The sequence below is a fragment of the Chanodichthys erythropterus genome, chromosome 14, assembly GCF_024489055.1.
Source record: "Chanodichthys erythropterus isolate Z2021 chromosome 14, ASM2448905v1, whole genome shotgun sequence".
In the NCBI taxonomy this organism is placed as follows: Eukaryota; Metazoa; Chordata; class Actinopteri; order Cypriniformes; family Xenocyprididae; genus Chanodichthys; species Chanodichthys erythropterus.
Window position 1 is genome coordinate 12735841 of NC_090234.1, and position 72089 is coordinate 12807929.

At 37.9% G+C, this 72089-nt stretch overlaps 1 protein-coding gene across 4 annotated transcripts; it reads left to right on the top strand.

Moving 5' to 3' along the window:
- The first annotated feature begins 27978 nt into the window (after positions 1-27978).
- Positions 27979-46605, top strand: nlgn4xb (neuroligin 4 X-linked b). Of its 4 annotated transcripts, none has more exons than XM_067409204.1 (6): positions 28039-28390; positions 28841-28850; positions 34082-34251; positions 42302-42487; positions 44095-44884; positions 45750-46605. In XM_067409204.1, the coding sequence occupies exons 1-6, from the start codon at positions 28147-28149 to the stop codon at positions 46603-46605; spliced, it is 2256 nt and encodes a 751-aa protein (XP_067265305.1). In that variant the 5' UTR covers positions 28039-28146. The 4 variants fall into 4 exon arrangements, with proteins under 4 accessions (XP_067265303.1, XP_067265305.1, XP_067265304.1 ...); XM_067409203.1 differs by lacking the exon at positions 28841-28850 and adding an exon at positions 33045-33057; XM_067409202.1 differs by lacking the exon at positions 28841-28850 and having other exon boundaries at positions 27979-28381; positions 34099-34251.
- Positions 46606-72089: the final 25484 nt, after the last annotated feature.

Below are 72089 nucleotides of genomic sequence, written 5' to 3' on the forward strand. Positions count from 1 at the left end.
AAATTATAATTCTGATAGCGAAATGTATAATAAAAATGATTGTTTGTGCAAAATTGGTAATTTTGAACTCGAAATTTATTATAAAATTATAGTTTGCACAAAAAAATGATAATTTTGAAAGCGAAATGTATAATAAAAATGATAGTTTACGCAAAAATTATCATTTTGAAAGCGAAATGTATGATAAAAATGAGTTTGCGCAAAAATGATAATTTTGAAAGCGAAATGTATGATAAAAATGATCGTTTGCGCAAAAATGATACTTTTGAAAGCGAAATGTATGATAAAAATGATCGTTTGCGCAAAAATGATAATTTTGAAAGCGAAATGTATAATAAAAATGATAGTTTACGCAAAAATGATAATTTTGAAAGCGAAATGTATGATAAAAATGAGTTTGCGCAAAAATGATAATTTTGAAAGCGAAATGTATGATAAAAATGAGTTTGCGCAAAAATGATAATTTTGAAAGCGAAATGTATGATAAAAATGATCGTTTGCGCAAAAATGATAATTTTGAAAGCGAAATGTATGATAAAAATGATCGTTTGCGCAAAAATGATACTTTTGAAAGCGAAATGTATGATAAAAATGATCGTTTGCGCAAAAATGATAATTTTGAAAGCGAAATGTATAATAAAAATGATAGTTTACGCAAAAATGATAATTTTGAAAGCGAAATGTATGATAAAAATGAGTTTGCGCAAAAATGATAATTTTGAAAGCGAAATGTATGATAAAAATGAGTTTGCGCAAAAATGATAATTTTGAAAGCGAAATGTATGATAAAAATGATAGTTTGCGCAAAAATGATAATTTTGAAAGCGAAATGTATGATAAAAATGATAGTTTGTGCAAAAATGACAATTTTGAAAGAGAAATGTATGATAAAAATCATAGTATGCGCAAAAATTATAATTTTGAAAGCGAAATGTATGATAAAAATGATCGTTTGCGCAAAAATGATAATTTTGAAAGCGAAATTTATGATAAAAATGATAGTTTGCACAAAAATGATAATTTTGAAAGCAAAATGTATGATAAAAATGATCATTTGCGCAAAAATGATAATTTTGAAAGCGAAATGTATGATAAAAATGATAGTTTGCGCAAAAATGATAATTTTGAAAGCGAAATTTATGATAAAAATGATAGTTTGCGCAAAAATGATAATTTTGAAAGCGAAATGTATAAAAATGATCGTTTGCGCAAAAATGATAATTTTGAAAGCGAAATGTATGATAAAAATGATCGTTTGCGCAAAAATGATAATTTTGAAAGCGAAATGTATAATAAAAATGATAGTTTGTGCAAAAATGACAATTTTGAAAGCGAAATGTATAATAAAAATGATAGTTTGCACAAAAATGACAATTTTGAAAGCGAAATGTATGATAAAAATCATAGTTTGCGCAAAAATGATAATTTTGAAAGCGAAATGTATAATAAAAATGATAGTTTGTGCAAAAATGACAATTTTGAAAGCGAAATGTATGATAAAAATGATAGTTTGCGCAAAAATGATACTTTTGAAAGCGAAATGTATGATAAAAATGATAGTTTGCGCAAAAATGATAATTTTGAAAGCGAAATGTATGATAAAAATGATAGTTTGCGCAAAAATGATAATTTTGAAAGCGAAATGTATGATAAAAATGATAGTTTGCGCAAAAATGATAATTTTGAAAGCGAAATGTATGATAAAAATGATAGTTTGCGCAAAAATGATAATTTTGAAAGCGAAATGTATGATAAAAATGATAGTTTGCGCAAAAATGATAATTTTGAAAGCGAAATGTATGATAAAAATGATAGTTTGCGCAAAAATGACAATTTTGAAAGCGAAATGTATGATAAAAATGATAGTTTGCGCAAAAATGACAATTTTGAAAGCGAAATGTATGATAAAAATCATAGTTTGCGCAAAAATGATAATTTTGAAAGCGAAATGTATGATAAAAATTATAGTTTGCGCAAAAATGATAATTTTGAAAGCGAAATGTATGATAAAAATGATAGTTTGTGCAAAAATGATAATTTTGAAAGAGAAATGTATAGTAAAAATGATAGTTTGTGCAAAAATGACAATTTTGAAAGCGAAATGTATGATAAAAATGATAGTTTACGCAAAAATGATCATTTTGAAAGCGAAATGTATAATAAAAATGATAGTTTGCGCAAAAATGATAATTTTGAAAGCGAAATGTATGATAAAAATCATAGTTTGCGCGAAATGTATGATAAAAATCATAGTTTGCGCAAAAATGATAATTTTGAAAGCGAAATGTATGATAAAAATGATAGTTTGCGCAAAAATGATAATTTTGAAAGCGAAATGTATAATAAAAATGATAATTTGCACAAAAATCATAATTTTGAAAGGGAAATGTATGATAAAAATGATAGTTTGCGCAAAAATGATAATTTTGAAAGCGAAATGTATGATAAAAATGATAGTTTGTGCAAAAATGACAATTTTGAAAGCGAAATGTATGATAAAAATGATAGTTTACACAAAAATGATAATTTTGAAAGCGAAATGTATGATAAAAATCATAGTTTGCGCAAAAATTATAATTTTGAAAGCGAAATGTATTATAAAAATGATAGTTTGCACAAAAAATTATAATTTTGAAAGTGATATGAATGATAAAAATTATTGTGCCAAAAATATAATTCTGAAAGTGATATGAATGATAAAAATGATAGTTATTGGAAAATTACAATTTGAAAAACATTGTACAAGGAAAACACATGCAATGTGCAAGAAGATTTTGCATTATTTTCACAGTAAAACAACATTAATATTAATATGATTACAAAATTCTGCATGTATGTCATTGGTTGTATTAGAATACAGTTGTGAAGTAATCCACCCATCTCTGCAGGTAGAGCAGACTTCAGTTCAGAACATGTCCTGCTTCTATTTCTGTTCTGGCAGTGACGCTGTGATTCACAGGCCTGATTCATCCCGCTCCTGGCACCTTCAAGTTCTCCGTTATGACGACACATTCCTGGCCTGGCCGTTTTCCCCTCTGCAGCAGCCCAGTTGTGCCCCTTCTCCAATAAGGAAAGGTCACCCTCCTCTGTTCTTGGCTACTCTATCATTGTGAGACATCAATGCCAAACCTTCCTCTGCCATGTGTGTCTGCTGTTCTCTGTTTGCATTCACTATGAACACTTCTGATAAAAGACAAGAACCTTCTATCTATCTGCCATTCATTCATTCATACACTATTCCAATCCATCCATCTGCAATTCCTATCTATCTATCTATCTATCTATCTATCTATCTATCTATCTATCTATCTATCTATCTATCTATCTATCTATCTATCTATCGGTCTACCTTTCTTATCCATCCATCCATCCATCCATCCATCCATCCATCCATCTATCCACCATTCTAATCCATCCATCAATCCATCCATCCATCCATCCATCCATCCATTCCATTCCATCCATCCGTCTACCATTCTTATCCATCCATCCATCCATCCATCCATCCATCCATCCATCCATCCATCCATCCATCCGTCTGTCATTCTCATCCATCCATCCATCCATCCATCCATCCGTCTACCATTCTTATCCATCCATCCATCCATCCATCCATCCATCCATCTGTCTGTCATTCTCATCCATCCATCCATCCATCCATCCATCCATCCATCCATCTGCCATTCCAATCCATCCATCCATCCATCGGTCTACCATTCTTATCTATCCATCTATACATCCATCCATCCATCCATCCATCCATCCGTCTGTCATTCTCATCTATCCATCCATCTACCATTCTTATCCATCCATCCATCCATCCATCCATCCATACACCATTCCAATCCATCCATCCACCATTCTTATCCATCCATCCATCCAACCGTCTGTCATTCTCATCCATCCATCCACTGGTCAGTTTCTGGTTTATGACTATTTGTTCTTATCAAACTGTTGTTTTAGATTCAGACTGGTGGAAATAATCCATGCAAAATACACTTTTAAGTGTTTATTTTATTACACTTTATCTATATTTCAGTTCCAATACCTATCTTTAAAGATGGTGAGTTTGATTCAGAAATCTCCACTTCAGCAGCTTTACATAAACCAACATTTACATTTGCTGGTCCCCATTGACATCCATAGTATGAAAACAATATGGAAGTCAATGGGGACCAGAAACTGTCTGTTTACCAACATCCTTCAAAATATCTTTTTTTGTGTTCAACAGAACAAAGAAACTCGTCCAGGTTTGGTCTGGAACATGACAGAATTTTTGGATGAAATGAACTATACTTTTAAATTCATATTACATCACGGTGAAGGATTTTCCCCCTTTTGTCTATAACATGCATCAAATCATTCTCAGTAAGTATGGAAACCTGCATAAAGTGCTATTTTAACTACTGGATTCAAATAAATGAGAAAGCCTCCCTGGCTGTGAGTGAACGTGAGAGAATGAATGAACTGTCCCCAAGTCATTTTCATTCGTCCCCGAGGCGTTTTCTATTTAGGTCTTTTAATGAGCAGTCGTGTGGATTCAAACACATTAAAGCATCTGTAATCTTCTTGCATGTATTGGACGAGAACTGGCTTCATCAAAGAGAAAATAAAGGCCTTTTCTTTAATGTGAACTGATCCCGAAAGAGAAAATTCAGTTTCAAGCCAGCACACGTCATCTCCCTTCTGGCTGGAAATGTTTAAAGTCTCTCCGGGAGCTCCAAACGGAGCGCTGACAGGATCAAGTACGTTTACAATTAGATTCCCTACAAATGTAACATTATTCCTTTAATCTTCTAAATTCCACTCTAGTTGAACATTTTCGTGGAAGCGCTAGTTAAAGGCCAATTACTGTGTTTATAGTGCCAGTATAATATAAACTAGTGATTTCCTTTCTTTTTTAACTGGGAATATGTATGATTTGTTTAAAATTAACGAGGAATTCAAATCGATGCTTTACCCAAATGCACGTTCATGGTCTTATTGTGGCTATTCTGAAGAAAACAATTGTCTTCATAATCAAAAACATGTCATTTTGTTTTGTTTTATAGCTACACTGTAAAAAATGACCGTGATTTTAACAGTAAAAGACTGTAAAAATGCTGCGGTGAAAAACTGTTGATTGGTTTACAGAAAGTTTCCGTACTATATACGGTGAATAACTGTAATAGATCTAACGGTACATTTAATGTCATTTTACGGTAAAATACCGTTAAATTCACAGTTTTTGGACGTGAAAAATAACAATTCATTGTAAAATTTACAGTGAAAAACCGTATATTGACATTCCCACAATTCCCTGCGTGACACTTCACATTTGATATATTTTCGCTGAAATAACTCTGTTTCTTCTTAGTTTTTCTCATTTTTTTCTAATCAGTTATGTACATTAGGGTTTTATGTTACATCTAATGTTGTTAAATTAATGTTTATTGCATTTTTAAAATTTCATGCATGTTACCATGATGGTGTTTAGTGTGTGTGTGAATGACACTGTGTGCACCTTCTATATATTAGTATTGTCCTCCTCAGCTTGTGGAAAAGCTGCTTGTGATGAACTTTGATTCATCATGTGATTCTCATCACCACTGTGTTTGGTGACTGTCAGTGTATTATAAAGGTACAAAACAGATATTAGTACTTCATTATGTTGGTAAATTAACATTATATCAGTTAATGAAATACGTTATTTTACCGTAAATTTAACAGATTTAAAATGTAAAATTCACATGTAACTCCGTAAGTTTGTTTACGGTTAGATGTCATTTTTACAGTATTGTTCTGGTAACCACAGCTGCCGGTATTTTTCCGTAGAAACAACGGGATTTTTTTTACAGTGTACCTGTGACACAGAGACCATTCAATTTCATCATCCAATTAATTCCTCATTGATAAAATCAAGTCCTTTCTACATTAGTCAATGCTCTGAATAGGAAAGACTACATGAGCAGTATTTTCCAATTACCTAAATGAGATTTGGTTGTTCAATGGTTTGAAATAATCAAGATAAAAATCAAATGGAAACCATTCCAGTTTGACACAATACAAAAGACATGAAGCAGTTCACGAAATTACAGCAGTGCCTACAGAAAAGAGGGGTTTTCAGTCATTATACTGATGTGAAGAGAACAATTAATGGAGTAAATCAAGTTTAGTAGGAATATTGTCTCAGGATATGGTCAATAGTGGAATTTTCACTCCCTAATATACATATTTTTTCACATGTTTTGCTTTTGAATTTATATTTAGACATTATGAAATCACTATTATAAAATATAAAATCATCATGAAATCAATTTTTGCCAAAGTTTAGCACTAGAAGTCTCATGAAAAACAAAAACTTTTCTTCAAACTGCAACTGAATTACACAGAAAGTAAGTTATAATCATTCAAGCTGTCAGTCAGTTCAGTATGATACTAAGAGTAATGATAGATTTAATAAGAGTTGAATATTTCATTTTTTCCCTATAAAAATTAATTTTTGCACATTATTGTTGTTAATAAAAGTTAGCGCTTTACTGTCAAATGTGCATTTCAAAGAAATAAACATGTACTATTAACTATTATTAACTGCACTTATTAATGCAAAACAAATAGTAAATTTATATTTAAATTACCTTTATGATTCAAAATAAACTGCCTTTCAGAAATTTAGGGTTGGTAAGATTTTTTTATATTTTTGAAAGAAGTCTCTTTTGCTCACCAAGGCTGTATTTATTTGATCAAAAATGCAGTAAAAATTTTGAAATATTATTCCAATGTAAATCAGCTGTTTTCTATGTGAATATATAGTAAAGTGTAATTTATTCCTGTGATCAAACCTGAATTTTCATTTGTCTTCAGTGTCACATGATCCTTTAGAAATCATTTTGATATGAAGATTTGATGCAGTCAAAAGTTAGGAATAATACACTGTATTTTTATATATATATTATTCAACACATATTTTATCATACTCTATTTTAAGCCTCAAGTGATGGTTTAGTGTCTCTGTAAACAAGTGTTCTTGCAGAATACTTGTGTTCTTGTGCATTATTTACAGCTACTTTTGTATATGATGTTCCCAAAATGCCCCAGAAAACCAGTTCCTGAGGGAAATATTGTTTCTTAATGAAACAGTTTGTTCACAGTTGTCACTGAGTCTGTATGTGAAAATCACATGAATATGGCTCATAATAACCCAAGGCTTGTTGTGTCTTTACTGGCTTTTTTTTTATTCTAAAACAACGGAGTCCCACAATATACAGCCTTTAAACCAAGCTTTAACTCTCGTAATGTAAAACATGTCTTTTCCCAGGAGCCCCCTGTGTTTTCTAATGCTGTTACACAATGCTGATCTGTTTGAGTCTATCTGCTAGTGTTGATAAAGTGACGTGCTAGAAACGACCTCACGTCTCTGTGCGCAAATTAGTCCTGCTATAATGTGCCGTTGAAGTGAAGTGCATATGAAATATCATCTTTATCTGAATAGCATGATATAATGTGAAAAAACACCCAGCGCCTGTTCCTGTAGAGGTGCTTCAGTATACGTGAGCGAGATCAGCGTGGGGAAAGGCACCTTGGACGCGCCGTGCGTTCAGACTACTGATCAGAGAGGCAAACATGGCGTCCAAAGGAAGAAAGAGTCTGATGTCTGATCACTATGTTTAAGAATTTTTAGCTGCTTTGCAATATGTTTTGTTGCACTTTAGAAATAACAGCTTGACTCTCTGCAGACAGGACCATCTTTGAAGATTTGGTGTGTTTGTTTCAGTTAAAGCATAATTCTATGGAAGCGTCTGCCACATAATAAACAATAAAAAATAGTAATTGCAATTTTTTTTTTAAATCTCACAATTCTGACTTCTGCAAAAAACAAAACAAAAAACAGAAACAACACATCCTCAGCATCCGTTTTCAGGCCTTCTTGCTCAGTGCTGGAAAGCTTGTCTAATAGTAATGCTCTTGCCTGATCACAACCCTTCTTCTCCTGTGATATTCCTCTGAGCTTTTCTCTTTTGTAATGTCTCTCCGCCATCTCTCTTTCTACAGTCTTTCTTCAAATCTCCATCTTGCTCACTCTCTCTCCTCCCCTATCATGAATGAACACGCCCCCTAATGCTGACTGACTCTCTCTCCTCCCCTATCATGAATTAACACGCCCCCTAATGTTGATTGGCTCACTCTCTCTCCTCACCCATCATGAGTGGACACGCCCCCTAATGTTGATTGGCTCACTCTCTCTCCTCACCCATCATGAGTGGACACGCCCCCTAATGTTGGCTCACTCTCTCTCCTCCCCTATCATGAATGGACACGCCCCCTAATGTTGGCTCACTCTCTCTCCTCCCCTATCATGAATGGACACGCCCCCTAATGTTGTTTAGCTCACTCTCTCTCCTCCCCGATCATGAGTGGACACGCCCCCTAATGTTGATTAGCTCACTCTCTCTCCTCACCCATCATGAGTGGACACGCCCCCTAATGTTGTTTAGCTCACTCTCTCTCCTCACCCATCATGAGTGGACACGCCCCCTAATGTTGATTAGCTCACTCTCTCTCCTCACCCATCATGAGTGGACACGCCCCCTAATGTTGATTAGCTCACTCTCTCTCCTCACCCATCATGAGTGGACACGCCCCCTAATGTTGGCTCACTCTCTCTCCTCACCCATCATGAGTGGACACGCCCCCTAATGTTGTTTAGCTCACTCTCTCTCCTCACCCATCATGAGTGGACACGCCCCCTAATGTTGTTTAGCTCACTCTCTCTCCTCACCCATCATGAGTGGACACGCCCCCTAATGTTGATTAGCTCACTCTCTCTCCTCACCCATCATGAGTGGACACGCCCCCTAATGTTGGCTCACTCTCTCTCCTCCCCTATCATGAATGGACACGCCCCCTAATGTTGTTTAGCTCACTCTCTCTCCTCCCCGATCATGAGTGGACACGCCCCCTAATGTTGATTAGCTCACTCTCTCTCTTCACCCATCATGAGTGGACACGCCCCCTAATGTTGTTTAGCTCACTCTCTCTCCTCACTCATCATGAGTGGACACGCCCCCTAATGTTGATTGGCTCACTCTCTCTCCTCACCCATCATGAGTGGACACGCCCCCTAATGTTGGCTCACTCTCTCTCCTCTCCTATCATGAATGGACACGCCCCCTAATGTTGTTTAGCTCACTCTCTCTCCTCACCCATCATGAGTGGACACGCCCCCTAATGTTGTTTAGCTCACTCTCTCTCCTCACCCATCATGAGTGGACACACCCCCTAATGTTGGCTCACTCTCTCTCCTCCCCTATCATGAATGGACACGCCCCCTAATGCTGACTGACTCTCTCTCCTCCCCCATCATGAATGGACACGCCCCCTAATGTTGTTTAGCTCACTCTCTCTCCTCCCCTATCATGAATAGACACGCCCCCTATTGCTGACTGACTCTCTCTCCTCACCCATCATGAGTGGACACGCCCCCTAATGTTGTTTAGCTCACTCTCTCTCCTCACCCATCATGAGTGGACACGCCCCCTAATGTTGGCTCACTCTCTCTCCTCCCCTATCATGAATGGACACGCCCCCTAATGTTGATTGGCTCACTCTCTCTGCTCCCCGATCATGAGTGGACACGCCCCCTAATGTTGTTTAGCTCACTCTCTCTCCTCCCCCATCATGAGTGGACACGCCCCCCAATTTTGTTTGGCTCACTCTCTCCTCCCCCATCATGAGTGGACACGCCCCCTAATGTTGTTTAGCTCACTCTCTCTCCTCACCCATCATGAGTGGACACGCCCCCTAATGTTGATTGGCTCACTCTCTCTGCTCCCCGATCATGAGTGGACACGCCCCCTAAAGTTGTTTAGCTCACTCTCTCTCCTCCCCCATCATGAGTGGACACGCCCCCTAATGTTGATTGGCTCACTCTCTCCTCCCCCATCATGAGTGGACACGCCCCCTAATGTTGTTTAGCTCACTCTCTCTCCTCCCCCATCATGAGTGAACACTCCCCCTAATGTTGTTTAGCTCTCTCTCCTCCCCGATCATGAATGGACACGCCCCCAATGTTGTTTAGCTCACTCTCTCTCCTCCCCGATCATGAGTGGACACGCCCCCTAATGTTGGCTCACTCTCTCTCCTCCCCTATCATGAATGGACACGCCCCCTAATGTTGTTTAGCTCACTCTCTCTCCTCCCCGATCATGAATGGACACGCCCCCTAATGTTGTTTAGCTCACTCTCTCTCCTCCCCGATCATGAGTGGACACGCCCCCTAATGTTGTTTAGCTCACTCTCTCTCCTCACCCATCATGAGTGGACACGCCCCCTAATGTTGGCTCACTCTCTCTCCTCCCCTATCATGAATGGACACGCCCCCTAATGCTGACTGACTCTCTTTCCTCCCCCATCATGAGTGGACACGCCCCCTAATGTTGTTTAGCTCACTCTCTCTCCTCACCCATCATGAGTGGACACGCCCCCTAATGTTGGCTCACTCTCTCTCCTCCCCTATCATAAATGGACACGCCCCCTAATGCTGACTGACTCTCTGTCCTCCCCGATCATGAGTGGACATGCCCCCTAATGTTGACTGGCTCACTCTCTCTGCTCCCCGATCATGAGTGGACACGCCCCCTAATGTTGTTTAGCTCACTCTCTCTCCTCCCCTATCATGAATGGACACGCCCCCTAATGCTGACTGACTCTCTCTCCTCCCCTATCATGAGTGGACACGCCCCCTGATGTTGGCTCACTCTCTCCTCCCCTATCATGAATGGACACGCCCCCTAATGCTGACTGACTCTCTCTCCTCCCCCATCATGAGTGGACACGCTCCCTAATGTTGATTGGCTCACACTCTCTCCTCCCCCATCATGAGTGAACACGCCCCCTAATGTTCATTGGCTCACTCTCTCTCCTCCCCCATCATGAGTGGACATGCTCCCTAATGTTGATTGGCTCAAACTCTCTCCTCCCCCATCATGAGTGAACACGCCCCCTAATGTTCATTGGCTCACTCTCTCTCCTCCCCCATCATGAGTGGACATGCTCCCTAATGTTGATTGGCTCAAACTCTCTCCTCCCCCATCATGAGTGGACACGCCCCCTAAAGTTGTTTAGCTCACTCTCTCTCCTCCCCCATCATGAGTGGACACGCCCCCTAATGTTGATTGGCTCACTCTCTCCTCCCCCATCATGAGTGGACACGCCCCCTAATGTTGTTTAGCTCACTCTCTCTCCTCCCCCATCATGAGTGAACACTCCCCCTAATGTTGTTTAGCTCTCTCTCCTCCCCGATCATGAATGGACACGCCCACAATGTTGTTTAGCTCACTCTCTCTCCTCCCCGATCATGAGTGGACACGCCCCCTAATGTTGGCTCACTCTCTCTCCTCCCCTATCATGAATGGACACGCCCCCTAATGTTGTTTAGCTCACTCTCTCTCCTCCCCGATCATGAATGGACACGCCCCCTAATGTTGTTTAGCTCACTCTCTCTCCTCCCCGATCATGAGTGGACACGCCCCCTAATGTTGTTTAGCTCACTCTCTCTCCTCACCCATCATGAGTGGACACGCCCCCTAATGTTGGCTCACTCTCTCTCCTCCCCTATCATGAATGGACACGCCCCCTAATGCTGACTGACTCTCTTTCCTCCCCCATCATGAGTGGACACGCCCCCTAATGTTGTTTAGCTCACTCTCTCTCCTCACCCATCATGAGTGGACACGCCCCCTAATGTTGGCTCACTCTCTCTCCTCCCCTATCATAAATGGACACGCCCCCTAATGCTGACTGACTCTCTGTCCTCCCCGATCATGAGTGGACATGCCCCCTAATGTTGTTTAGCTCACTCTCTCTGCTCCCCGATCATGAGTGGACACGCCCCCTAATGTTGTTTAGCTCACTCTCTCTCCTCCCCTATCATGAATGGACACGCCCCCTAATGCTGACTGACTCTCTCTCCTCCCCTATCATGAGTGGACACGCCCCCTGATGTTGGCTCACTCTCTCCTCCCCTATCATGAATGGACACGCCCCCTAATGCTGACTGACTCTCTCTCCTCCCCCATCATGAGTGGACACGCTCCCTAATGTTGATTGGCTCACACTCTCTCCTCCCCCATCATGAGTGAACACGCCCCCTAATGTTCATTGGCTCACTCTCTCTCCTCCCCCATCATGAGTGGACATGCTCCCTAATGTTGATTGGCTCAAACTCTCTCCTCCCCCATCATGAGTGAACACGCCCCCTAATGTTCATTGGCTCACTCTCTCTCCTCCCCCATCATGAGTGAACACGCCCCTAATGTTCATTGGCTCACTCTCTCTCCTCCCCCATCATGAGTGTACACGCCCCCTAATGTTGATTGGCTCACTCTCTCTCCTCCCCCATCATGAGTGGACACACCCCTAATGTTGATTGGCTCACACTCTCTCCTCCCCCATCATGAGTGTACACGCCCCTAATGTTCATTGGTTGACTCTCTCTCCTCCCCTATCATGAGTGAACACGCCCCCTAATGTTGATTGGCTCACACTCTCTCCTCCCCCATCATGAGTGGACACACCCCTAATGTTGATTGGCTCACTCTCTCTCCTCCCCCATCATGAGTGGACACACCCCTAATGTTGATTGGCTCACTCTCTCTCCTCCCCCATCATGAGTGGACACACCCCTAATGTTGATTGGCTCACACTCTCTCCTCCCCCATCATGAGTGTACACGCCCGCTAATGCTGATTAACTCTCTCTCCTCCCCCATCATGAGTGGACACACCCCTAATGTTGATTGGCTCACTCTCTCTCCTCCCCCATCATGAGTGGACACACCCCTAATGTTCATTGGCTCACTCTCTCTCCTCCCCCATCATGAGTGGACACACCCCTAATGTTGATTGGCTCACACTCTCTCCTCCCCCATCATGAGTGGACACACCCCTAATGTTGATTGGCTCACACTCTCTCCTCCCCCATCATGAGTGGACACACCCCTAATGTTGATTGGCTCACACTCTCTCCTCCCCCATCATGAGTGTACACGCCCGCTAATGCTGATTAACTCTCTCTCCTCCCCATCATGAGTGGACACGCCCCCAATGTTGATTGATTCACTCTCTCTCCTCCCCTATCATGAGTGGACACGCCCCTTACTGCTGATTGGCTACAAGCGTGTTGTGCTGCTTGGTCCGATCCACTTTCAAGAGCATTTCTCAGAAATTGCTTACTGCATCTTTAAACAAATTATAAATGATTTAATAATTATTAAATCGACTAGCGTAAACCTTACTAAATCATGGTGCATGATTTATTTAAATACTCTCCTCCCATAATTTTTGCATCTGAAAGGGAAACTCCTCCAAAGGTCAGCAGCAAAAATAAGCTGCGCAAGCTGTTGTAAATGTGGCTCGATATTTCACAAATCTGAAAAAAAGTCATAATTGATAACTGACATAATATAAACTTGGAATTGCGAGAAACAATCAGAAGTGAGATATTTTGCAGCATATACGACAATTATTTTTCCAGAATTGTGATATATATAAAAGATATATATATATATATATATATATATGTATAAATCAGATTTGCAAGATAAAAAGCAGCAATTACTGTACCTCTTTTATGTTTTGTTCTATGGCAGAAACAAGCTTCTATACACTTCTGAGGGAACACAAAGGCATGTCAAAAATACAACCAACATCTTTGAATTCAGTAGATAACGCTTACCTGTCAGAGCTGATAAATAATCTAGATGTCAAGATAAAAGAGCAAACATCAAACCAGTGAAGAGAGTACTGCACCTCACAGAAGGACGTTCTGTTTCAGCTCTTGGTTTAAGTATGTCTAGATATTTGTACTGGAAAACAAGACAAAAATACTAGATAAGCAAATCATTATTTTGTATTTTACTCCTGAAAAAGGAAGTAACAAACATGCATTAAATCTTTTTTTGTTTGTGTTTTTGCAGTGATGTTACTCAGGATTGTGTCTCGACTCATTCACAGAATCACAGCAGCGGTTTATGGGATTCACGCTCACATTTAAATGCATTAAAAACACAGGTATCCATCCACATTTACACAAACACACATTCATATTCCACTAACAGGGATTAGTAAAATAATTTATTTCTCTCCAAACTCACACAGAACATAGTCAAAGCTGTGTGATGTATCAGGATGGTCGTATGATCTATGCAATCATCTGTCTGGCTGTCCAGACTGTTAAACAGACGATATGAGCCTGCAGCTGGTTCAATAACTAATTTAACCTCCTACCTAATGTCAGGGATGATATATCAATCAGCCGGGCCTGCGTTTCTGTCCTCATGTCCCATTTGGGGGTCAGCTGAAGTGCATCTCATCTCCTCTCATCACAGCATGAGTAAGTTTACCCTTCACATTTTTTTATATTGTGCTACAGCATAATATACAGTCGTGATGTAGAGTAAATTGGGACAGTTTTTGCCATTGATATGACTGGGGAAAAATGTCCCAATTATCCTGAATTGATAAAATAATGTACACTCTTAAAAATAAAGGTACTTTACTGGCATTGATGGATCCTTGAGTAACCTTTATCATCAATGGTCCTTTAGATTGTTTAAATGTTCTTTACACTAAGAAAACATTTTTCTGAATGACACTGCAGGGTTTAATGGGAGTGCTCTACTATACTTGATGTTGTTCCAGCGATCATCTCAGCAAATCTCATTAAATCTCCGTTTGCTTTCAGAAATTCTTTGTGGCACAGATTCAACACGCTGCTGGAAGCGTTCCTCAGAGATTTTGCTCCATATTGACATGGTATCATAACACAGTTGCTGCAGATTTGTCGGCTGCACATACATGATGCGAATCTCCCATTTCACCATATCCCAAAGCTTCTCTATTGGATTGAGATCTGGTGACTGTTGAGGCCATTTGAGTCTAGTGAACTCACTGTCATGATCAAGAAACCAGTTTGAGATGATTTGAGCTCTGTGACATCAGAAGATGAGAACACTGTGGACATAAATGGATGGACATGGTCAGTAACAATACTCAGGCTGTGGCATTTAAACGATGCTCAATTGGGACTAAGAGGCCCAAAGTGTGCCAAGAATATCCCCCTCACACCATTACACCAGCAGCAGCCTGAACCGCTGATACAAGGCAGGATGATCCATGCTTTCATGTTGTTTACACCAAATCCTGACCCTACCATCTGAATGTCGCAGCAGAAATCAACACTCACCAGACCAGGCAACGTTTTTCCAATCTTCTCTTGTCCAGTTTTGGTGAGTCCATGTGAATTGTAGCCTCAGTTTTCTGTTCTCAGCTGACAGGAGTGGCACCAATGTGTCTTCTGCTGCTGTAGATCATCTGCTTCAAGGTTGGACGTGTTGTGTGTTCAGAAATGTGTAACGAGGGTTTTCATTTTTGGGTGATTTATGCCTCAAATACTTACAACAGTTAAATGAATTTCCTTGAATTTAATTTCAGGGTAATTCTAATTCCTTGAATTCAAATTCAACCTGAATTCCAATTCAGTTTGGCTGGTTGTGAAGTATCCAGAAACAGGGGCCGTTCGCAGAACTTTGGCTAATGCTCTGGCAACATTCTCTTAAAGCAGAACAAATGTTCAAACATAGCAAACTGGTTTTGGGCCACATCTGGCTGAGTTTCGGCAGAGATTTTGGTCCACATACCGCATGGAATTACGACCCAAGGTAGGCCCAAGTGCTGTTTGCCTAAAGTCAACCAGATCAATGCCACAAGCACACCAAAACTCACCCAGAACTTTACAATGTACCCAGAAATTAGCCATAATATGCCAGAATCCCCAAAACTGTCCTAGAAATAATATTCATATATTCAATAATATGCATAACTCGAGTTACCTGTTCTTTAATAATGTTCTCAATATGTTATTTATACATAATGTTATTTACACAATAAAAATAACCCAATTTAGCTATATAGGGTATTTGGGTAAATATAGGACAGAACACATGTTGGGTTAATTTTACCCAGCAAATTGGGTTGTTTATTTAACCCAGCATAATGGGTTGATTAATTTTTACTATAATAGCTTTTATTTATTTATTTTACTTCATACATTAATTAATGTTTACGGATTAACTTAAATCTTAAATTTAAACTTTTTTTAAATACTCTACGCAACCATTGGTTTGCATGATAATTCCTTTATTTTCGATCATATTTTATAGTATAGCATATTTTATATCATAATACATATTGCCTACTTTTAAGGTCATTTAGCAAATACAGGCCCAGTTTCACAGACAGGGCTTAGACTAAGCCAGGATTAAGCCTTAGTTCAATTAGAGTATATAAGTATCTTTTATAAATGTACCCTAGAAAAAAACATTGCTGGTGTGCATCTTGAGACAAAACAATGGCACTGACATAACAGTGCAAGATTCTTTCAGTTAAAACAGCTCAAACATGCATTTTAGTCTGGGAAGCCTTGTCTGTGAAACCGGGGGATAAGAATTAAAAATTAAACATTTAGAAGTAATTCAAGTGTAATGGACCAGTCTCTGTTGTCTGTTTCCACCGTAATGACACTGGATCTCATGCCGGAGATGGATCGCGTTCGGTGGGGAACTGGTAACTTCACTCGCAGCTGAAAAATGCTGTGACTGACTCCATAACCTGTCCATAAATAATCAGTGTACAATTCTGAGTACATATTTTAAAATCCTAAGTATTTATATTCTGAATCTTTTTGAATAAAATCATAAAATGTTATGCAAGGCATCAGGCATTTCCACCACGCGAAAAGACCGTTTAGATGATTCACATTGCATCCCGTATGTTGCTTTGCATAAAATTAAATGATATAAAGAACAATAACTAATAAAAATAATTAAATTTTTTGATAAAATAAAACGTACAAAAACCTGTATTTTACCAAAGACATGCAACAATTTGATGGAGCTGCACTGCTCTCTCCTGAAGAGGGCGCAAAAAGCCTGTGATAAATAACTCAACCCCTGGGTCGTTACGTCTGACCCAGGATCTGGGTAACACAAAAACTACCCAAATGCTGGGTTGTTACATCTGACAAAGGATCTGGGTAACACAAAAACTACCCAAATGCTGGGTTGTTACATCTGACCCAGGATCTGGGTAACTCAAAAACTACTCAAACACTGGATTATTACATCTGACACAGGATCTGGGTAACACAAAAACTACCCAAACTCTGGGTTGTTACATCTGACCCAGGATCTGGGTAACACAAAAACTACCCAAATGCTGGGTTGTTACATCTGACAAAGGATCTGGGTAACACAAAAACTACCCAAATGCTGGGTTGTTACATCTGACCCAGGATCTGGGTAACACAAAAACTACCCAAACGCTGGGTTGTTACATCTGAACCAGGATCTGGATAACACAAAAACTACCCAAACACTGGGTTGTTACATCTGAACCAGGATCTGGATAACACAAAAACTACCCAAACACTGGGTTGTTGCGTCTGACCCAGGATCTGGGTAACACAAAAACTACCCAAATGCTGGGTTGTTGCGTCTGACCCAGGATCTGGGTAACACAAAAACTACCCAAACACTGGGTTGTTACATCTGAACCAGGATCTGGATAACACAAAAACTCCCCAAATGCTGGGTTGTTGCGTCTGACCCAGGATCTGGGTAACACAAAAACTACCCAAACACTGGGTTGTTACATCTGAACCAGGATCTGGGTAACACAAAAACTACCCAAATGTTGGGTTGTTACATCTGAACCAGGATCTGGATAACACAAAAACTACCCAAACGCTGGGTTGTTACATCTGACCCAGGATCTGGGTAACACAAAAACTACCCAAACACTGGGTTGTTACATCTGAACCAGGATCTGGGTAACACAAAAACTACCCAAATGCTGGGTTGTTACATCTGACACAGGATCTGGGTAACACAAAAACTACCCAAACTCTGGGTTGTTATATCTGACACAGGATCTAGGTAACACAAAAACTACCCAAATGCTGGGTTGTTATATCTGACCCAGGATCTGGATAACACAAAAACTACCCAAATGCTGGGTTGTTACATCTGACCCAGGATCTGGATAACACAAAAACTACCCAAATGTTGGGTTGTTACATCTGAACCAGGATCTGAATAACACAAAAACTACCCAAACGCTGGGTTGTTACATCTGACCCAGGATCTGGGTAACACAAAAACTACCCAAACACTGGATTATTACATCTGACACAGGATCTAGGTAACACAAAAACTACCCAAATGCTGGGTTGTTACATCTGACTCAGGATCTGGGTAACACAAAAACTACCCAAACACTGGGTTGTTACATCTGAACCAGGATCTGGGTAACACAAAAACTACCCAAATGCTGGGTTGTTACATCTGACTCAGGATCTGGGTAACACAAAAACTACCCAAACACTGGGTTGTTACATCTGAACCAGGATCTGGGTAAAACAAAAACTACCCAAACTCTGGGTTGTTACATCTGAACCAGGATCTGGGTAACACAAAAACTACCCAAACACTGGGTTGTTACGTCTGACTCAGGATCTGGGCAACACAAAAACTCCCCAAATGCTGGGTTGTTACATCTGACACAGGATCTGGGTAACACAAAAACTACCCAAACTCTGGGTTGTTATATCTGACACAGGATCTAGGTAACACAAAAACTACCCAAATGCTGGGTTGTTATATCTGACCCAGGATCTGGATAACACAAAAACTACCCAAATGCTGGGTTGTTACATCTGACCCAGGATCTGGATAACACAAAAACTACCCAAATGTTGGGTTGTTACATCTGAACCAGGATCTGAATAACACAAAAACTACCCAAACGCTGGGTTGTTACATCTGACCCAGGATCTGGGTAACACAAAAACTACCCAAACACTGGATTATTACATCTGACACAGGATCTAGGTAACACAAAAACTACCCAAATGCTGGGTTGTTACATCTGACTCAGGATCTGGGTAACACAAAAACTACCCAAACACTGGGTTGTTACATCTGAACCAGGATCTGGGTAACACAAAAACTACCCAAATGCTGGGTTGTTACATCTGACTCAGGATCTGGGTAACACAAAAACTACCCAAACACTGGGTTGTTACATCTGAACCAGGATCTGGGTAACACAAAAACTACCCAAACTCTGGGTTGTTACATCTGAACCAGGATCTGGGTAACACAAAAACTACCCAAACACTGGGTTGTTACGTCTGACTCAGGATCTGGGCAACACAAAAACTACCCAAATGCTGGGTTGTTACATCTGACTCAGGATCTGGGTAACACAAAAACTACCCAAACACTGGGTTGTTACATCTGAACCAGGATCTGGGTAAAACAAAAACTACCCAAACTCTGGGTTGTTACATCTGAACCAGGATCTGGGTAACACAAAAACTACCCAAACACTGGGTTGTTACGTCTGACTCAGGATCTGGGCAACACAAAAACTCCCCAAATGCTGGGTTGTTACATCTGACCCAGGATCTGGGTAACACAAAAACTACCCAAATGCTGGGTTGTTACATCTGACCCAGGATCTGGGTAACACAAAAACTACTCAAATGTTGGGTTGTTACATCTGAACCAGGATCTGGGTAAAGGATCTGGGTAACACAAAAACTCCCCAAACGCTGGGTTGTTAAATCTGACTCAGGATCTGGGTAACACACAAACTAACCAAACACTGGGTTGTTACGTCTGACCCAGGATCTGGGTAACACAAATACTACCTAAACACTAGAAAAATAACCACAAAAATGACTTAAAAGTCTCAACCAACAATTGGGTAGAAAAAAATAACCCACAATTTTTAAGTGTACCAGAAGCCCCAGAATACACCCATATCTGGACCCCAAAACTGTGCCAGAAATAATATTCATATATTCAGTTATTCATGACTGGAGTTACCTGCTATTGAGAATAATGTTCTCAATAGGTTATAAATACATAACGTTATCAACTCAAAACATTATTCATTTTAGTTGAATTTTTTCTAACGTTTTCTAAAAGCTTCAGAACATTCAGAAAACATTCAAAATGTTGCCATAATGTTTGCAAAATGATAAAATGGAAATAACGTGTTCATAACTTAATGGGAACGTTTACCAAACGTTCTTAGAGCATATTTTTGTCAGCTGGACAGAAACCATTCTTCATCCCATCGCAAATGGTGCACAACCTGGCATTAGGTGTGTCTCACTACAACACTTTTCTGAAGGCTCAGTGTCCTGTCATTTCTGAAGTTCTCCATTTTTCTCTCATGTAAATCTCTCGGTGAGGTTTAATGCAGTCAGTCAGACCGCAGCCGCTGAGATTCTCATTCGACACAAACCCAATAGAGCTGAATCGAGCAAGACGCACATCAAGACGCTGGAATCGATCAGAGCATCGAGATTATTGTGTGCGGGATTATCTGCGCGGTTTTCACTAATGCAAGGACGTTTTTTCACTGCCTTTTTAGGAATCGATGAATATGCGCGCCGTTTTATGGAGATTTTCCGCGCTGGCGTCAGTGTCCGCATCTTTTGCTCGTTCGGACGGTCTTTTTTCTTGATCTCTCGGATTTAAGATTTCGTTCACCTCAGGTTTTGCTGTTGTGAAGGTAAGCAGCTGTGCCTGGTTATGCATTTTAAATGTCCCCGCAGGTTGCACAGGCTATATCTGTATGAAGATGGTATTTTTTTTTCCCTCTCAGATTTTTCTCGACTTTCTGTATATCAGCATATAGATGTTTAACGATCGTTTTGAGTCACGACAACAGCGTGATTTATGAAAAACAGTCGAAAATACGGCTACGTTTTTGCCAATTTTTCATTTTTTACCACATAAAGAAGTGACAGGGTTTATTCAGGCTGTTAGTCGCAGGACAGTAACCGGGTGAAGCAGGTAAGATCTGTGAGGGATTTAATAACCTACTTTACACGTTCACATCTATTGCACAGCTTTAATGTGTCACGCTTTTGGTTTTTTCTTTCTTCCAGAAATCTTAAATATTTAGATTTGCAGCTCGTTTCATTCATTCAGATTTAGATGATGATGCTTGAGAACCCCACTAATAGCTGGTGACTTGTATGGAACGGCCTGTGCTTTAATGCAAAGACCCACTTATATCAACCTTCTGATGCATGAATGATTAATATTGTTATAGCAATAGAAACCTTCCCATTTTTCCTTCAAAAGGATTTTTGAGAGAGTTGCACATCTATCCTGCTATAGCAGACAAGGTACTTGGTGCATCACCACTTTTTTTCAGCCATGTTTTCAAAAATAAAACACATTGTCATTAAAAAGATGGCAGTCATATAGAATTATGGGAAACTGTCGAAGGTGGTTTAGATGATTACAATTCTTTTTTGAAGGTTTTATCATTCGGGTGGACAGCTTTAAAATATATATCTGATCAAAAAATGCTGGGTTAAAAACAACCCAAGTTGGATTGAAAATGGACAAACCCAGTGGTTGGGTTAAATGTTTGCCCAACATGCTGGCCAGTTTTATTTAACCCAGCTATAGTTTAAAAATGACTGTATGTCTGGCTTAGAATGAACCCAAAATAGGTTGGAAATTAAAAATCAGACACATAATTACTAGAGGCAACAATAATAATCAAAACGTGAACATTTATTCATTAACCATATTAATAAATGTTAATTTACCATATTTGGGTTCACTTTAAGCAACAATACAGTAATTTTTAAACAATAGTTGAGACCCAACCGCTGGGTTAAAACAACCCAATTACTGGGTTTGTCCATTTTCAACCCAACTTGGGTTATTTTTAACCCAGCATTTTTTAGTGTATACAACATTGTCATGGTACAGGATGCATGCATTGCCATTAATGTGAGTATTATTCATTCTATTAGTGATCAGATTTAATTATTTTTGTCTTCTTTGTGTTCACAACATTAAGAGAACCTCCAGGTGCACAAAGTTACTGAAATGCTATATGAAAGAGGACTAAATCACCTTCAAAGTAGGTGAAATGCATTAGTTTGATTGCAAATCAACAGCATTTGTCAGCAGTAAATGAGGTCTGATTTGCATTGATGCACTATAGTCAGTGTCTGAATTGCATGTGCATCATTATTAAATGTGTCACAGCCTCAAAAATCATGGACAAATAGCTTCGGCAGACAGGAATAGAGTTTAAAAGCCACCCGCGGGGAGACGCTTCTAAAAGCATCACAAAAGAACAGCCACAAGCATTACCGCAGGTTTAAAAGGAAAGTTCACCCCAAAAATGAAAGATCTGTCATTATTCTCACTTCATAATGTCACTCTAAACCTGCATTGGAAAAACGTGCATTTTCCACAGTGACCATGTCTGTCAAGCTCCAAATGCACTGTAAAAATGACTTTTCAAAGTTGTAAATAAAACAAAAATTGTAGAGTTTTTTTAGGCTCTACTAGAGCAGGTTTTCCTGCTTGAATGTTGATTTTTTCCCCCTCATTTTCTCCATTGTTGCAGCTCCTCTCTTCCCAGTCAGTCAGTAACGCTCTGTTTAGTTCCTGTAGAAAACACTGGGTACCCAATTTGGGTTGTTTTCAACCCAAGGGCTGGGTAAATATAGGACAAAACACAGGTTGGGTTAATTTTACCCAGCAACTACCCAAACACTGGGTTGTTACATCCGATCCAGGATCCAGGATCCTACCCAAACACTGGAAAAATAACCCCAAAAAATGACCCAAGGACTTGGGTAGATAAAAAAACCCAAGACTTTTCGGAGTGTATGAAGCCCCTCCTTCTGAAAAGCACAATGTGCTCTGATTGGTCGGCTGGAGCAGTGTGTTCTGATTGGTGTTTGGGAAATGTCCCGCCCCTTACCATAACCACCAGTTTCAACACACTACTAACTAACTCAACCAAGCCCCGCCCCTTTATTCTGCGCATAAATTATTATTTAAATGAGGAATACTGTGAAGAAAACTCAAGATGGAGGCGTTTTCAGAGAAGAACTGGAACTGTGCAGAGCTTTTCATGCTCAAACAGCAACATTACACACTAAAGAAAGATGAAGATGGAGAAAAGCAGAATAGATGATGTTTGGTTAAAGTGTGTTTTAATATATGACTCTTGAGCAAATGCATATTAATCAGTGTTGCATCATATGCAAACAACCGCTTATTAGGAACACATAATAACATTCTGGGAAGTTTTTGCATGCAGTATTTAGTTATGTATTTATAAAGGTTTGGCTGGTTGTGTTGAGCAGATGTCACCTGCTGGTAGATGCTGTAATTACACTACTGTGCTACATGACATTTATGGCTCTGGTGATTGACTCAGTGAGCGTCCATGAGAAAAGATGGCAGCATGGCTAGAAATTAAGTTTAAATGCACAGGAAAAATCCTTATCCATTAATCACAAACTAAAAAAGTGAATCTCTGCATCATAACTGAAACACATTTGCATTTATGCATTTGGTTGATGCTTTTATCAAGGTTTATGTTATCAGTTAATGCATTCCCTAGGAATCGAACCTTGACCTTGGTGTTGCGAGCGCCTGTTTGAGCTGCAGGAATGCATGAAACGCACAAACAGCCTGATCAAACATTCGGTTGAAGCCGGACAGGTTTGTTTTAGCACAAATGATGGTTTCGCTCTGTCGGCTGTGACACGCAGCAGATTCTCTGTAAATAAGCAGCATTGTTCGTTTAGAAAGGAATTAGGGATGATGTGAAAACTGCGACACGTTCAAACTTGCCAAGAACAACGTGGTTGTGATTGTCAAGGTTTTGTGTGAAAACTAATTAAAAGTTTTGTGTTTGTTGAGCCTGAATCCTGCTGATGAGTAAGTGAAGAATATTATTTTCCTGAAAATTAAATTAGCTTGATGCGCTCTGACAAACCAACTGAGACACGATATACATCTTTTTTTAATTCTACCTCGACTCGATTCATTTAAGCTCAATAGTTTATGTAATGCTTTTCCTCTTAAAAGCAGCAATAACGCTCAACGCAATTACAAGTTGCTCTTCTGAGGTTTTGCTTCAGCTTGTTTACACTGGAAAATTCTCATTTTTTTGTCTTTTTTTGTCCTATACAAACATTCTTAAAGCAAGACATGTACAAGAGAAGCAAATGTGATATTAAGACTTGTTAAAAAGGGAATTCAAGTGTATTTTTTCATTTTTATTTAGTTTTATTTCACATGTTTTCTTTTGTTTATGCTTAACTTTATATTCATGATGTATTGTTTTCTGAAAATTGCATTTTGTTGTATCATGTTGTTGTGTCATTTTTATTTCATTTGTTTATGCTTATTATATTTATATTCAAGATTTTCTGCAAAAGTGTATTTTGTTGTTGCATTTAATTTTATTTCTCGTTTATGTTTGATATCTTTATATTCAAGATGAATAGTGTAAAAAAGTGTATTTTGTCTTTGCATTTATTAGTTTTATTTCAGTTGTTTTCTCTTGTTTGTTTAATATCTTTATATTCAAGATGAATTATTTTCTAAAAAAATGTATTTTGTTGTTGCATTCATTTTTATTTCATTTTATATTGTTTTCTTTTGTTTGTTTGATATATTTGTATTTAAGATTTAAGATTTTCACTTTTCTCTTGTTTATTTGTAATATATTTATATTCAAGATAGATTTTCTGAAAATTTTGTCTTTGCATTTCATTTTTTATTTAATTTTATTTCACTTGATTTCTCTTGTTTATGAATATTTTTTATTATATTTTTTGCATTAAATTTTTATTTAATTTTATTTCTATTGTTGTTTGTTTAATATCTTTGTATTTATGATGAATTTTCTGAAAAAGTATATTTTGTCTGCTTTTAATTTTTATTTAGTTTTATTTCACTTTTCTCTTGTTTATTTTTTATTTTTAAGATTTTTTTTTTTTGAAAAAAATTCTTTTGTTTTTGCATTTAATTTTATTTCATTTTTTTCTCTTAATTTCTTTATATTCCAGATGGATTTTTTTTTTAAAAAGTGTATTTTGTCTGCTTTTAATTTTTATTTAGTTTTATTTCACTTGTTTTCTCTTGTTTATGCATATTTTTTTTTTTGAAAAGTGTATTTTGTTTTTGCATTTAATTTTTATTCAATGTTATTATACTTGTTTTTTCTTAGTATCTTTATATTCAAGATGCGTCCTCTGAAAACAAGCCTTAATATCTCGCTTTATAAGGATGTTTAGACACTTTCACTTGAAAACAAGACAAAGATCCTCATGAAGAATATATCTCGTACCTTTGCCGTGTTGCTCAACATTACGCGAGTCAACGCCCACAGATGAGATCTTGCTAACCGCTGCAGATGTCTGGCTGACAGCTTTGTTAATGGCTTTGAGCGTTCAGAGACGACTGCTGAATGAGCGAGCCAGATTTATACGTTCCCGTGTTATTAGAGAGCTTGGACTTTCTCCTGCCAGGCAAGGCTCTGAACATTTCATTCATTTTAATGGATGCAAAATACAAAGCTGAGTGTGTTTCCTCACAGCCTCGTTACCTGAAGCTCCATCGGCACACAAACGCCTTTAAAAATGCACTTCTATGGTTTGGCTTTACTGTTAGGCCATGCAAACACTGCCATGCTTTTAGGAGTGACAAATGCATTGAAATGCAGAACAAAGATTCACAGTCGCTCATGAATATTTGTTGACACGCTGATAACTATAGCTGGGTTTCTGGATCTCTTTTGAGATTCCTGTGGTCTTTTTTCAACCTGGTTGGTGTTTATTAATGACCAGAGACATTAAGATCCAGCTTTTTTGTGTGTCTGTCCACTCCAGCTTAATTTGTTGATCAGCCAGAGATGAGATGATGCTTATCAGGCTTTTTAAAGAAATAAACTTAATATTGTGTCCTTAATAATATCTTAATATCTTGAAGATATTTGTAAGAAGTCGCTCACTGATGCTGGATTTATTTGATCAAAAATACAGTAAAATTGTGAAATATTTTTACAAAGTAAATCAGCTGTTTTCTATGTGAATATATAGTAAAGTGTAATTTATATCCAGTGATCAAAGCTGAATTTTCAGCATCATTACTCCAGTCTTCAGAGTCACATGATCCTTCAGAAATCATTCTGATATGATGATTTGATGCTCAATAAACATTTATGATTATTATCAACGTTGAAAACAGTTCAGATTTTTGTGGAAACTGTGATATAATTTATTTTTTCAGGATTCTTTCGTGAATTGAAAGTTTGCATAATGTTAACACAATTAGCATGTTTATAGCATCATGCTAAAAGGATGTCGTTTGCAAGATGTTAACACAATTACTGTTGTTAAAATTTAGTTTAGCCAGACACGATAACAAGATTAGCACGTTGTTTGCAAGATGTTAACATGATTAGCATGTTGATAGCTTGTAGTTTAGCAAGAGGCTAATATGTTTAGGATTAGCATGTTGTTTGCAAGATGTCAACATCATTCACATGTTGCTAATAATATGCTAATATGTTTATCATTATGTTAACACGGTTAACACATTAACGTGATGTTATGTTTTAACAGTAGATGTTGCTAGCTTGTATTAACATGTTTTATCATATAGCTAGGCAATGTTAACATGATTTACCATGTTGTTAGCTTGATGCTTGCACATTTTGACTTGTTTTTATCACGTTTTAATAGAATTTTTCTTTAACATTATGCTAACACTTTAGTATTATGCTAGCATGTTTTAACATTAGATGTTTTACTAACATGTGTTAACATGCTTTTAGCATTCAGCTAGGCGATGTTAACCTGATTTACAATGTTGTTAGCCTGATGCTTGCACATTTTGACTTGTTTTTATCACGTTTTAATAATTAGGATTTTTGTTTAGCATCAGGCTAACACGGTTAGCATATTGTTAGCCTGATTCTTGCACATCTTGACTTGTTTTTATCACGTTTTAATAATTAGGATTTTTGTTTAACATAATGCTAACATGGTTAGCATGTTGTTAGCCTGATGCTTGCACATTTTAATAATTAGGATTTTTAACATGTTTTAGCTCTTAGCTAATAGCTATTAGCATGTAGCTATTCACTGCTAGCATGAGTTTGCTCACTTATTTATGTATTTGGATCCCAATTAGCTATGCCAAAGAGCACCGCTAGGGTCCACACAACACTTAAAAACATACATTATTAATTATCACATACACAATAACATTAACAATAACAAATCAGGGTCCAAAACCACACACTAGCAAATATTCAACATTACAACTGTCTATAGGAAAAAGAGCCAGATGTTCTGATGCAGAGATATAGGTCTTCCTAAACGGTTGCTAGGGTACTCTGTTTAGTTGCTAGGGAGTGGTTTGCTAGATGCCACATAAAGTGTGTGTATAAATTATATAAACCAGCCCCAATGCCTCTATGACAGCGCTCTTAATTTTGACATATTTTTCAGAAAATAAGACTTAATTTGCTTCTCCAGTAAATGTATCTTGATTTAAGAATGTTTAGATATTTGTGCTGGAAAACAAGACATGAATATTGAGGAATTCTTTGCAGTGAAGCTGAATTTAAATTGGTCTCGTATTTGATTCAGTTTGCATCCTTGATTCTGTTATTTTCCTGTTTATTACTGACAATCTGCATTGCATAAAGCGCTATAGAAATAAATCTGACTTGAATTGAGATGGTCTAGACTAGCTAACCATCTTAGACTGGTTTAAGGGTTTTTATTTCCCCAATTGCTCATCCACACTGAGTATGTTTCTGCTCTGGTGTAAATCATGATTTCTCTCTCCCACAGACGGATCAATCTGACTGGAATTAAATCAGCAAACATGGAAGATACCATCAACACGAGAGCCGGAGCTCCGACAGACCAAACGCGCCAACATCAGGAGGAATGGAAAGAGCTCGCCTAAGGATTCGTGACACATTTACTCTTGCTCTGGATTAACAGATTTGCAGTTGTAAGGATTACACCCGGATACCTACTTCTTTCAGCATGTTTGCACGTTTGCCCACTACAAGAATGATCCTTCAGATTCTCACTTTGATTTGGGGAGTTTCACTCGTCATTTGTCAGCAAGCACAATACACCACCGTCACCACGAACTACGGGAAGCTGCGTGGATTGAGGGTGGCGTTGCCCAGTGAGATCTTGGGCCCCGTGGAGCAATATCTGGGCGTACCTTATGCGATGCCCCCTACTGGAGAACGCAGGTTTCAGGCCCCCGAGCCGCCCTCGTCGTGGCCGGGCATCAGGAACGCCACACAGTTCGCTCCGGTGTGTCCGCAGTACCTGGAGGACCGACTGCTGCTCACTGACATGTTGCCGGTGTGGTTTACCGCCAACCTGGACACGGTGGCAACATACGTGCACGACCAGAGCGAAGACTGTCTGTACCTCAATATCTACGTGCCCACAGAGGAAGGTACATCATGTTACTTAACAAAAACATTTCTTTTGCATATATATTTATATGGGTCATTGACGAATAAGGTTTTTTAATAGTGTAAAAAAAAACATAATGGAGATATCATTAATTTTAAGTTTTAATTTAATAAGTGTTAAACTATGTGTTTTTTTAATAATCAATTCACACGGATTTTGTAATTTTTTACAAGATGGACAAAATTTGTCACCAAAAAAGTCACTCGATTCAACCAAAATTTCGGTTTTACCGAACGACACTTATGGTTATACTGAATGATGATATTTTCAAACAATGCTAACAGGCTTATATCTAGCAAAAGGACAATCAAACATTTTATATTTATTACAAGTTTTTAAAATATTACAACATTTTCCATGTTTTATAGCGGTTGCACTGAATGACCTGATGTTTCGGGACATGCTTATGAACAAGAGAAAACAAGAATTCATCAAATAGTTAAGAAAGAGTTAGTTACTATGCTTCATGACCATGTGGTCCTTTGCAGGTGTCTGAATGATGTCACATCCTGTCACATGATATTGACCACATGACTTGATCCAAAATGGTCTCTTTATATCGGTTACTCCGAATGACATCAATGAAATTCATTTTTCCGTATATATTCTTTCTCATAACAAAGCAACGACTTCTACACATAATTTTAATATCATTTTGCACTATGTTGAAGGTGCCCTAGAATCAAAAATTGAATTTATCTTGGTTGAATAACAAGAGTTCAGTACATGGAAATGACATACAGTGAGCCTCAAACTCCATTGTTTCCTCCTTCTTATATAAATCTCATTTGTTTAAAAGACTTCTGAAGAACAGGCGAATCTCAACATAACACAGACTGTTACGTAACAGTCGGGATCATTAATATGTACGCCCCAATATTTGCATATGCCAGCTCATGTTCAAGGCATTAGACAAGGGCAGCCAGTATTAACGTCTGGATCTGTGCACAGCTGAATCATCAGACTAGGTAAGCAAGCAAGAACAATAGCGAAAAATGGCAGATGAGGAGAGCATGCGATTTAAAGGGGCCGCAGCCTGAATCGGTGCATAGTTAATGATGCCCCAAAATAGGCAGTTAAAAAAATTAATAAAAAATAATCTATGGGGTATTTTGAGCTGAAATTCACAGACACATTCAGGGGACACCTTAGACTTATATTACATCTTGTGAAAACTGGTTCTAGGGCACCTTTGATATATGATGTTATAAAATCATGTCACAATAAAAAAATGTATACATTTATTACATTTTAAGATATTTTAATCACAAATGAAATGGCTGTATTGGCCTTTGGACGGTTAAACCGAATGACCTTTTGACACTTCAACATCTTTAAAATACCTTTATATGTAACAAAATATAATTAAAACCTTTTGGATTCAATAAAAGAGATCTAGTTGTACTACCTTACATACTTTGGATGTCATATCTTTGTTTTTTATTCTTATTAAGGCCTTTGGACAAAACACGTCATTGACCCATATGCAGTTCTGTCGTAAGTGTTTGGCATGGTCATGCATATGACAATGTTAATATGTTTGGCCAATACATACACAACACGTTGCTGTGAGACATGCTTTGCTGTACAATATAGCGTACACGAATCACCCTTAACAGATCTATACAGGTGGAGCTGGGGAAGGTGGAGGGTTTCTGAAAGTGTGTGGCAACTGCTACAGGAAATGCTGACTAAGTATTTGAAAGTTGACTACAGTTGGCTACAGCAAGAACCAATCAGCTGTGCCGTATAGAGAATGATGTGATTGCAAACAGATTGAGTTAAGGACCTGTCATCTAGAGTTTCATGACAGAACTTTGTATTGGTGCTCAAAAGTTTACACACCCTTGATTTGTAATTCTGTGTCATTACCTTGATGATTCACGATTGGTTTAATGTTTTGTGATGGTTGATTGTGTGTGCATTGATTGCCCTTAATAGTTAAACCACCCACTGTTTTTCAGAAAAATCCCACAGGTCCCGCGCATTCTTTGGTTTTCCAGCATCTTCTGCATATTTGAACCTTTTCCCAACAGTGACTGTATGATTTTGAGATCTGTTTTTCACACTGAGGACAATTGAGGGACTCACACAACTATTATAAAAGCTGCAAACATTCACTGATGCTCAAAAAGGCAACATGATGCATTAAGAAGATGATAATGTGTAAATTTTTCTTATTTTGTGTAAAGATCTTTTTATTTTTCATGTAGTACTGTACTTCAGAAGCTACAAAAGATACTTGCATGTTTTCCAGAAGACAAAATAAGTACAATTTACCCTGATCATCAAATTCTTATGCTTATGCTTAAAACTAAGGACACACGATATATCGGCACCATATCGCTATTGGCTGATATGTGTTCATTTTTAATGCTATCGTTATCGGCCCGATAAGAAAATTAAGCTGATATATCAAATATGATAAATAATGGATTATTTCCTTCAGCTGAGACACTTCAGATGTGCACTGTCCATCAAGATAGTGTTGAATTGCTTGAAATATGATTGAAATCACTTCAGAAAGAAAAATACAGTTAAGTGCAACATGTGCAACGCAAGTCTGTCATATAGACTACATAAAATTATTATGAAAACATTATAATTGTGTGTTTGGGACATGGATTTTAATGGTGAAACTTTTGTTTTTGTAATCAGACTCTCAAAAATTACATAAAAATCAGATTTAGATTTATCGGCCAATATATCGGTTATCGGCTTTCAAATATAAAAAATTATCGGTATCGACTGATAGATAGAAGAAAAATATCTGCGAACAGGGTGAGAAAAATATTTAAATTAAAAGGGAAACCTACATTATTTTTCTGACTCCATTTGTTCTTGTTTTAAGCATAAACTCACTTAATTTTGATCGATTTTTTCAGAGTAAAAGACTTAATATCTTCAGTCATTTCTCTTCTCCAGTAAATGTATCTTGATTTAAGAATGTTTAGATATTTGTGCTGGAAAACATCATTTTGCAGTGTATATAGCACACACAAACATTTGATCAAATAGTAATTTTTTATTTTAAACTTATTTCTTGGTACTGAAGGACTTATATTTATAATCATCAGTTCTCATGCTTTATCCATGGAAAGATTATTTCTAAATATGGGATTGACTTCTCAACAAAGGGCACATGCAGTGCAGCTTTACAATGTGGATCAGAAGCGTGTCTATGACGCCTTAACATGCTGCCTACATCTGTTGGAACAGAGCCGTTTCATCATTATATCCATGTATTCACGGGAATGCCATGATCGTATTTGTGCGTGTCCAGTTGATGCTGTTTCTTATTTATCATATAGACTGAAACAAAATATGCTGTTTGCTCCACAAGGAAATGGATTTGATGGTTAAAGCTGTGAAGTTCTAGTTATAGATTCATCACCTCGAGGAGCAAAACATAATGAAACACATGATGAACGGAGGCAATATGTGATGCAAACAAAACACTAAATCAAAAACTCAAAGTGTTAGTCATGCGACACCGTCTCTGGGTTTAGAGTAACACTTTATTTCAATAGTCTACTTTAGACGTTCTACTAACGATAAATAACTATGCAAGTATTAATATTGAACATCAAACTGGTTTCTTGGCATTTTCTTTACACAAAGCCCAAATTCAGTGCATTTTTCTGCCCTCTTTTGGTTGACAGGATATATCGGCCCTGACTGTCGGTTAGTTGAGACTATCGGCCGATATCTGATAGTTTGAAAATTTGCTTATTTGATACCGATTATTGGCCGATATATCGGTGCACCTATACTAATAATCTAAAGATAGTTTGTTGACATGTAGATTTAAAGTTACTTATAGTCAGCAGAATGCCTGAAGTGGACTATCAAATATTTTACATTTGCTTTAAGACAGTTCACATCAATCTACATGCTTGTTTGCTGATTTTACAAAACTTTTTAGGTATTTTTTCAGGATTCGTGTAATAGTGGTTGACTTATGGATTTTGACCCAATATAATGCACTTTTATATTATGTATTATTATATACATAATTAACACAATTGAGTGATCACATAAGAGATTTTTCCCCCACAATGTTTACTCCAAATCCAGTAAAAATTGTTAAGAAAGCTAAAAAATCTTTTTTTTTTTTTTAATGAAAAAGTTTATTGAACCCTGAAGTTTTATGTTTTTTGGGTATCATATTTGGTACATCAGGCTTTTATGGCTCATATAGTCTGATATAGTGAGAATATGGAGCTCAGTTTTATTCAGTGCCTCAAAATGAGCAAAAATATGTAATTAGATCCTGATATCTATATTCTGATGCTTGTAATGTAAATCAATTAGATTTTTATAACAGTATAGCAGACACTTACACAAAAAATTATATAAATATCAATATCTGCCAATAATATGTCTTAGTAAGAAGATGATATTTAAATGCTTAGTTTTATGATCAAATCTCTGTAGTTTTAAAGCATATAATGTAAAGCAATACAATGATGATTGACAAATAAACCTTCTTCAGAAGATGATGATCATATTTGATACTCATGATATTTTTATAATAAATGATGTCTGGATAATAAAGTAAACTTGCTTCAGTCCAGATGAAATATTACTAACAATATCACAGTTATTCGCACATTTACTTGATAAAAATCAAGATTTCACAGCAGAAAGACACGAGCTGAAGGAGGACAATTATACTGAAACAGTATAAACTATCAGTCACATGACAGAAGGACTGGAGAAGATTGAGTGCAAACATTTTAATCATGTTGATCATTTAGAGGCCTTAGAAGTTTGCATATTAAATATGATAGAGTAGGCGTTTTATAAAGCTAAAAATGATGAGAATGAGCTTGTGTTATTAAACTCAGAGGTTTTATTGAATATGTACAGTCTAACTGCATTCTCACGTAATGATGAGTTAAATTTTAATTAACATGAGATGGAGCCGCTGCATGGTTTTCATAAGAAGCTCTTTTTTTTCAATAATGCTCAACTTATAACAGTAAACATCATATTTTCTCATTAAACACTATTTCATATTATATTTCATGCTTAATGGAAACAGTCAGCAGTTTTTCATAATTGGCCAGGTTTTGTCCAGCAACAATCCAGAGTTCCAGTTTGTTTTGGCCTAAATCTTCTGCCTAATGGAGACCATAATGACTTAATGGATGTAATATAAAACACTAGCAGCTAAAAGCTCAGTAATGACCTCCGCGTCTTCGATTAAGTACAAAAACTTGAATACATTTCCTCTAAATGCACTGAAGTATCACAGACTGAGATTCATTAATAGAATAATTCACCAAAAAGATTCTGTCAATATTTACCCTGCAAAAAAACAAAACGTTCTTATTCAGTGTTTCTGTCTTGTTTTCCAGTACAAATATCTAAACATTCTTAAAAATGAGAACAAATATCTGAAGAATAATTATTTGCAGATATTTGTTCTCATTTTAAGCACAAACTCACTTAATTTGATGCATTTGTCAGAAAACAAGACTTAATATCTTCAGTCATTTCTCCTCTCCATTACATGTATCTTGATTTAAGAATGTTTGGATATTTGTGCTGGAAAACAAGATGAAAATAATGAGGAAGAGCATCATTTTATGCAGTGCACAATTTCCGTCTGAACTGCTGTATTCTCTTGTACGAGAGAAAGAGGTTAAAGGCTGTATCTGTTGGGTGTATTAAGTGATTCTTTTCTTTCAGACACGCATGATGACACGGGTTTGAAGCCGGTCATGGTTTACATTCACGGCGGGTCGTACGTCGAGGGCACAGGGAACATGATCGATGGCAGCATCCTCGCCAGCTACGGCAATGTGATCGTCGTCACAGTCAACTACAGGTTAGGAGTTTTAGGTGAGTCCTTCAGAAGAGTTTAACCCTTCAATCCCATATCACATCTTTATACATGAAGTTCTTATTTACATTACCATTCAAAATGTTTTTTAACCCTCTGGTGATCTTCGGTCATTTTTAACTTTTTTCGAATTTTTTACTTGGTAACTTGGTAAAGATGAGCACAAAATAAAACCATGCACATGATTCGTAAAGTTAAAATGGTCCTGAAATAAATAGTCACACTTGTTCTCCTCACCGTCAAAAATGAGCGCATTGGAAATTAATGGGAGATGAATTTCATCTAGTGGAAGCGTTTGGTACTGCACCCAAACAAAATCTGACTGAAAGCTCATTTTTTGAGATATCAACCTCAAATTTGAAACTTGTTTAGATTTATGACTTTGATTTTCACACAGTTTTAGAGTAAAATGTGTTTTAGAAAATATATATTTCATATAAAAATTGAAAATAGTATTTTTGTGCATTTTTCATAACAATAAATAACGTAAAATTCTATAACATTTTTTTTAAGTTCACTTATTTCACTTCAGTAATAATCTGCTAAGTGTCGTCCTTAAAAGAGACCAAACGTCACTCTGTGATGCAAAGCATTCAAGTTTTATGACAGTTTTAATTTGGAAATTTCATGCTCAAAAGGTCAATAAATGGATTGTAACTACTGCAAAATATAATTAAAGTACCATAAAATCTCATATTAAATCAAAAACATTATCGAACTATAATATAGTATATTCATTTCATTGAAATAAAAAAAATATTGGTCATTGGTCACAGGAATAAATTACACCTTACTATATATTCACATAGAAAACAGCTGATTTACACTGGAATAATATTTCACTATTTTTACTGTATTTTTGATCAAATAAATGCAGCCTTGGAGAGCAGAAGAGACTTCTTTTAAAAACATTTTAAAAACACACCAAATTTGTGTACATGAAATATGAACAGATGAGTATTTCTGCATATGTGAAGATAATGAAAGCTGTTCAAGCTGTGGCTTTTCTTTTGCTCACAGAGATGACGTTAGAAAACCTTCAGATCGTTTATTAAAGGATCTTTTATTTATTTGCGTAATGAAGGTTGTTTGGCATTACAAAAATAGATTCCAAACTGAAAATAAACCTTTTATTCCTTAAATTCATTGTTTTTTAACAAAAGAACACAGTGAGGATTTGAAAGCGTTAAAAATACTTTAAAAAAAACACACAAAGCAACTAAATTTACAGTCTTTAAAGTGTGCAGATTTGCTTTTCTTTTTGATTTATTCATTTTGAATCCACACATGCAGTTTATGTTATTTATATTTTTGGTGCAGCAGAACAAAATTCATTTTCTCCTCTGCTATTGGTCAGTTTTGGATGTGGCGACCTTGGCGAACTCAGCAAATCGTCGGGTTGTTACTGGCTCTTCTTCTCATGGAGATATTGAAGCAATTTTGTTTAAAGGTCTTGAGGTTCTTTGCAGTGAATTACAGAGCACTTTGTAACATCATCTCTCTTTTAAGAAGAAGAGAGCGTGTTGTATCTTCCAAGAGGATTAGATCCAAACACTGGATCCAAGTGCATCAGATTCAGACCGAATGCTCTTTTGGTCATTATGATCAGACATTTTGTACCAAATGATGTCATACTTTGAGCAAGGCTTTTCATCAGAGTCCTTATTATTGAGTGCGTTCAGATCTGGATGAACGAGATTGACGTCTCTTGACTCCATCAGTAAGTTCACTGTGTAAAATCACTAAATTACCAAATATTGTCCAAATATACACTACCGGTCAAAATTATGTATTAAACCCAGCAAGATTATGTTGTTTTTTTTTTAAATACAGTAAGTCTCTTCTGCTCTCCAAGGGTACATTTATTTGATCAAAAATACAGTAAAAATAGTGAAATAATATTCCAATGTAAAAAAGCTGTTTTCTTTGTGAATATATAGTAAAGTGTAATTTATTCCTGTGATTTTCAGCATCATTACTCCAGTCTTCAGTGTCACATGATCCTTCAGAAATCATTCTGATATGATGATTTGATGCTCAAGAAACATTTATGATTATTATCAATGTTGAAAACAGTTCATATTTTTGTGGAAACTGTCATTGTTCAAAAGAACAGCATTTTTTTGAAATATTAATCTTTTGTAAAATTTTTACTGTCACCTTTGATCTATAAAATTAAAGTATAAATTTTTGTTTTTACTGACCCCAAGCATTTGAATGGTAGTGATGCTGAAAATTCAGCTTTGATCACAGGAATAAATTACTCTTTACTATATATTCACATAGAAAACAGCTGCTTTAAATTCTTTTTTTCTTTTTCTTTTTTTCTTTTTACAATTTTTACTGCATTTTTGATCAAATAAATGCAACCTTGGTGAGACTTTTTTCAAAAACATTTTAAAAATCATGATTAGTGTATATAGTGTATATAAACTCAAATGTGAGATGCTTTAGATCAGGGTTTTTCATCTGGTGGGTCATTTTGACTGGGTCGTGGAGTGTGTTGTCAAAACCACAGCAACAACAACAAAAAATGTATATTGTTTCTGATGGGAGACATTTATTTTGAAAGATGTGCATGAAAGCTGTTGACTCCTCTGCAAAGACTTTGCTCTTCTGTCAGACACAATGTGTTTTTCCATTCCACTGCACTGCTTTTCCATTGTTTTTCTATGTCTACACATGCTATGAAGACATGTTTGACCATTGCATCTTTTGCCCTTGTGTTTTTTCCTTTTCACTGACCTGTGTCTCGCGTAGTCCTGATTCAGTATCTGCTGTCAGATGACATTATGACATTGTCATTATTATAACTTTATTTTCCTAACTTGTCACTGCCAGTTCACAGAATGTTTTAACCTAGCGAATGAGTCTTTTTAACCCAGCGATTGGGTTGTTTTAACCCAGCGAATGAGTTGTTTTAACCCAGCGATTGGGTCATTTTAACCCAGCGATTGGGTTGTTTTAACCCAGCGAATGAGTTGTTTTAACCCAGCAATTGGGTCGTTTTTAACCCAGCGATTGAGTTGTTTTAACCCAGCAATTGGGTTGTTTTAACCCAGCGATTGAGTTGTTTTAACCCAGCAATTGGGTTGTTTTAACACAGAGATTGGGTTGTTTTAACCCAGCAATTGAGTTGTTTTAACCCAGCGATTGGGTTGTTTTAACCCAGCGATTGGGTCGTTTTTAACCCTCTGGAGTCTGAGGCTGATTTGGGGCCTGGAGAAGTTTTGACATGCTCTGACATTTGTGCTTTTTTCAGTTGTTCATAAACATATTAATGGAAAAAGTGTCATTACACTGTATTCAGCACAAACTAGGCTACAATAATATGTGAGGAACATGTATGTAAATGTTTTTTTTTTTGAAGGAATAACATTTATGCGTGGTTATTGAAAAGCAAAAAACTTAAGTCACTGAAATAAAGCCACAAAAAGTATAGTAAATCTGTGTTCACAAGACTCGGTTGTTTTAACCCAGCGATTGAGTTGTTTTAATCCAGCAATTGGGTCGTTTTTAACCCTGCAAATGGGTTCTTTTGACCCAGCGATTGGGTTGTTTTAACCCTGCGATTGACTTGTTTTAACCCAGCGATTGGGTCGTTTTTAACCCAGCGATTGAGTTGTTTTAACACAGAGATTGGGTTGTTTTAACCCAGCGATTGAGTTGTTTTAACCCAGCGATTGAGTTGTTTTAACCCAGCAATTGGGTTGTTTTAACCCAGCGATTGGGTTGTTTTAACCCTGCGATTGACTTGTTTTAACCCAGCGATTGGGTCGTTTTTAACACAGAGATTGGGTTGTTTTAACCCAGCGATTGAGTTGTTTTAATCCTTCAATTGGGTCATTTTTAACCCCGCAAATGGGTTCTTTTGACCCAGCGATTGGGTTGTTTTAACCCTGCGATTGACTTGTTTTAACCCCGCGATTGAGTTGTTTTAACCCAGCAATTGGGTTGTTTTAACCCAGTGTTCGGGTCGTTTTTAACCCAGCGATTGAGTTGTTTTAACCCAGCGACTCTTTGTTTTAACCCATCGATTGAGTCGTTTTAACCCAGAGATTGGGTCATTTTTAACCCAGCGATTGGGTCATTTTTAACCTAGCGATTGAGTTGTTTTAACCCAGCAATTGGGTTGTTTTAACCCAGCAATTGGGTTGTTTTAACCCAGCGATTGGGACGTTTTTAACCCAGCGATTGAGTTGTTTTAACCCAGCGATTGGGTTGTTTTAACCCCGCGATTGAGTTGTTTTAACCCAGCGATTGGGTCGTTTTTAACCCAGCTATTGAGTTGTTTTAACCCAGAGACTGGGTCATTTTTAACCCAGCGATTGGGTCATTTTTAACCCAGCGATTGAGTTGTTTTAACCCAGCGATTGAGTTGTTTTAACCCAGCGATTGGGTCGTTTTTAACCCAGCGATTGAGTTGTTTTAACCCAGCGATTGGGTCGTTTTTAACCCAGCGATTGGTTAGTTTTTAACCCAGCGATTGAGTTGTTTTAACCCAGCGACTCGGTTGTTTTAACCCATCGATTGAGTCATTTTAACCCAGAGATTGGGTCATTTTTTAACCCAGCGATTGGGTCGTTTTTAACCCAGCAATTGGGTCGTTTTTAACCCAGCGATTGAGTTGTTTTAACCCAGCAATTGGGTTGTTTTAACCCCGCGATTGAGTTGTTTTAACCCAGCGATTGGGTCGTTTTTAACCCAGAGATTGAGTTGTTTTAACCCAGAGACTGGGTCGTTTTTAACCGAGCGTTTGGGTCATTTTTAACCCAGCGACTGGGTTGTTTTAACCCCGCGATTGAGTTGTTTTAACCCAGCAATTGAGTTGTTTTAACCCAGCGATTGGGTCGTTTTTAACCCAGAGATTGAGTTGTTTTAACCCAGAGACTGGGTCGTTTTTAACCGAGCGTTTGGGTCGTTCTTAAGCCAGCGATTTGGTCGTTTTTAACCCAGCGATTGAGTTGTTTTAACCCAGTGATTGGGTCATTTTTAACCCAGCGATTGGGTCGTTTTTAACCCAGCGATTGGGTTGTTTTAACCGCGCGATTGAGTTGTTTTAACCCAGCGAATGGGTTGTTTTTAACCCAGCGATTGGGTCGTTTTTTAACCCAGCGATTGGGTCGTTTTTAACCCAGCGATTGAGTTGTTTTAACTCAGCAATTGAGTCGTTTTTAACCCAGCGATTGAGTTGTTTTAACCCAGCGACTCGGTTGTTTTAACCCATCGATTGAGTCATTTTAACCCAGAGATTGGGTCATTTTTAACCCAGCGATTGGGTCGTTTTTAACCCAGCGATTGAGTTGTTTTAACCCAGCGATTGGGTTGTTTTAACCCAGCAATTGGGTCGTTTTTAACCCAGCGATTGAGTTGTTTTAACCCAGCAATTGGGTTGTTTTAACCCCGCGATTGAGTTGTTTTAACCCAGCGATTGGGTCGTTTTTAACCCAGAGATTGAGTTGTTTTAACCCAGAGACTGGGTCGTTTTTAACCGAGCGTTTGGGTCGTTTTTAACCCAGCGACTGGGTTGTTTTAACCCCGCGATTGAGTTGTTTTAACCCAGCGATTGAGTTGTTTTAACCCAGCGATTGGGTCGTTCTTAACCCAGCGATTGAGTTGTTTTAACTCAGCGATTGGGTCGTTTTTAACCCAACGATTGGGTCGTTTTTAACCCAGTGATTGGGTTGTTTTAACCCCGCGATTGAGTTGTTTTAACCCAGCGAGAATGGGTTGTTTTAACCCAGCGAATGGGTTGTTTTAACCCAGCGATTGGGTACTGTATTGTTCTTAAAATGAACCCAAAATATGTTGGAAATTAACAATTTTTAAATAGTTTAATGAATAATAATTAACCAACAAATATTTATTAAATTGTGTATTAATAAATGTTCACCTTTCGATTATTATTGTTACCTCTAGTAATTATGTGTTTGATTTTTAATTTTTAAAACGACCCATTCGCTAGGTTTGTCCATTTTCAACCCAACGGTTGTTTTTTTAGAGTGTATGTTTCACTAACAGTTCATGTTAGTTCTGTTTATTTACCATGGTAACTGTAATTTGCATAACCCAAAATATATAACCCAATTCTATATTTTTGATGACTGCCTTCCTAAAAATTTGCGTTGTGGCTTAATGACCTTGGGAAAACGAATCCCACGGACAAACCAGTTGAGAATCACTTTTCCTTTCTCTTCTCCTGGCTCCAGTACTTCAGATATAATCAGATTCAGAGTGTTTTTAGAGGCAAAACAGTCCAGCAGGGACAGATTCACTGACACTGTAGCAGATCACGGCTCGAGGTCCAAGGAGAAACGACAAACTAGAGACTCCCCGGGCCTCGTCTTCAGCTGACAGCTTCTGAAGAGTCTATTTGAACAAGCTCTGTCTCGTAATCCTTCTGCAGCGTCTTATGCTTTCAGGTAGAAATACAACTGACAGTGTTTATCATCTCAAGTCAAAATATTTCTGTCAAAAAGACGGATGTAATTCACTGATCTGTTCTGAAGATGTTGTTGTCTGCAGATAACAGAGCCCAGATATTTTTAATATATTGTTTTATATCAGTTAACAGTGTAACAAATTGTTTTATGGTTTTAGTTTTAGTTATCTATAATAGTCTGATAAAAGTCTGCTGCACAACATTATATATTTTTATAGTGTAAATAATTGATCTTCTCACTAAAGCAAACAGCCCTGATAGATACTGTGGTTGGAAAAAACACGGCACGTTTAGCGTGTGATGAATGCTGCTTCCCTCACGGCATTTTGCCACAAAATAAACAGATGACATCAGAATCTGTCTCATTAGACATCAGATGCTAAAGAGCTCGTTTAGCTCCTTCACCATCATAGATAACCAGGCACTTTTCAAAGTGTATAACAGCGAAACCTTTGTCTTAATGGTCGCATGGCTCATTGAAGGACGAGGCGAAGCTCCGGTGTGTTTATTGCTCAGGAATAAATTGCCCAGTTGAAAGTCCTACATCACCGAAGAGGACTTCAATTAACCTTTATCAAATGCTGGCCTGGAGTCAGGAGATATATGCATCATGGGTGAAGGTCAGCCAAAGCGCTTTTTATTTGTGTACCGCGCTGGAATTAATAATGCATCGGCCTTAAAGATGCTTGTATATGATGCAGAAGATGATGGATGAAGCTCATCAATAAATAACATACACAAAATCCACCTCTTGTATATCCATTGCACTTTTTTTTTTTCAAGTGAGCTAAAGGAAGCCTAAACGCTGGTGAAGAAGCATTAACAGGTGTTTAATGCTGCACTAATCTACCGAAATGCATCAACACGAATATATGATAGATGATAGTGTTGTTCCTCAAGGGCAGATTCAAGGGAAATTGAGTTTGCCGTTTCAGATCTTGAGCTGCTCCTGATATGTACATTGAGAATGATTGAAAATGCTTTAAAGGTTCTGCTGGACGTTACGTAACCACTGAAGATGAGCAAAATGAACAGAAAATAAAGTGATAATTTTCCAACATGTTTTGTTTAAGAAATACCCGCACCTGGAGACATGATGAAATGTGATTTTGTGGTGATTTCTATGTTCATGTGAATTTAATATGCTATATATGCACTGCAAAAAAATTATGTTCTTCCTCAGTATTTCTGTCTTGTTGTTCGATACAAATATCTAAACATTCTTAAATCAAGATACATTCACTAGAGAAGCAAAATGACTGAAGATAATGAAGAAATCATCAAAATTGAAACATGAACAAATATCTACCAATGGTGTCCAAAAAATAAACTTAATTCAAAGGGAAAACATGATTATTTTTCTGACCCCCCCTTAGCGAAAACTCACTTCATTTTGATACATTTTTCAGTAAACAAGACTCAATATCTTCAGTCAATTTGCTTCTTCAGTAAATATATCTTGATTTAAGAATGTTTAGATATTTGTGCTAGAAAATACTGAAGAAGAACATAATTTTTTACTATGTGTCCAACAGCCTAAAAACCTTTGAATATCCAAACGTGTGTCCAGCGCTGCATATCTTGATCTTTTAGATGTTGTGTTGCAGGTTTCCTTAGCACTGGAGATCAGGCTGCAAAAGGGAATTACGGCCTGCTGGATCAGATCCAGGCTCTGCGCTGGGTGAAGGAGAATATTCAGGCTTTCAGCGGAGATCCAGAGCGAGTGACTATATTTGGCTCTGGAGCAGGAGCCTCGTGTGTCAGTCTGCTGACCCTCTCACACTATTCTGAAGGTCTGTTGAAGACTGAGGCATTTTAAGCTGAAGTGTATGAATATATAGGGCTGCACGATTAATCGAAATCACGATATGAATTTCTGCGATTGTGAAATGGCGAAGGCTGTGATCAGTCATGCCCAGTTGTTTTAGCTTGGGTAATCATAAATCTGACACCATGCCTGTTCGACAGGGAGTTCCTCAGGGTTCAGTGTTGGGCCCAATTTTATTTAACGTATATATGCTTCCACTTGGGCAGATTATTGGGAAAAACGTCTCAGGTTATGACTGTAACCATAGTTCCCTGAGAGAGGGAACGAGACACTGTGTCCTGAAGGGGGCGCTACAGGAACGCCCCCTTCAGGATGCAGTGCGAGTTCCCTCGAAAGGGAACCTGCATTTAAGAACACACCCTCTAAACATCTTGAAAAACTTGTAAAAAGAAGCACTGGTCAACAAAAGAGAAGCATTAAGAATCCCTGCAGTTTTCCATCAAAATTAAAGTTTGATGGTTTATGTTTGAAGAAAATGGCGAGGGCTGTGATTTAACTGAATAAACACATACGCTGCTTGTTTCAGAGTGAACCGCAGCAATGTCTTACTTAACCAGTCGTGCCCAGTTTGTTAGCTTGGGTAATCATAAATCTGATACCATACCTGTTCAACAAGGAGTTCCTCAGGGTTCAGTGTGTGGCCCAATTTTATTTAGCATATATATGATTCCACTTGGGCAGATTATCAGGAAAAAATTAGTCGATTTAACCTGCATTTGGGAACAAAATGTGCACCAAACATTTTGAAACACTTGTAAAAAGAAGCACTGATCAACAAAAGAGAAACTTTAAGGATCCCCGCTGTTCCTCAGGGTTCAGTATTAGGCCCAATTTTATTTAGCATATATATGCTTCCACTTGGGCAGATTATCAGGAAAAATAATTAGATTTAACCTGCATTTGGGAACAAAACGTGCGCCAAACATCTTGAAATACTGAAGCACTGATCAACAAAAAAGAAACTTTAAGGGTCCCTGCTGTTTTCCATCAAAATTAAAGTTTGATGGTTTAACGTTTGTACTGTTGAAATGTAAATGTTTTTCCTAAACACTTACAGTGAAATATTACATTACAAAAAATTATTTTCTTTCTCAGTATTTCTCTCTTATTTTCCCAATACAAATATATAAAGATTCTTAAATCAAAGTACATTTACTGGGGAAGCAAAATGACTGAAGATATTAAGTCTTTTATGAAAGTTAAGCGAGTTTATGCTTAAAACAAGAAAAATATCTTCTAGTGGGGTCAGAAAAATAATTTTGTTTTTCCTTTAAAATAAGTATATTTTTCTCACCCCATTGCCAGATATTTGTTCCTGTTGTAAGCATAAACTCACTTAATTTTTCAGTAAACAAGACTTAATATCTTCAGTCATTTCTCTTCTCCAGTAAATGCATCTTGATTTAAGAATCTTTAGATATTTGTACTGGAAAACAAGACAGAAATACTGAGGAAGAACATAATTTTTTACTATGTATTTTTGCAGTGAATTTTCACAATCGTGTAGCCCTAAGAATAATCATGATATTTAAATGTTTCATTACTCTCTGACAGTGAGTGTTTGTGTACCAGATCTGTTTCAGAAAGCAATCATTCAGAGCGGCACGGCTCTCTCCAGCTGGGCCGTCAACTACCAGCCGGCCAAATACACACGCATGCTGGCCGAGAAGGTCGGATGCAACGAAGACGACACTGTCGAGCTGGTCGAATGCCTCCAAAACAAAAACTACAAGGAGCTCATCGAGCAGAACATCACCCCTGCCAAATACCACATCGCCTTCGGACCCGTGATCGACGGAGACGTCATTCCGGATGACCCCCAGATCCTCATGGAGCAAGGAGAGTTCCTGAACTATGACATCATGCTGGGAGTCAACCAGGGCGAGGGATACAAGTTTGTGGACGGTATCTTAGACAGCGAGGACAGAGTAACCGGCAACGACTTTGAGTTTGCAGTATCAGAATTTGTCGATCACTTGTACGGCTACCCGGAAGGAAAAGACACCCTGCGGGAAACCATAAAGTTTATGTACACGGATTGGGCAGACAGGGAAAACCCGGAGATGCGGCGGAAAACGCTGGTCGCACTTTTCACGGATCACCAGTGGGTGGCGCCGGCCGTGGCTACAGCGGATCTGCATGCTCAGTACGGATCACCGACATACTTTTATGCATTTTACCACCATTGCCAGAGCGATATGAAGCCTGCCTGGGCCGATTCCGCACATGGAGACGAACTTCCGTATGTTTTCGGCATTCCCATGATCGGACCCACAGATCTATTCAACTGCAACTTTTCCAAGAATGACATTATGCTGAGCGCTGTGGTCATGACGTACTGGACTAACTTTGCCAAAACTGGGTGAGTACATGATGCATGTGTTTACATGAACTAATAAAGCAGAGAAAATACATGACCACCTCACTGCAGAATGTCTTGTTTTTTCGATACAAATATCTAAACATTCTTACATTTATTTGCCGCAAGAATTTAAATTAGATAAAAATTGATTAAAAAGAAGCAATATAAATTAGTATTATTATTAAATTAAAACTCAAGATGGCAATCATATTTCTTTTTATTTTCCTTTTAATAAGTTTTTTTTTTTTTTCGAATAGAGAAAACAACTTCTAGTATCACAAAAATTATTCATCATTATTTCATGTAATACACTTAATAAATTCTATTAAATTAACATATTTAATATATTAAATAATTTACCACATACATTCAGTATTTTATTTTATTTTATTTTATTTTATTTTATTTTATTTTATTTTATTTTATTTTATTTTATTTTATTTTATTTTATTTTATTATTAAAGATCAACCTATGCTTAAATTCCTATAACATTTCATAGCCATTTCATTTGGGCTTCACATATAAATTATGATATTGGGAAAAAAATATTCGAATCTATTAGAGTAAGGAAAACCACATTGTGATTCGATTCTTTGCATGTTTGCATTTTCCTGTCAGCTTTTTGTTTTTCAATGCACATTTTTGCATAGTAAATAAAACCTGTATCTGTAGTCTGCCTTTTTTTGACAAATAATTTTGTCAAAAATTAAACACACAAGTTTTTGTGCTACCCCATCCAAACCCCCCCCCCACCCCAGACTTTTAGGATCACAAAAACAAATATCTCCTCTATGTATTGCACTTTGAAATGTATATATTGCCCATAACATCATTAAAGGCATATTGTGTTGGTCTACTTTACAGAGACCCAAATCAACCAGTTCCTCAAGACACAAAATTCATCCACACTAAACCGAACCGCTTTGAGGAGGTGGCCTGGTCTAAGTACAACCCTAAAGACCAGCTGTACCTGCACATCGGCCTGAAGCCTCGCGTTCGTGACCACTACAGAGCCACCAAGATTGCCTTTTGGTTGGAGTTAGTGCCGCACTTGCACAACATCAACGAACTCTTCCAGTACGTTTCATCGACGACCAAAATCCCACCGCAAGACACGACGCCCTTCTCCTACACCAAACGCTTGTCCAACAAACTCTGGCCTTCGACCACTCGCCATCCTCCCGCTCCTCCGGCCAACACCAAACAAATGTCGGATCAGCAGAAGACATCCGAGCACGCCGATGGGACGGTCATCATCGAGGCGCGAGATTACTCCACCGAGCTGAGCGTGACGATCGCCGTCGGTGCTTCGCTGCTCTTCCTGAACATCCTGGCGTTTGCGGCGCTCTACTACAAAAAGGACAAACACCGGCTGGAGTCGAGTCGCCGGCTCAGTCCCCCGAGAAACCTCGCAAACGACGTTCCCCGCGTGCCGAGCGAGGAGCTGATGTCCCTGCAGATGAAACAGCTCGACCACGATCACGACTGCGATTCGCTGCAGGGCCACGACATGATCCGCCTGACCTGTCCACCCGATTACGCGCTCACGCTGCGCCGATCGCCCGACGACGTGCCGCTCATGGCGCCGAACACCATCACGATGATTCCCAGCTCTTTTGCGGGAATGCAGCCGTCGTATCACAACCCCTTTAACGCGTTCGGAAACAGCACTCCGAGCAGCACAGGTCTCCCTCACGGACACTCCACGACGCGAGTATAACTAGCTGACAGACTCTTTAGATGCGCACCCAAACACTGAGGGTGTTATTTTGTTACGGACTCTTTTATGAATTAAGTAACGTTACACTTATTAACCTGTATAATGTGATCAGTGAATGTAATCATTTTTCGCATTCATGGTACAGTGACCGAAGCACTCAAAAAATATAATTACGTAAATTAAGAAGTATTATTTGCATCCTGATTTCCTGATTAACGTGTGAGACAATTTATCGTTCAGACTCTCAAATTCGTGAAATGCTTTTGCGCGTATCTTTGCAGCACAAACACCTGCATCTTAAAGGGATAGTTCACCCAAAAATGAAAATTAACACATAATTTACTCACCCTCAAGCCATCCTAGGTGTATATGACTATCTTTTTCAGATAAACACAGTCGGAGTTATATTAAAATATATCCTGGCTCTTCCAAGCTTTATAATGGGAGTGGATGGGGCTTGAGATTTTGAAGTCCAAAAAAGTGCATTATCCATTATTAAAGGCCTTAATAAAGGCCTTCTGAAGTGAAGCAATAGGATATTATTTAAAAATATTTCATACTTTATTAACTATAAAAACTAGCTTCCGGCAGACAGCTGTACACATCGAGTTACAGTGGAAGCGTGATGTCTGACGTGATGAATGACATAATATGTAGGTGTATAGTAAATAAATACATGTGCTGCATGTTTCAGTGTGATGTGCAGTAAAGTCTTAACCAGTTTGTTAGCTTGGCTAATCATGAATCTGATACCATGCCTGTTCGACAGGGAGTTCCTCAGGGTTCAGTGTGGGGCCCAATTTTATTTAGCATATATATGCTTCCTCTTGGGTAGATTATTAGGAAAAATTAGTTGATTTAACCCACATTTGGGAACAAAACATGTGCCAAACATCTTGAAATACTTGTAAAAAGAACAACTGATCAAAAAAAAGAAGCTTTAAGGGTCCCTGCTGTTTTTGCTAACATTTGAAAAAAATGAATACATGAACTGCATGAAGCGCAGTACTGTCTTACTTAACCAGTCGTGCCCAGTTGTTTTAGCTTGGGTAATCATAAATCTGATACCATGCCTGTTTGTCAGGGAGTTCCTCAGGGTTCAGTGTTGGGCCCAATTTTATTTAGCATATACACTATATTGCCAAAGGTTTTGGGATGCCTGCCTTTACGTGCACATTTAATGACGTCCCATTCTTAATCCGTTGGGTTTAATATGGAGTTGGCCCACCCTTTGCAGCTACAACAGCCTCAACTCTTCTGGGAAGGCATTCCACAAGCTTTAGGAGTGTGTTTATGGGAATTTTTGACGATTCTTCTAGAAGCACATTTGTGAGGTCAGGCAGTGATGTTGGCAAGAAGGTCTGGCTCACAGTCTCCGCTCTAATTCATCCCAAAGGTGTTCTATCGGGTTGAGGTCAGGACTCTGTGCAGGCCAGTCAAGTTCCTCCACACCAAACTCACTCATCCATGTCTTTATGGACCTTGCTTTGTGCATTTGTGCGCAGTCATGTTGGAATAGGAAGGGGTCATACCCAAACTGTTCCCACAAAGTTGGGAGCATGAAATTGTCCAAAATGTCTTAGTATGCTGATGCATTAAGAGTTCCTTTCACTGGAACTAAGGGTCAGGTCCAACCCCTGAAAAACAACCCCACACCATAATCCCCCTCCACCAAACTTTACACTTGGCACAATGCAGTCAGGCAAGTACCGTTCTCCTGGCCACCACCAAACCCAGACTCATCCATCGGATTGCCAGACAGAGAAGCGTGATTGGTCACTCCAGAGAACAGGTCTCCACTGCTCTAGAGTCCAGTGACAGCGTGCTTTACATCACTGCATCCGACGCTTTGCATTGCACTTGGTGATGTAAGGCTTGGATCAGCTGTTCGGCCATGGAAACCCATTCCATGAAGCTCTCTACACACTGTTCTTGGGCTAATCTAAATGCCACATGAAGTTTGGGGGTCTGTAGCTATTGACTCTGCAGAAAGTTGGTGACTTCTGCGCACTGTGTGCCTCAGCATGCGCTGACCCCGCTCTGTGATTTTACGTGGCCTACCAATTCATGGCTGACTTGCTGTTGTTCCCAATTGCTTCCACTTTATGATACCACTAACAGTTGACCGCAGAATATTTAGCATTGAGGAAATTTCACAAATGGACGTATTGCACAGGTGGCAACCTATCACGGTACCACGCTTGAGTTCACTGAGCTCCTGAAAGCGACCCATTCTTTCACAAACATTTGTAGAAGCAGTCTGCATGCCTAGGTGCTTGATTTATACACCTGTGGCCATGGAAGTGATTGGAACACCTGAATTCAATGATTTGGAGGGGTGTCCCAATACTTTTGGCAATATAGTGTATATCAAAGGTTACTCTTCCTCCGTAACTTGATGCGTGCGGGCATCTGCCGGAAGCTAGTTATTATAGTTAATAAAGTTTTAAATATGGATATATGTCTTACAAAAATGCACCGCTTTGCTTCAGAAGGCCTTTATTAACCCCCTGGAGCCGTATGGATTACTTTTATGATGCATGGATGGATGCACATTTTTGGGCTTCAAAATCTCGCCCCCATTCACTACCATTATAAAGCTTGGAAGAGCCAGGATTTTTTTTTAAATATGACTTTGACTGTGTTCGTCTGAAAGAAGATATATACCTAGGATGGCTTGAGGGTGAGTAAATATAATAATAATTTTCATTTTTGGGTTAACTATCTTTTTAAGGCCCATTCACACCGAGCATGATAAGTATAACAATAACGATAAAGATATAGTATGTTTTAAATGTAAAGGAATGGTAACGGCAATATCGATGGAATCACTTTCAGAACGATTTTTTTTCCAGCTGATGAGTGATAAAAGCATTGACAGCCAATCAGAATTCATCCTGCTTTAAAGAGCTTGAGCATTTAAAGCGGCAGATGACAAAACTGCAGGGTGCTTAGAATAGAAGTGTGCATTGATGTGTATGCTAATATAGTTATTGTTATAGTTTTCGTGATTGGTGTGAATGGCCCTTAATTCATGTGCAAGCAGGAGGTGAATTTGTGAACGTACTATTGATCATGACAGCAGTAATTCATCAAATTATGGAGAAAATCAGCCATATACGCAGATTTGGATCACAGCGGTGGAATGATGCTGGTGAACTTGGCCGATCATAGTAACTCTCTGAACCGGCCGGCAGGACGGGATTTGCTCACTCAGTTTTGGGGTGTTTTTGCACTGTTACCTGATATTCATAATTATGTCGGCTGTAGAAAGCCTGACCAGAAAGTTTGAAATGGATTTCATAGGTTGAAATTTAAATGTGTTTATGATTGCAGTAGTTTAAAAGCTTGAAATATGAAGGCTTTATGAAGGCCATGCAGTCTGTCAGACAGACAAACATAGATAGATAGATAGATAGATAGATAGATAGATAGATAGATAGATAGATAGATAGATAGATAGATAGATAGATAGATAGATAGATAGATAGATAGATAGATAGATAGATTAGGCATTTCCTTGGGCATTGCTAGGCAGTTGCTAGGGTATTCTGGATGGTTGCTAGAGTGTTGCTCTACAGTTGCTAAGGTATTCTGGGTGGTAATTAAGACTGTTGCTAAGCAGTTGCTAAGGTATTGCCAGACAGTTGCAAGGTTATTGTGGGTGGTTGCTAGAGTGTTGCTATGCAATTGCTAGGGCAATTATAGGCAGTTACTAGGGTGTTCTGGGTGGTTGCTAGAGTGTTGCTATGCAGTTTCTAGGCTGTTTCTATCGTGTTGCTAGGCAGTTGCTAGGGTATTCTGGGTGGTTGCTAGAATGTTGCTAAGGCATTTGCTACTGTGTGGTTGCTAGGGTGTTACTATGCAAATGTTAGAGTATTCTGGGAAGTTTCTAGGTTGTTGCTAATGTGTTCTGAGTGGTCTATCTATCTATCTATCTATCTATCTATCTATCTATCGTTTGATCCTATCTATCTATCTATCTATCTATCTATCTATCTATCTATCTATCTATCTATCTATCTATCTATCTATCTATCTATCTATCTATCTATCTATCTATCTATCTATCTATCTATCTATCTATCTATCTATCGTTTTATCCTATCTATCTATCTATCTATCTATCTATCTATCTATCTATCTATCTATCTATCTATCTATCTATCTATCTATCTATCTATCTATCTATCGTTTGATCCTATCTATCTATCTATCTATCTATCTATCTATCTATCTATCTATCTATCTATCTATCTATCTATCTATCTATCTATCTATCTATTGTTTGATCCTATCTATCTATCTATCTATCTATCTATCTATCTATCTATCTATCTATCTATCTATCTATCTATCTATCTATCTATCTATCTATCTATCTATCGTTTGATCGTTCTATCTATCTGTCTATCCGTCTATCTATCTATCTATCTATCTATCTATCTATCTATCTATCTATCTATCTATCTATCTATCTATCTATCTATCTATCTATCTATTGTTTGATCCTATCTATCTATATATCTATCTATCTATCTATCTATCTATCTATCTATCTATCTATCTATCTATCTATCTATCTATCTATCTATCTATCTATCTATCTATCTATCTATCGTTTGATCCTATCTATCTATCTATCTATCTATCTATCTATCTATCTATCTATCTATCTATCTATCTATCTATCTATCTATCTATCTATCTATCTATCTATCTATCTATCTATCTATCTATCTATCTATCTCTAGTGTCAATCTTTGAATCTCCCTCTATTGTTCTAGAGTTCTGTCTGTCATGTGCAGCAGTGCTTTATGGGATCATTGATCACTTTGGCTGATTTAAGAGGATTTGTCTCTGTGCCAAATTAAACTTAAACTAACCACGTTCCCATTGTTTTCCTAAGTGTGACTCAAAAAGTCCTTGAATATGTTGTAATTTCAAGAAAAATCTTGTGCGAGGAGCCACAAGAGTCACATCTTACATCTTAAACATGAGATCAGGTTGCAGTGTGAAACTCTGAGAGGATCTTCTGTCAGATCTTAAAGGTGCTGGAAGTGCTTTCAATAGAACACACAAAATGATTGACATGTGGAGAGCGTTTCTGATTGGCTAAAACTCTTTTCTTCTGATTTCTTACAGCACGTGTTTCTTTGATATCTGTCAGGCTGTAGAGCGATTGTATATGTATTATTCCATTTATACTATTGCTTACAGCACCTTTAAGCGCTCGTATCAGTCGTCATCTGACAGTATTCTCCCTCTCAGCCTGAATAGTGTTATTTTAGTGCATAGTGTATATAGCATATAGAATAAATTGTAAAAAGAACATCTGCAGCTTGTAGTATTGCTTTCAATTACATTTTCCCATTGGCTCGTGTACAGTTCTGAATGTACGTTTGCCATCTTCATCCCTCTGTGTTTGAACATTATTTATGTGACAGTAAATAGTTCCATATACTCATGTCCTTCTGCTTGAAACTGCATCAAATGGAATAGCAAAAGTAATGAGTGCTTTCCTGAACACACTCCCCATCTGCCATTGGTCAGTCAAACAGATAGCCCCGCCCCCAAAACATGTCATTGGTTGACGAAGTCAGGCCATTTAGAAATGACACGCTTCAACTTTAAAGTGATTTTGTTGTTTTCCACAAAGATGAGCTGCGCTGAGAACAGATTTCAATTATTTCTCAAATTGTTCTAAATTTCAGTGTCCAACTTCCAGTGATTGTAATTTGTAAACAGGAAGTTTTTTTTCTTTTTGTTGTGCAGCTGTTTTGAACATTATTAATAAATGCACACGGACATGATTTTTACTTTCCCTGCAACAAAGTGACACACAAGCTCCAGCGAAGCTTCATCAGAGGATCCGTAATTATTATGAATTATCATTGGTCAATATTAATATGCCTAACAGGGTACTGATGGACATGTTTCAATCATGTTGCTTCTTTAAATCTTTCCATACTTTACGCTGTATGAAACATGATGGATACTGTATATGTAAGAGACTTTTTGCTGCTTTTTCTAAACTTAAATAAACTTAGATTTTACTCATTTGTTCAGTCACTTTTCATGTTTGTATATATATGGGATATCTTAGTTAATGCAGCTCTAGTGTTTGTGTATAAATAGCAGTTTTTGCTTCCATTTCTTTCTGTTTATGCATGTTTACAATGTTTATCTGCACACTTCTTTCTTGCTACATTGTAAAATCACTGATCTGTGATGCTCCGACTCTTCTCATGTGGAGATGACATGACACGCTTTGAACACAGAGCAAATGTGTCTGTGCAGGTAAACCTTGGTCTTCGTCACATTGCCTGAGACGGCGGCGGCTCCTGATGACAGATGGTGGAGCTGCAGCTTCTCCAGTGACAGAAGCAGTAACTGCATGCTCTCGCTCAGTTTGTGGCACTGCAACCATCTGTGGTCACTCACGGACCACAGAAACACAAATACATCTGAGGTTTTGCAGTTGGAGCATGAAAACATACAGGGTGGATGTATATGGAGGGTTCTGCATGTGATTCAGGCTTCCTATTCAATGCATTTAACTCTTTCCACGCCAGTGAATTTTTACAAAAGTTGCCAGTACTGGGTGGGATTTGGGGGAGTAAATCGAGTCCATCAACACCCACAAAACTTCAGTCATTTCCTCTTTGTGGGTTCAACAATTCATTCAGTAACGTTAGACAGTTTTGATTTCTATGCTGTTTAATGTTTGATGATCGTGTCATTTATGTGCGTCAGCAATGCTTCTATTGCTTGTTTCTGCTTCTTCTTCATCTGTGTTTTGATCCAGAGAATCTGTACTCATTCAGAAGATGTGTAATAGCGCCCCCTACTGTAAAACAGTGAAAACATGGATTGCCTGTCAATGGCAGGGAAAGGGTTAAATGTTCTTAAAATACTGGATAAATCATTAACCTGTTAACTGTCTGTCGCAGATCTGAACTTAAATGCTTGTAATGCATTACAAACCTAAAGTTGGACTCTTTTTACAGAAGCACTTCAAAACATGAAAGTGTAAAACATTTGCAGATGTTTAGGTTTACTTTAAAGCAAATTAATTTAACTAAACAATTATATACAAAATAATCTGGACTAGATTATTGCTAGAAAATCAAAGCCCTATGTCTAATCAAGACGTACCCTTTCCTTGCTAATGCAATGTCAGAATGGTTTTCACAGGATGAAATTTGAGTGTTTAACTCTTTCCCTGCCAGCATCTTTTTTTCTAACTTCATGCATTCTTTTTTTTTTTTACACTTGAATGTGGGTTTAAGTTTAATTAAAAAAAAAAAAAGAAAAAAAAAAGCAGCAATATTTTGGTGCATTTTTGTAAAGTTTTTGATCAGATTCAGAATGATGATCAAAACATACAGTGTGTGGAGTAGATCGAGTCCATCAGCACCCACAAAGCTCAACACTTCATTCAATAACATTAGGCATTTTTGATGTTTGATGAACGTGTCATTTATGTGCGTCAGCAATGCTTTTATCGCTTGTTTCTGCTTCTGTGTTTTGATCCGGAGATTCTGTACTCTTTCAGAAGATGAGTAATAGTGCCCCCTACCGTATGACAGTGGATTGCCAGGAAAATTCAGTCAATGTCAAGGAAAGAGTTAAATACAGGATAAATTATTAACCTGTTAACTGTCTGTCGCTAATCTGAATTTCTTTAATCCTTTAATTCTTGTAATTCATTACAAACCTAAAGTTGGACTCTTTATACAGAAGACACTCAACAGATTATTGCATAAAAAGCGTAAAAAAAGGTACAGATGTTTAAGTTTAAACAAAGCAAATGGACTGAACTAAACATTTATATTTTATACAAAATAATCTGGACTCTAGAGATTGGATTGCTAGACAACCAAAGCCCTATGTCTAACCAAGATGTGTTCCAAATTTGAAGTTGATATCACAAAAAATTGAGCAGCTAAAAGGATTTAAAGTACCCCTTCCATGCTAATGCAATGTCAGATTGGTTTTCACAGGGTGACATTTGAGTGTTTAACTCTTTCCCTGCCAGCATTTTATTCTAACTTCATGCATTCTTTTTTACATTCAAATGTGGGTTTAATATGTCTAATTTAAAAAAGCAACATTTTGATGCATCTTTGCATTTTTGTAAAAGCTTCATCTGGATCAGATTCAGAACGATGATCAAAACATACAGTAGATGGAGTAGATTGAGTCCATCAACACCCCCAAAGCTCAACATTTCATTCAGTAACGTTAGACAGTTTTGATTTATATGCTGTTCAATTATTGTATTATTTATATGCGTCAGCAATGCTTCTATTGCTTGTTTCTGCTTCTTCTTCGCCTGTGTTTTGATCTGGAGATTCTGTACTCTTTCAGAAAATGTTTAATAGCGCCCCCTACCGTATGACAGTGGAAACATGGATTGCAGGAAAAATTCTGTCAAAGGCTGTGAACAAGTTTAAGCTTTTGAATGATGCCTAATTTATGATGATGATTACTAAAATATGTGAATGGAAAAAAAGGAAATTAGGGACAGTTAACAGTTTTAACTCACAATTTTCATGAGTAAATCATATTAGTTTCTTTTATCACAAAATCTTAATGAAGTAAACATGGGGAGTTTTTTAAATCTATATGTTCAGTTTTGTCATGTCTCCACGTCAGCGTTTTAGTATCATTGATATACTCTTATAGTTTTTAATATTTTAGATTGTTTTTCAAGTTTAAGTCATTTTGTTAAGTCTTGTTATCATTTTTAGTTTTACTTATTTTACTACTTCAAGTTAAACAAAACGAAAAAAATAAACAACTAATAGATTTTACATATCGTGTGCCATCCAGTTAGTCTTTTGTAATAAAAGCCAGTTCCTGAATGACATCATCCTGCAGGAAGTGACATCATCATTGGAGCACAAACATCAGTGAGTATCATCAACTGATCTGATGAATTTGTGAATGTTTTGTGCTGCAGTTCGTTTCATGTCTCTCTAAAACATTCATACTTCTTCAAATGGCACAAATGAGTTTGATAATATCAACACTTCAAAAGACAGTTACCAATATGAAAACGAACTTGATGTAAGTTCATGTTCAATCACACACTGAGAAATGAATAACTCCTGCTCATTTACTTTCCATTGAGTAAATAATACAGTTACATTTCATAGTGGCTTTTAGTTATGATTGGGACCACAGTTATGATGAACCCTTTTCTTTAGCTGAAACACTTCAGAACTGGGATGAACACTGCTGGTAAAAACAAACTTCTGATTCACTTTCATGTGCTTCAGCTGATTCATTTGTTGTTTTGTGACTGAAGTTGATCTGATCACATCCAGCTACACAGATTGAGTGAGTCATTATGTTTCCCTGTCAGACTCTGATGTTTGACCAGCTCATGTTTACAGCAGAAGTGCAGCTCAGTTTCCAGAACAATGATATGTCAATGTTAGGGGAACATTCCATTTTATCATTCTTTAAACATTAATGGAACGTTATTTTTGAATGTTCTCTGAACATTCCAAAACACGTAGTAACATTTAAAAAATGTTAGACGAACATCCAACTTAAATGTGTCTGAAAAAATTTTAAGTTTTTGTGCAAACGTTTGTTCATAACTTTGAGAAAACATTCCCTGTTTGCTGGGAAGAGTCTCAATGATAACATTTCTGCAATATGAGCATTTTTTAAGGTTGTACACCCAAATCAAACATTGTCAAGTGAACAGAAGTGATGCTTGTTCTCCTGGTGTTGCAGATGCTTATGATACAGAAGATATATGCATGCATCTCTCCGTCTGATTCAGAGACTGACTAATGCATTTTTTCTCAGAAAATGCAAATGCAGAGATAGTTTTTGTCGAGCCTCAGAATTCAGCAAAGCAAGACTTTTAATGTGGGATGCTGAACTCGGTGCAGGTTTTAAAATAGTGACCATTTCCCCTCTGGCCAATTTACGGCAGCTGCAGCTCCTGCGAGGCTGGTCATGGTGACATACAGTACACAGCTTATTACTGGCTCTGCAGTTATTATTATTGGGCGATCCCGCAGTGAATGTACGACAGTGTGCTATCATGACTGTATTTTGTATTTAATCACATTCACAGACAGTTTTATATGTGAAATATTGCTGAAAAAATGGGATGCAGGTTAAAGCTTTGCTATGATGAAATGTGTTTCGCATTCACACTATCAGATGCATATTGTTTTTAACGTAAGGTGCGGCCATTTTGTAAGGCGAATGTACGAAGTTTCCGTTTCCTGTACAAAAACAGTACATTGTGCTGCTGTTTTGTAAACTGGTGTTTGTTTGGTATGATGTTATTTTAATCCACTATATAATCATAAACTAGTTTGTAACATAGTTTTCCATTTTCCGTAAGATATTTAGTTACAGCGACTAAAGAATGTGGATAGGCCTATGCAGGTTGTATAGTTATGCCACTAGGGGGCGACAATTGACTGTTTATAATTTATTTAAACATTTGGTGAGAAAATGCTGATCACAAGTGTCTTTTACTGAAATGATTTGTTCAAAATGCTGATCCATTCAGAAACAAAACAATTGGTTTGGTGAGTGAGTAATTGAATCATTCATTCAACCGATTTGCTCAGAAACACTGATTCATTCAGGAAAGAAACAAGCGAGTTGCCTAATTTGGACTAGCGTAATATCATGCTTCATATAAAGATACGGTAGAAATAGCAAGCATAATATGGCAGAATGCATTTTAAAATTTAGCCACTGTGTTTATGAATTCAGATTCATTCATAAATACTGATTGATTCATGAACCATCAAAACATGCAACCACCATTACTGATTCATTAATTTAAAATCACTTCATACAGTGAATCTCCTTTCCTTTGGACTATCAAAGTCCTTTATGTTGCTGTTCTTGTTTTGTCTGAAGCAGTTTTTCTCATTCCAGTCATGATTAGGGCGTCCCTGATTAAATATGTATGATGGTTTTCTGTGGAAAAAAAAAAAAAATCTGGCAACTTTAATTTGTTTTCTGTGAAGTGTGTTTGGACCTTGAGAGCAGATGACGCAGCACATGCAGTTTGGATGCCGGGATCATAATATATGATGATACACACTAGAATAGGATAGATGAACTCAGCCATTATGTCATCTAACATGCCGCTGCATCAAACACCCTTCATTAAATTACATTACAAAGCATTAAAGCCACAACATCAGTCATTTTATATTTAAAGCAGGGGCTTCAAACTCTAAAAGTTTAGAGAAAAGCAGTGCAAAAATAATGCGGTCATTAATTTTCTGTAATTTTTGGTTAGTTATTGCTTTCGTGTTTTTGTTTGCATCATGCAGCATGTCGCCTCACCGTGACTCCTGTACAGAAGCAATCAGCACTTTCTCATTGATTATCTGTCAGAGTTCACGGGGTTGAATCCTGTCAGACACAGATCATCAGTCATCCATCATTATCTGAGCTTTCTTTGCACCTGTGGGGTCTCAGAACAGAGACTGACACACTTCTTTAAACATTAAACATACATATTATGATGCAAAATAAACATTAAAATATGAGGGATTGATGGCAGTTAAGTCACTTTAGTGGCAGAGCACATACATTTATATTAATATTTGAGTCTTTTCTGCTCATTAAGGCGGCATTTATTTGATCAAAAATACAGTAAAAATTGTGAAATATTATCTAACAAAAGCCATAGCAACCTGTTAGAACACCTTAGCAACCACCTACTGTAGAAATGCCCTGGCAACCACCTAGAACATTCCTGCAACATTCTAACAAAGCCATAGCAACCAGCCAGAACACCCTAACAACGGCCTGCTGTAGTAATGCCATAGCAACCACCTAGAACATTCCTGCAACATTCTAACAAAGTCATAGCAACCAGTCAGAACACCCTAGCAACTGCTTATTGTAGCAATGCCGTAGCAACCACCTAGAACACCCTTGCAACATTCTAACAAAGCCATAGCAACCAGCCAGAACACCCTAACAACCACCTACTGTAGTAATGCCGTAGCAACCACCTAGAACGCCCATCCAACATTCTAACAAAGTCATAGCAACCAGCCAGAACACCCTAACAACGGCCTGCTGTAGCAAGGCCCTAGCAACCACCTAGAACATTCCTGCAACATTCTAACGAAGCCATAGCAACCAGCCAGAACACCCTAACAACGGCCTGCTGTAGCAAGGCCCTAGCAACCACCTAGAACATTCCTGCAACATTCTATCAAAGCCATAGCAACCAGCCAGAATACCCTAACGACCGCCTACTCTAGCAAATGCCCAGAAACCACTTAAAACACCCTTGCAACATTCTAACAAAGCGGTAGCAACAAGTCAGAACACCCTAGCAACCGCCTACTGTATCAAGGCCCTAGCAACCACCTAGAACATTCATGCGATATTTTAGCAAAGTCATAGCAACCAGTCAGAACACCCTAACAACTGCCTAGGTGGTAGCAACCCCCTAGAACACCCATGCAACTTTTCTAACAAAGCCATAGCAACTATTCAGCACACCCTAGCAACCATCTAGAACACCCTTATAACATTCTAATAAAGCCGTAGGAGCAAATCAGCATATTATAATAATTTCTGAACTATCATGTCAGACTGAAGACTGATGCTGAAAATTCAGATTTGATCACAGGAATAAATTTTTGCTTTACTTTTACTATATATTCACATAGAAAACAGCTGAAATGCATTGGAATAATATTTCACAATTTCTGCTGTATTTTTGATCAAATAAATGCAGCTTTAATGAGCAGAAGACACTCTTTTTTTCTACCAAAAGATGAAAAAATCTGAATTATTCCAATTTTCTGACTGATGTATGTATTGCTTTTGCATTAACATTTACATTTTACACTTGCAAGATGCTTTATGTTGTGTTTCATGAAGTGCTTGACCAGAAAAGAATAGTTTCCAAATTCAGTTCATTTTTACTGGAGTCGCTCAGGACACACACCTGACAGCTGTTTTCTTCATGCTGTAGAGGCGACACGGGTCTCTGCATCATCCCTCTTGAGCCTTCAGCAGACGAACACTCATTAGTGAACACTAAAATGACAGATGAGGGTTTTCTATAATTAACACGCGTCCGGTGCTGTGCTGTGTTATTAGTGTGTGAGGGACCATTAGAGGACCAGAGAGAGAATCAGGCAGGTAGACATGGCCATTATCTTACCTAACCTCTAACTTTCGTCTCACTGAGACAAACAAGAGCTGAGAGGGTCTGCGCACATGTCGAGCGCTCCTATTTTGGGAATGTAACTGTCTGGGAGGAAAATACTCCTCCACATCAACTGTTTTTCTGCAGAGCTGTTGCACTCGTTCAGGAGAATTAAACAAGCAGATCGATACGCTCACATGTGAATCACTGCATTGGACAGAAAAACACAACGTCACGGTCAGGCCATCATTTCTGCGGCTTTACTGTCGAGAATCACTTTGAATCAGTTCACTTGTTTCATTACAGTCTCACAGCATTAACATTCACAGATGTGTGAGAGATTGACCTCTGAAGAGAGACTCAGTGCTCTGTTGTTCTTCTCATTCAGAGGCCATTCAAATACCTGCCAGAGTCATTTAGTCTGAGAAATTACTCTGTCTTTCCTGGAAATATCCTTGACATTTTCTCATATGGAACAAGACGTTTCGGAGAAGCAAGGTTCTGCTTGTACTCACCAAAATGTGTGTGAAAGTGGGAAACTGAAGAAATTGCCTTTTATTTAACAGTATATTTATGCGCTATTATAGAGAATCTCTGAATCCTGTCAACGTTAAGATGCAAATTCCGGCGGTCAAATATAGATCTGACTATATGTTTCAATGTCAAATAGGATTTAATAAATTAGCACTACAGTGATTCAAGACATGCACCAAAGTTCAAAACTTTGGGTATTTTTTTCATATTTTTGAAAGTCTCTTCTGCTCACCAAGGCTGCATTTATTTAAAATACAGTAAAAATTGTGAAATATTTTTACAATGTAAATCGGCTGTTTTCTATGTGAATATATAGTAAAGTGTAATTTATTCCTGTGATTTTCAGCATCATTACTCCAGTCTTCAGTGTCACATGATCCTTCAGAAATCATTCTGATATGATGATTTGATGCTCAAGAAACATTTATGATTATCAATGTGAGATTCTTTGATGAATAGATAGCTCAAAAGAACAGCATTTATTTTAAATAGAATCTTTTGTAACATTATAAATGTCGTTAATGTCAATTTTGTTCAAATTAATGCATCCTTGCTGAATAAAAGTTAAATAAATAGTGTATTAAATGAAATAGTTAATTCATTCACTCACTTAAAATGCTTGAACATGAGTCTGTTTGAGAACATCTGAGCTTCACTTTGATGCTCTTCAGTCTCATCTCTTTGTTGTTCAAACTCTTGTCAGAGATTCCACATGACATGAACAAGAGAAACACAGCCAGCATCACATACTAACACCGAACTTGCGTCAGACGCTTTCTGCTAAAGGCTGAAAGAATGTGGAAACTTCTAGATTCTGTTTCGGCATTAAAATAGTGATTCATTATTAATGGCTGAGTTGGATACTGTTGCAGACAATTGACAACACCAGACTTCACTTATCTGTTTAGATGCCAGAGCACCCTAGCAACCGCCTACTGGAGCAAGGCCCTAGCAACTACCTTGAACATTCCTGTGACATTCTAACAAAGCCAAGGCAACTAGTCAGAACACATTAGCAACCGCCTACTATAGCAACGCCCTGGCAACCACATAGAACACTCTTTCACATTCTAGCAAAGCCATAGCAACCAGTCAGAACACCCTAACAACTGCCTACTGTAGCAAGGTCCTAGCAACCACCTTGGACATTCCTGCGACATTCTAACTAAGCCCCTAGCAACTAGTCAGAACACCTTAGCAACTGCCTACTGGAGCAAGGCCCTAGCAACCACCTAGAACACCCTTGCAACATTCTAACTAAGCCATAGCAATTAGTCAGAACAACCTAGCAACCACCTACAGTAGCAATGCCATAGCAACCCCCTAGAAAACACTTGCAACACTCTATCAAATCTGGAGCAACCAGTCAAAACACCCTAGCAACCGCCTGCTGTAGCAAGGCCCTAGCAACCACCTAGAACATTCCTGTGACATACTAAAAAAGCCATAGCAACCAGTAAGAACACCCTAGCAACCGCCTACTGGAACAAGGCCCTAGCAACCACCTATAACACTCTTTCAGCATTCTAACAAAGCCCTAGCAACTAGTCAGAACACCTTAGCAACTGCCTACTGGAACAAGGCCCTAGCAACCACCTATAACACTCTTTCAGCATTCTAACAAAGCCCTAGCAACTAGTCAGAACACCTTAGCAACTGCCTACTGGAGCAAGGCCCTAGCAACCACCTAGAACACCCTTGCAACATTCTAACTAAGCCATAGCAATTTGTCAGAACACCCTAGCAACCACCTACTGTAGCAAAGCCTTGGCAACCACATAGAACACCACCCTTGCAACATTCTAACAAAGCCCTAGCAACCAGTCAGAACACCTTAACAACTGCCTACTGTAGTAAGATCCTAGCAACCCCTAGAGCACCCTTGCAACATTCTAACAAAGCCATAGCAACCAATCAGAACAACCTAGCAACCACCTACAGTAGCAATGCCATAGCAACCCCCTAGAAAACACTTGCAACACTCTATCAAATCTGGAGCAACCAGTCAGAACACCCTAGCAAGGGTGTAGCAAGGCCCTAGCAAACACCTAGAACATTCCTGCGGCATACTAAAAAAGCCATAGCAACCAGTCAGAACACCCTAGCAACCGCCTACTGGAGCAAGACCCTAGCAACCAGTCAGAACACCCTAGCAACTGCCTACTGTAGCAACGCCCTAGCAACCACCCATATACCCTTGCAACACCCTTGTTTGCAAAAAAACATTTGTTCAATACTTTTTTCTTTTGCAAAACTTTCATTCTGTTACATGGATTCCATATAAGCGCGTTTTTGATGCTGCACTGTAGAAAATCTTTTTATTATTTATTATTATTTTTTTTTGTATAAGCTTTTTTGAGTTTTACTTACTCCCAAAATCAATTGGATAGACACAGTAAATTAAATTTATTTTACTAAAATGAAAAAAAGATTTTTTACAGTGTGCCATAACATGCTCTATAAAGCCACACGGGAATGAAAACCGCAGTCGTGCTTGAAATAAGGTCATTTTTATCTGTTTTACTTGCAGTGCTGCATGAACACATTCACATTGAGCCGTCCATCTCTCTATCTGCCCAGGGCAGTTGTGCTTTCTTTTCATGAAATGCTCTTACTGAAATGTTTTCTGAGATTAGACGATGTGATGCTCATTTCCAGCACACCCTGCAACTGATTTGTCTTAATATCTTCACGTCATAAAAGTTGCAGTCTAATAGCCGGTGTGTGTGTGTGTGTGTGTGTGTATACACACCCATTAAAACATTGCTAAAACAAAAGCTGGTGGTGTCCGAAGACTTTTGCACAGTATTTTATATACATATACAACTATTGTTGAACATTCTAGTTATTGCTGATAAAAATGCAGGACATGTTTTGTCTTGTGTCTCAATAATCTGTACATGTTTTTCCATCAGTTTAATTTAAATATGATTTGATGAGCGACGGGATGTTTTGTCAATTGCTTGTTGCAATAGCTGCCCTTTAACTCTTCTTCATCTCATGGATATCTGGCTCATTTTTCAGTGTCTTTCTTTGTGCTTTTCATCGAGCAGTCAGCACTAGATCTAATTATGAGTGAGACGACACCTGAATGATTTACGCTGTCATTCTTCCCAACGGGGAAAAATGCAAATCGGGGTAATAGAGGTTAGTCGCCTTATCTGAGTGCGTCTTAACAGTAATTTATTTTCTAATGCCTTTCCTGCAGATTAGCAGAATCGCTCATAACTTCACATTTGTCTCATAAGACGACTGACAGACTGAATCATTCCAGCTCTCACCAAATAAACTTGAAATTAGACCGGGTCAGTTGTGAAGCAGGTCTGTTTGAGATTGATGATGAGTTCCTCTATCCCATTTTCAGATTGTTAATCATATGCAGACTGAAATTACAAGTTGTATTCTCTGCTTTTCCATAGCTGACGTTAGATTCTTTTACACTGTAAAAAGATTATTTTCTTATAGTACCCAATTAGTGTTAAATATGCTGATTAATTTTAGACCAAAAAACAGAGAAACTAAAGGGAATTTTTAAATCTTTGCTATGATTAATAAAACATGTTCATAAATGTTGGACTAGAGAACAGCCCTCAGGATCGTCAGTGTTGTTCATGAGGACTGTGATAGAAATCTCACTGAATTGAATCTGAATTTTTATCTCTGCAATCTAAACTGTGTTACCTTTTCTCAGATCTGGCTGATAGATGGATGGATGGATGGATGGATGGATGGATGGATGGATGGATGGCAGGAAAAATGGATGGATGGCAAGACAGACGGATGGATGGATGGATGGATGGATGGATGGATGGATGGATGGCATGACGGATGGACTGATGGATGGATGGATGGATGGATGGATGGATGGATGGATGGATGGATGGATGGATGGATGGATGGATGGATGGATGGATGGCAGGAAAAATGGATGGATGGGTGGATGGCATGACGGATGGACTGATGGATGGATGGATGGATGGATGGATGGATGGATGGGTGGATGGATGGATGGATGGATGGATGGATGGCAGGAAAAATGGATGGATGGCAAGACAGACGGACGGACGGATGGATGGATGGATGGTTGAATGGATGGATGGATGGATGGATGGATGGATGGATGGATGGATGGATGGATGGATGGATGGATGGCAAGACAGATGGATGGACGGATGGACGGATGGACTGATGGATGGATGGATGGATGGATGGGTGGATGGATGGATGGATGGATGGATGGATGGCAAGACAGATGGATGGACGGATGGACGGAAGGATGGATGGATGGACGGACGGACGGACGGATGGATGGATGGATGGTTGAATGGATGGATGGATGGCAAGACAGACGGATGGATGGATGGATGGCAAGACAGACGGATGGATGGATGGATGGCATGACGGATGGATGGATGGATGGATGGATGGATGGATGGATGGATGGATGGATGGCAAGACAGATGGATGGACGGATGGACGGATGGACTGATGGATGGATGGATGGATGGATGGATGGGTGGATGGATGGATGGATGGATGGATGGATGGCAAGACAGATGGATGGACGGATGGACGGATGGACTGATGGATGGATGGATGGATGGATGGGTGGATGGATGGATGGATGGATGGATGGATGGATGGATGGATGGATGGATGGCAAGACAGATGGATGGACGGATGGACGGAAGGATGGATGGATGGACGGACGGACGGACGGACGGACGGATGGATGGATGGATGGTTGAATGGATGGATGGATGGCAAGACAGACGGATGGATGGATGGATGGCAAGACAGACGGATGGATGGATGGATGGCATGACGGATGGGTGGATGGATGGAAGGCATGACGGATGGATGGATGGATGGATGGATGGCATGACAGATGGATGGATGGATGGATGGATGGATGGATGGCATGATAGATGGGTGGATGGAAAGACAGATGGACGGATGGATGGATGGCATGATAGATGGGTGGATGGAAAGACAGATGGATGATAGATGGCATGAAAGATGGATGGATGGATGGATGGATGGACGGCATGACGGATGGATGGATGGATGGATGGATGGATGGATGAATGGACGGATGGATGGATGGATGGATGGATGGATGGATGGATGGATGGATGGATGAATGGACGGACGGACGGACAGAAAGAAAGATGGATGGATGGATGGATGGATGGAAAGTATAACGGATGGATGGACGTACAGAGGGACGGACGGACAGACAGAAAGATGGATGGCATGATAGAGGGATGGATGGATGGATGGACAGACGGACGGATGGATTGAACAACGGATGGATGGATGGATGGATGGCAGCATGATAGATAGAGACCCTTATCTGTGCTGTGATCCCCCAGTAGAGATTCACTGATATCAAATATTAATTATATGTATTCTACCACTGATGGATTTTTGCTGACCTGCAATCTATGAGAAACAAAGCTGGTGTTTAAAAATTCAGGAGACACATCTACACATCTACACATCCGTCATCTCCTCTCTACAGGACCAGTGGTTCGAATCTGTCCTTCATGACTGCTGTGACAGATGAATGAAGCTCATGCCTGATGAGAACTGTGTCACAACAGAAACACAGATGGCGAAACAATCCTGCAGCCGGAGACGATAACTAATAAATTATAATAATTTCTCCAAAAATACAAGCAAGGACAGAAAGGATGTTTAACATGTAAAGATTCACCTGAATTCAACCAATCAAACTGTCAAGATCTCTGTATGTCTTAAAGGAGTCATATGTTTAGCCAGAGAGAATCTATGTGAGGTTAATGTACTGTCAGGAGAAAGATTATGAAAAGCCCATCGTCTGTGTCTGAATCACAGGAGGCTGAGCAGACGCTGGTTAAAGCTGTCCATCTTTTGTTTTCTTTGCAGATAAATGAAAGACACTCAAAGATAGAATGTACAAGGTGTTTTTAAATGGATTTACTTTAAAGTCAAAGCAGACGGCCTTGCTCTATTTCACGTTTGATAATGTCTGAAATCAGCCCATGACAGTGACATTTCTGTAGAGATGTTTTTAATTTCTCTAAAAGGTCTAAAAGTTTGTGAAGATAAGCGACAACTCTTGCCTGAAAGTTTAAAAATGATTAGATACAGATAGACAGATAGATAGATAGATAGATAGATAGATAGATAGATAGATAGATAGATAGATAGATAGATAGATAGATAGATAGATAGATAGATAGATAGATAGATAGAGTTAAAGCGTTCAGTCAAATACTGCACTGTCAGTTGCTATTGGTTGCAATTTGCCATGATGCAGATGTCCAGCATGTGTGAGCTGAGTGTCTCATGGTTTAATGGAAGTGTACGGTCAACTGTTTCACTTGTAATCAGTATTTTTTCTCGGTGAAAGCTGCCTAATTAAAACCTGTCTAATTACTTGCGTCACCAGACAGAATTGCAACAATAATGGCTATTTTTAGTGTCATTCTACAATCCTACATTTACAGTTTCTGTATTATATTTTATGTATGTGCTGCACAAATTTCTGACTATCCAGACCAAAATGAGCAAGAATACAGTTTCCCAGAATGCAGTGTGCCTTGACCACATTTCTAGTGTGATGAACCCAAAAATGTTCATCTTTTTCTCATTATTTGATCACAACAGTTTAATAGTATTTTAAAAAAGTGCAAAATTAATCAAAAAAAAAAAAAAAAAAAAAATCTTTCTGAGATTACTGCATGTTGAGATTAGGCTCAGATTAAACTTGTGTATTTAGGTCATGTGGCAGTCATGTGACAACAATGTAGCATCCTACTATTTGATGTTTTCATTTATTTTTTTTTAAATGCAAGAACCTAATTAAATTGAACAGTAAAAAGTTGACAAACATAATTCACCAGGTACAATGTTGAAAATTTCTAAGCCCGACAACAGACAGGCATCATAAAACAAGACAAGAAAATAAAGAATAGAAAATAAAACAACATAATAATATAGATAAGTTACAGAGCCAGACACATGACATGCAGGGAAAAAAAATAAATTGTGTGCTCGAGTTACTATTTCGTTCCCTCAATTTGCTAAATCGTGCACGAGTTACTATTTCGTTCCCTCAATTTGCTAAATCGTGCACGATTTACTATTTTGTTCCCTCAATTTGCTAAATCGTGCACGATTTACTATTTTGTTCCCTCAATTTGCTAAATCGTGCACGATTTACTATTTTGTTCCCTCAATTTGATAAATCGTGCACGATTTACTATTTCATTCCCTCAATTTGTTAAATTGTGCACTCGAGTTACTATTTCATTCCCTCAATTTGCTAAATCGTGCACACGATTTACTATTTCGTTCCCTCAATTTGTTAAATTGTGCACTCGAGTTACTATTTCGTTCCCTCAATTTGTTAAATCGTGCGCTCGAGTTACTATTTCATTCCCTCAATTTGCTAAATCATGCACGATTTACTATTTCATTCCCTCAATTTGTTAAATTGTGCACTCGAGTTACTATTTCGTTCTCTCAATTTGTTAAATCGTGCACTCGAGTTACTATTTCATTCCCTCAATTTGCTAAATCATGCACGATTTACTATTTCATTCCCTCAATTTGTTAAATTGTGCACTCGAGTTACTATTTTGTTCCCTCGATTTACTAAATCTTGTGCTCGAGTTACTATTTCGTTCCCTCGATTTACTAAATCTTGTGCTCGAGTTACTATTTCGTTCCCTCAGTTTGTTAAATCGTGCACGATTTACTATTTTGTTCCCTCAATTTGCTAAATCGTGCACGATTTACTATTTTGTTCCCTCAATTTGATAAATCGTGCACGATTTACTATTTCATTCCCTCAATTTGTTAAATTGTGCACTCGAGTTACTATTTCATTCCCTCAATTTGCTAAATCGTGCACACGATTTACTATTTCGTTCCCTCAATTTGTTAAATTGTGCACTCGAGTTACTATTTCGTTCCCTCAATTTGTTAAATCGTGCGCTCGAGTTACTATTTCATTCCCTCAATTTGCTAAATCATGCACGATTTACTATTTCATTCCCTCAATTTGTTAAATTGTGCACTCGAGTTACTATTTCGTTCTCTCAATTTGTTAAATCGTGCACTCGAGTTACTATTTCATTCCCTCAATTTGCTAAATCATGCACGATTTACTATTTCATTCCCTCAATTTGTTAAATTGTGCACTCGAGTTACTATTTTGTTCCCTCGATTTACTAAATCTTGTGCTCGAGTTACTATTTCGTTCCCTCGATTTACTAAATCTTGTGCTCGAGTTACTATTTCGTTCCCTCAGTTTGTTAAATCGTGCACGATTTACTATTTTGTTCCCTCAATTTGCTAAATCGTGCACGATTTACTATTTTGTTCCCTCAATTTGATAAATCGTGCGCTCGAGTTACTATTTCATTCCCTCAATTTGCTAAATCGTGCACACGATTTACTATTTCGTTCCCTCAATTTGTTAAATCGTGCGCTCGAGTTACTATTTCATTCCCTCAATTTGCTAAATCGTGCACGATTTACTATTTCATTCCCTCAATTTGTTAAATTGTGCACACGATTTACTATTTCGTTCCCTCAATTTGTTAAATCGTGCGCTCGAGTTACTATTTCATTCCCTCAATTTGCTAAATCGTGCACGATTTACTATTTCATTCCCTCAATTTGCTAAATCATGCACGATTTACTATTTCATTCCCTCAATTTGTTAAATTGTGCACACGATTTACTATTTCGTTCTCTCAATTTGTTAAATCGTGCACTCGAGTTACTATTTCGTTCTCTCAATTTGTTAAATCGTGCACTCGAGTTACTATTTCATTCCCTCAATTTGCTAAATCATGCACGATTTACTATTTCGTTCCCTCAATTTGTTAAATTGTGCACACGATTTACTATTTCGTTCTCTCAATTTGTTAAATCGTGCACTCAAGTTACTATTTCGTTCCCTCAATTTGCTAAATCGTGCACAATTTACTATTTTGTTCCCTCAATTTGCTAAATCGTGCACGATTTACTATTTTGTTCCCTCAATTTGCTAAATCGTGCACGATTTACTATTTCATTCCCTCAATTTGTTAAATTGTGCGCAGGATTTACTATTTCATTCTCTCAATTTGTTAAATCGTGCACGATGTACTATTTCGTTCCCTCAATTTGTTAAATCGTGCACTCGAGTTACTATTTCGTTCCCTCAATTTGCTAAATCGTGCACGATTTACTATTTTGTTCCCTCAATTTGTTAAATTGTGCGCACGATTTACTATTTCATTCTCTCAATTTGTTAAATCGTGCACGATGTACTATTTCGTTCCCTCAATTTGTTAAATCGTGCACTCGAGTTACTATTTCGTTCCCTCAATTTGCTAAATCGTGCACGATTTACTATTTTGTTCCCTCAATTTGCTAAATCGTGCACGATTTACTATTTCATTCCCTCAATTTGCTAAATCGTGCACGATTTACTATTTTGTTCCCTCAATTTGCTAAATCGTGCACTCGAGTTACTATTTTGTTCCCTCAATTTGTTAAATCGTGCACGATTTACTATTTCATTCCCTCAATTTGTTAAATCGTGCACTCGAGTTACTATTTCATTCCCTCAATTTGCTAAATCGTGCACGATTTACTATTTCGTTCTCTCAATTTGTTAAATCGTGCACTCGAGTTACTATTTTGTTCCCTCAATTTGTTAAATCGTGCACGATTTACTATTTCATTCCCTCAATTTGCTAAATCGTGCACAATTTACTATTTCGTTCTCTCAATTTGTTAAATCGTGCACTCGAGTTACTATTTTGTTCCCTCAATTTGTTAAATCGTGCACGATTTACTATTTCATTCCCTCAATTTGCTAAATCGTGCACGATTTACTATTTCGTTCTCTCAATTTGTTAAATCGTGCACTCGAGTTACTATTTCGTTCCCTCAATTTGCTAAATCGTGCACGATTTACTATTTCGTTCTCTCAATTTGTTAAATCGTGCACTCGAGTTACTATTTCGTTCCCTCAATTTGCTAAATCGTGCACGATTTACTATTTCGTTCTCTCAATTTGTTAAATCGTGCACTCGAGTTACTATTTCATTCCCTCAATTTGCTAAATCGTGCACGATTTACTATTTCGTTCTCTCAATTTGTTAAATCGTGCACTCGAGTTACTATTTCGTTCCCTCAATTTGTTAAATTGTGCACTCGAGTTACTATTTCGTTCCCTCAATTTGTTAAATTGTGCACTCGAGTTACTATTTCGTTCCCTCAATTTGTTAAATTGTGCACTCGAGTTACTATTTCGTTCCCTCAATTTGTTAAATTGTGCACTCGAGTTACTATTTCGTTCCCTCAATTTGTTAAATTGTGCACTCGAGTTACTATTTTGTTCCCTCAATTTGTTAAATCGTGCACGATTTACTATTTCATTCCCTCAATTTGTTAAATCGTGCACGATTTACTATTTCGTTCTTTCAATTTGTTAAATCGTGCACTCGAGTTACTATTTCGTTCTCTCAATTTGTTAAATCGTGCACTCGAGTTACTATTTCGTTCCCTCAATTTGTTAAATCGTGCACGATTTACTATTTCATTCTCTCAATTTGTTAAATCGTGCACGATGTACTATTTCGTTCCCTCAATTTGTTAAATCGTGCACTCGAGTTACTATTTCGTTCCCTCAATTTGCTAAATCGTGCACGATTTACTATTTCATTCCCTCAATTTGCTAAATCGTGCACGATTTACTATTTTGTTCCCTCAATTTGTTAAATCGTGCACGATTTACTATTTCGTTCTCTCAATTTGTTAAATTGTGCACACGATTTACTATTTCGTTCCCTCAATTTGCTAAATCGTGCACGATTTACTATTTTGTTCCCTCAATTTGCTAAATCGTGCACGATTTACTATTTTGTTCCCTCAATTTGTTAAATTGTGCGCAGGATTTACTATTTCATTCTCTCAATTTGTTAAATCGTGCACGATGTACTATTTCGTTCCCTCAATTTGTTAAATTGTGCACGATTTACTATTTTGTTCCCTCAATTTGTTAAATTGTGCGCACGATTTACTATTTCATTCTCTCAATTTGTTAAATCGTGCACGATTTACTATTTCATTCCCTCAATTTGCTAAATCGTGCACGATTTACTATTTCGTTCCCTCAATTTGTTAAATCGTGCACGATTTACTATTTTGTTCCCTCAGTTTGCTAAATCGTGCACGATTTACTATTTCATTCCCTCAATTTGCTAAATTGTGCACGATTTACTATTTCGTTCCCTCGATTTTTTTGAGAGAACGAATTAGTAAATTGTGCACATGAATTAGCCTACTATATATTTTTTTTCCAGTAGAAGTTACAGAAATACAAAGTATTCCTTTTCATTTATTTCAGCAATAAGAAATAATGAGACTTGTTTGACATTTTTATCATTACATAATGTGTACTGTTTCATTGTGTACACTATAAACATGCTGTATTTTAAAAATAGCCTGTAAACCAGTATGCAGTATCTGGCTTTCTAACCTTTTCTTCTCAACACAAATCTGATGCACGTGACGTCAATAGGAATAAATATAAGCAGGATATATATTTAAAGCCCATTAAATCTGAAATCTACTCAGTAGATGTTTATTCCTTCTTTAAAGGAGAATGTTTTTCATTGGTGTTTGTGTGTGTGTGTGTGTGTGTGTGTCAGTTTCCCCATCATCCATCCATCTGTCCATCAATCCGTCCATCAATCACCAGATGTTGGTTGTGTTTGCATGCACT

Excerpts from the sequence above, each read along its gene's own strand:
- nlgn4xb (XM_067409202.1), top strand. The coding sequence starts at position 27,979 with ATGATCCTTCAGATTCTCACTTTGATTTGGGGAGTTTCACTCGTCATT. Across the intron at positions 28,382-34,098 it reads CTACGTGCCCACAGAGGAAG|ACACGCATGATGACACGGGT; the intron begins GTACATCATGTT and ends CTTTTCTTTCAG. Across the intron at positions 42,488-44,094 it reads CCTCTCACACTATTCTGAAG|ATCTGTTTCAGAAAGCAATC; the intron begins GTCTGTTGAAGA and ends TTTGTGTACCAG.